A 70,089-nucleotide genomic window follows, 5' to 3' on the forward strand; every position below is an offset into this window, starting at 1 on the left:
TTCTCCAGGGACTCACGGGTCAGGGGAGGACCTCCCTTGTGACGGTGAGGATGTTGCAAAGAGAAAGAGACAGCGAGACAGCGTGGAGAGCTGGGCCCCGTGAAACCCGCAGAAAACCGCAGGGATGGGGATGGTGGTCGTCTTTGTAGTAGAGTAGTAAAGAGTAGGATTTAAACATGTGAAGAAGACAGAGTATGAGAGGAGAGGAGAGGAAACAGGAAAGCCTGATATCTGACTGGTTTCATTCATTCAATCAAAAAGCACTAAACAGAGATAGAGAAAGAGAGAGACAGTCTCAAATCTGATTTTTTTTTCAGTTACACCATTTTCCATCATTGGTGCCAATGGTTGTGTGTGGATGTGTCTCAGGCTTTCGTCCGGTGAAGGGCAACTTGTGGCATAAGAAAACAAGGTGAATAATGGAATCAGTGATTTAACAAATGAACAAAAGGGCCCTTGTTACAAGACAATATAGTTTAACCCACTACAGATTCAGCCCCCGAATCATTCCAGTGTTCAGGGCCATTAGAACCTCAACCTACTTTAATATTTATTATTTTGTAAGGAAAGGGAAGGGATAAAATAGAGAAGGAAGAGGAGAAAAGGGAAGGGAAAGAAGGGACAAACAGACTGTTCACCTGAGGACAGAGAGGCCATCACAATCAGGCCCAAAACTGCCCAAAACCAGGACACAGGCACACCCAATGGAAGCATCATCCCTGACCATGGATATAGACATGACTAGATTAGTTACTGTAGTTATATATCTATGGTCCCGACAGGATTCTGCTGGGCACTGATAAAGACTTCAACAACATTTGGAGAAGAAATTAAGCCCATTTTGTTAAAAAAAAACCCACACACACACACAACAATTCTAGACTTCTAGACTGATAGAAAGTTGTTAGTAAACTCCCTCTTTCTCCACCTCCTACCCTCCTTAGTGTGTGTGTGTGTGTGTGTGTGCGTGCGTGTGTGCATGTGCGTGTGCGTGCGTGTGTGTGTGTTTGTGTGAGATGTTGGGAGAGGAAGAGAAAGAGAGAGGAAGGGAAAATGTGCTTGAAAGTTGTGAATGATATTATGTTGCCTGGAGCAAAAATACCAGCACCCCTGTGCTTTTGTCTCTTCCTCTTTCTCTCTCATTTTATTGCTCTCTGCTCATTCCTTCTGTGCTTTGTTCTATCAGTGATTTAACAGTCCCTTATCCTCCTCTTCTGCTTGGTCATTTAAACACTGCATTACTCTGATGGCAAACAAATATAACACACACACACACACACACCAATAAAGACACAAATACATTACACCACATAGGTAAAACTTCTTCATCTTGCCATATGAAAGCCTTTTCAACAGTTTAAAACCAAAGTCATTTGGATGGAAAAACAATCTAAAGTATCTGAACGCCACTCTGAGGCTTTTTAGAGCGATACCACAAATTTTGCAAAGGGAATTAAAAGGATGAAATCTGAAATTTGTTAATGTTGACAACAAAATAACAATTATGAATAAATGTTAACGTTCATGCTTGCAACAATAAGGGAGTAATGGTGGATGTATTTCACTGGTGCCTTCATCAGAACAGGAGGAAGCTAGAACATATTTGAGACCTCCAGAGACAAAATGTGCTTTGTCTTTTCCATGAAGCAAGTTTAGAATGAAAGGTGCAGAATGCAATACGGGCAAAATGAGGATCCACAAAAGAGTGCAAGGTGAAAAGCTCTGTGATGACATCACACAATTCACACGTTGCATCACCATGGCAACCCTGCCTCAGTACCAACTTTCAGCTTACAGAGGGGAAGATTGTTGAAAGAGAGTGCGAGAAGGAGGGACAGCAAGAGAAAAAGAGACTAACTTTACAGGGCTTGTGCTAAATTTCACAAGGTCATGGCACTGTTACCAGCTGAGCAATCTGCATATGAGATTATTAATACATTTTGCAAAAGGTACGTAGGACCAGCTCCTTCAAAAAATAATCAGATCATCATCATGGTAATAAATCATAGTAATCATAGTAACAAACCGTTACAAATAGTGAATCTAGATCCAAATAGCTCATGCATTTATATATAATTTTCTAATCCTTTCTTCCAAGAAATCTACAGAAATGGTGGCACAATAACTGTGTCATGATAACAGTGGCATGAGCTGGTGTTCCAACTTTCTGATCTAGTTTTCACCAAAACTGTAGCACCTTAACTGCTCACATCCAAGTTCAAAATGGTCGGGACAAAGTCTATGTTTCTATACTGGTGCTTTCTGGTTTGAGAACAACATTTGGTCAAATGGGCCATCTAATTCCCAAGCAAGTGGACTCGCCAGGGCATTCACTTTGGAAGTTCAGACATTAACCACTAACCAGATTACATGGGTTGTAAAAGGCTGCATTACATGGGGGGGGGGGGGGGGGGGGTCTCTGAAGTAAATGTGTGCATGAAACATGTGGAGCTCAGCTGTGGAGGAGAGGCAGAGGAGAGGAGAGACAGCTAGAGACACACCAGCAGCGGACTCCAACTGTTCCCTGCGTCTCGCTCCTGCTGCTAAAAATAGCCTCCATCTGAAAGGACAAGGCTGCACGCTCTGGAAACAACACAAACAGAAGGAGAGAAACAGGGGTGGGGGCGTCTCTTCTCCTTACCCAGAAACATGTGTTATGTATCTGTGGATATATGTGGATTGTATAACACACATACACATGCATCAAATCAATGCAGGGAACACACAATCAACATTCACACACACACATACACACGCATGCACAAACACGTATCAATACAGTGAACACACAATCCACATTCACATTCACACAAACACATACACACACAAACACACACAGTAAATTAAATATGCACATATATACACAAAACATATTTTATGAGGATTTACACATTCTATTGCCTTATCACATTATTGATATTGTATTGAGTTGCACAAAGGATGTGTGGTCAAGCATTTGGACATTTGGTCCCCTGGCTGCTGCAGTGACTCTGTGCAACACAGTGTCTGTACCTTAGGAGACTGTAGGAACACTGATCACATGTGGGCTAAAGGGGCTTTATGACCTCCATTACAACAAGCAAGTGCAAGCAGAAACACACACACAATCAAAGCTCTACTGAAAGTACATATGCATGTGCGTGCAGAATGCGAGCGCTCACACATACACACACACACACACACACACACACACACACACACCTCTCTGCAATGAATATCAAATATCTAAAGACACAAATATCTGTAATGAACATAAAGTACACACACACACACACACACACGCACAAACCTCTGAAACACCTCTTCAATGTAACATGAAATATACAGATCCACACACAGACTTTTAAAAAAGGAAAGCTCTCTACACTGTGTTTTCTACATTCTTATCTCATTGCACCCTAATTCAGCTCCTCCATTTCCATCAGTTTCTGTCCGTCATCTCTTCCGACGCAGACCCCTTCTCCTCCACCATATGACTCTCTCCTTACCTCTCCTCCCCTCTGCATCCCTCCATCCCTCTCCTCCACTCACCCTCCACCCTTGCCTTTGTTTCCTCTGCTTCTTCCAGTGTGAGAGTGGGAGACGTTGCTAAGCAACAGATTAGCTCCTTTTTTCTGGAAGTGGGGAGAGGACCTTGATTCTTTCAGTGTAAAAATAAATGCAGGAGAAAAGAGCGAGAAACTTGAAAACAAACAAGTATCCTTCACCTGCAGCACTTCTCTTCTCCTTCTCTCCCCCTCTCTCCATCTGTCTTTCTCTCAATTAAAGGCATTTACTGTCAGGAATTTAGAAAGAGCGTGTTGTTTCTTTAAGACATATACACAGCCTTCAGCAAATGTGTAACCACACACATTTCACACATGTATGCACACACAACACAACAAAAACAATACAAAGAAGTTGTACAATGAGACTAAGAAGCTTGCATATTCTTACGATTTATGTATTACCCCACAGGTAAGTTACATAACAACTTTTACATAAGATTTCTGAAGTGAAGTGTTGTCTGTACATTTTCACGCAATTACATTAGCAAAAACACGTCTGTCAGTCACAAGGGACTGCTGTGCGGAAGAAATCACAAGGAGAACCCATTTATTTCAGGGACATTAAAATACATATCATTGCAGATGCGGGTGCATTCTAATGAATTTATTAAGCACAATACCACCCCGAAGATGCGCTTAACAGATTTGAATAAAACTCTTATTCTTTTTTTTTTTTTTACCTCTTAAAGCCTTGTGCTGTTGCAGTGAGCATTTTGGGTAGTTGTGTTGAGAAATCTGCACTTTGCCGCAATCTTTTGAAAAAGTACTAAAGTAATTATTTTTAAAAAGGTAGCCAAGAGTAGTCCAATGTAGTGCCATCTAGTGGCAATACTTCATATTGGCCTGAAATAATTTGAATGATCTATCTTTGCAGACATCTCCACTCCAACATCTGTTAACGTTTTTTAATGTTTTTTTCCCTTTGTGTTTCACATTTGACCAGATATTACAGGATGCCACAACGCTTGTATGTAGACAGTGCACCATCGTACTTAAAAATGTGCTGTCTCGCTGTCAAATGCAAACAATGAAATAACGTCATTAAAAGGTTTATCTGGAATGTTAACCATACTTATTTGAAGCTATGCGGCTATACCGTCTCACACAAGTTTTTGAGAGCATTGTCTAGAACTTGTCACAGGTGAGACTTTACAACATCAGAGAAACATCCTTGTCCTTGCGAATCACCAATGTCTGCCGGAATTTGTGGCAGTGCATTTTCCACATGTAAACCAGAGGGCTAAATTTGACCCCTGTGTGCGGCTACTAATCAAACATCCCAGAAACAATAGTATGTGTACGAATTCCCAATGTATGCATTATAATATGACGCACAGTTTTCATTTACCATGCGGCTATGCGTTATACCACCAGGGAGGAAATGGACACAAAATGGTAGCCTACATATCAGTGATACAGAGCAGATTCATCTTATCAATTTATTAATATAGCATTTCTTACATATAGCGCTTACAGATACATAATCGAATGAATATTAATTCAATGTTCAATGTTTATACTTTTATTCCTGAATTTTAAGATACAATTACTTAGGGGTGTGTAGCTTATTCCCTTTAATATAAATTTAAACTAACATTAATTCTGATGTTCAATTGGTATATTCATTTTGATAAGACCAAGAAGGTAAAGTTTCACTTAAAAGTTGGATCTAGTTTAATTAGTGTATCTCTTTTAACACTTCAGACGCGATTATAACGAGGCAATCAGACGCTACGGAATCTGCCACATCCTGAAATGCGGCCCTTCTCGTGCTGGTGTGGGGGAGTCAGGAAACGGCGTGAACACGGAGGCACATGACAAATGAAATCTGAACTCACATTTCAAGCTCCTGTTTCTGAGATTTCGAGATATGCTGCGACACATGGGCCGAACTGCAAGGATTAACGATGATACAGTCCAGGAACTGTAGCCCACACAATCAGTCAAGACAAATGCGGTGGATGTTACGAATTTGTAGTTGTCGCTAACAGATCGTTTGTTCAGGAAGCGACATTATGAATACAGTACAAGAAAACATCCGATACACAGACGGATGCAAGTAATTTTATGGTGTGCAGATGTTGCGTCTGGGTGTTGATAGGCCTACACAGTTGGACTTCCACTTGACCTGCAGCTCATCTATTTTGTTCAAAGTGTGCACATGCTATCTCTCTCGAACTGGGTTTGTATGGGGTATGTTAAATTGGCAGAGATGGAATCTTTCATACTGACGTTCAAAACCTTAAAACACGCAAAACTTTGAAACACATTTAAGTACAGGAAACACGTACATCGGCGGAGCAGTGTCTAACCCGAAACACCAGGAATCAGAAAATGTGGATTTGGATTCCTCGTGAAAAATAGGTGGTTACAAGCTGTCAGCCTATGGCATTTGACAGACGTTGTGTTTACTACGTTAAAACGTGGATTTACAATCTACGGGAGAATTATACCAATGAAGCTGCATTGGGTTTCTGTTGCTGTAACGCAACGTTCACTTTCTGTTGGAGTATGTGTGTGTTAGCATGACTTTTAAAGCTGGCCAAGGCAATATTCTAATGCCATGGCGTCGACAGCATTGTAATGAGGCTGCCAAAACGTTTAAAATTGTTTCATTTTCAATATGCACGTGAATCCATCTCACTGTCGGACTGCAACGTTAGGCCTACTCTAACGTTATAAAACCATGGCGTTTTCATTCTTATGTTAAAAAATTATTTTCCACTTGTATTTGACTCCATGTCAACGTTTCAAGAAGACCATCACATTGCATCGAGACTATAACGTTGTCATTCATGCAGATAAAGCCATTTTCAATCATCATATATTCTATTTCATTCAATTTCTTTTAGCTGTGCGTTTACTGACAGTTTGTCACAAAAGAGATTGACAGTTTAACAGAGACCCCGGGCCTGAACCACCAAGAGCAAGCTTACGGCAACAGTGGCAAGGAAAAACTCCCATTACTAAAAGGAAGAAACCTTAAGCAGAAGCCAACTTAAAGGGGGAGCCCACCTGCCTCTGGGTAACACCTTGCAAATCCACCAACCAACCGACACATTTCCATCAAACAACTTAAATTTGACCGGATTTTTAACGTATTGTGCAACTACAATACAACCAAAATGCTCAATGGGGCTATTGAATGCGCTGGTAGTCAGTGGAGAAACTTTGGTTTTGATTTAAAATCGATTCTTCGCTTCTTAACAACATCCATTTATTGAACGAAAATCCGCATCCCCAACTGGCCACGACGACAATCAGCTATTAGACAGAATGACATCTCAAAAAACGTCCGGCCTGAGAAGTGTCATGCGTTACTAAATTCTGTTTAGTGGGCCTCCTGTGGCATCGTGTGGCTATTTAGAGGACCAGTGCTCGGTACCACGGCTTTGATTGCTAGAGTCACAAAGCTCAATCATTATCACTGTGTGGTGCAGATTTGTATTTCCCCCTTGAAACAACAACAATTAAATGGTCTGTAATCTCTGAACGACGTATTGAGGAGCCTCTATTGTGAAGAGACGTTATTAATTTGATTATATACTTTTATTACTTCTCTCTGGAGGTTAATTTCTGGAGAAGAAACGACGTTGACTAGTGAACATGTGCTCAGTCTGCATGAGGAACGACGCTTCCCAGCTCTACCATATGCCAGCATTAGGTAATTTAACATTGATCACACAGGTTCATAACCCACAATAAATGTTTATTTCTCACACAAAACTTCTGTTTGAACATCGGGTGTGTGTGAAACAGACCCAGATCCCTTAACACCACCTCCTTATCTGTTTTATTTTCTGTTTTCGTGTGTAATTATTTTTCCTTGTGGTTTTATTTCGAATTACACTTATAACGTTACCCTTGGGGTGGACTTTGTCGTTCGTTGCACGAGTCGGCGTAAACGTCGTGAGGTAGAGGCTAGCGCTCCCACCTGATGACCGATTATTGCGACACCCACTGCAACACGCGTATCCACGCGTCGAAGCGCATGTAAAGCAATTTAAAACTAACATCATTCCACTGTTTGGAGAAACAGTCTTTTCACTCCTCGAAACCAATACTGTATTTAACTGTCAAAGGGAGAACCTATGGAGAACAGATCAATGAGGCTGAATTAAATACAGCGTAAGTTTAAAGCCATCATGGCAGAGTCCTTGTGGGTAGTGTTGCCGAGGTTACATCGCAACCCTGCTTATCAACGCAGTGACACTCTCAATTTCCTACCTGAAATCGAAACATACCCGGGCACTGAGCTAGACGGGGCGTCACAGAAGGAACAAAACTCATAACATGAATACAACGCACTGCAGTACTATTTCTGAACGTAAACACAAATACTTTCTAAAAATTGCCCAGAGGTTGGGTTGGGACTGAGGGTGTGTCATGCGCGTGCACTTGGCAGTGAGCGGTAAACAAGGCATTAATAGAAATCCTCTATTTTCTGAATGATTACTCACCCCCTTGAACCAACAGGTGCCGTGTTTTGTGTCTACGTGTAGGGGCGTGGGGGTATGGAATAGATTGAAAAATAATGCTGAAAGCTCCCTGAAAGCGGCCGTACCTTTTGAAAGGCAAAACTCTTGCTACACGAGAGCAAGGGGCCATGCGTAAATACGCGCGCCCGATGTCTTGGCCTTTAAATCTCCATCCTCGTCCACATCTCAAGGCAGCCGAACAGGTCAACGGTGCCTCGATTAAGCAGCAACACGGAGAACCAGAGCGTGGACTCAACAAAATTACATTCTCTGAAGAATGAAATTGTAATCATCTAACGTGAAATATAATTACTTGTCATTGACTCTTGCCGGTATAAAAACAAAAAGGACACTGGGGTGAGTGTTCTATAACTATGCTGAACACGGTGCATACCATCGCAGCACTTTTAGTTTTTCTTCCCAGACAATTGTCACCGGCTCGTTCAAGTCGTTGCGTTTAAAAAACAGCTTCCAAGAAAGGACTGACTTCCCTTCCATATGTTTATACCGCCATGGGTTTTAAAAACGATCAAGAGCAGTGATGCATGTATTGGTTCTGATGCATTCCAGAACGCGGATTTAGTTCCGATTCATACCCAGCTCGCACCCAGTTCTCATCCTCCTCAAACCTCACCTCATATAACTCATTTAACGGCAGCAGAGACTTTAGCTCGTGCAGCTCGCTGTTGGGGGCTGACACGATCGGGGCGGATGTCCTCTGTGTGGGCCAACGGTGAGCGTGATTCTCAAATTGTTTTATTGAAAAGCCAGATGAATTGTGACAAAAGCTCCCCGACCCTAAATAGGGGTATATTTTACGAAAAGGTTATTGATCGTTTGTAATATTTATATATTACGTTTGAACAGAGTGGTCTAAGGAGACAGAAAATAATAGCGGGGACGAAGTATACGCAACCCCCAGCTAAGCGACGATTTAATACCGCTTACTCATTACCGTTTCATTTGCCCCTGCTGTCCCTTATGCGGAACTACAGAGTATGAGACCAATGGGACGTCAGTCAAAATGTTCAATCTATATCGAATAAACTTGTGTCGCTCTCGCTTTGTCTGTGTTCAACCCCTTGGTTCAATGAAAATAAATGACAATCGTTCCCATTCATAAAAAAAAACTGGTTCCATTGTGAGGCGTCTGTTCTGAACTACCCGTACGGCGCGCGAAATTTTAATCTCTTTAACTTCCATGTCGGGGAAAATGAAGGAATTGCATAACGTGCAGCTGTGAATACGACTGAGCAAGAGCTTTTAAACACCAGGGAATATTACACCAAGGACCTTATAAACCGACATCTGCAGATAAAAAAAATCTATATGCAACCCATTGACCATTTCCATCTTGCACCCAGTGAGAAGGCAACATATGCTGATAATACAGTAGACAGCCGGTGGCATTACACTGATATAGAAATATCCAGAATGTGAGGATTTCGAAAGCAACAGACGGCGGTAGGGATGTAGATGGAGTTCTCCCTATCTGTTTTGTATGCAGCTCAGACCCGGTTCGGTGGGGGGGCCCGGTGACTCCGTCTGGAGTCTCCGCCCTTCTCTCGTTTTTGTCCAAATTGGGATTTTTGCGTCGACGGAGCTCCCGATTCTGCGCCTACGTCATCGCCTGGAGAGAGAAGGGGTGACGTTGGAGAAGAGTCAGAGAGAGATAGAGAGAGCGACAGAGAGAGGGAGAGGGAGAGGGAGGGGGGCATGTTGCTAATATTGATATGAAACGTATCAATCCCCCCTCTCTCTCGCCCTCCCCTTCTTTTTTTTTACCCCCCTTTCGTTTTACGTGGATGCTAGCGTATCGGGGCCCCCCTATGCCGGCGGGCCCCAGCCTATATAAGTTATCTGCGAGCAGAGTCCCTCCACTAAACACGCCAACCGCAGACATCCGAGGCAGAAGCAGCGACCATCCGCGGGCTGATTCTCACTCCAATCTGGAGGAAAGCTATACCAAGCGACCGATCGGCTCACCGAACCGGGAGCTGTGGCGTAACCGCAGAGCTCTAACGCCAAGCCCAGAAGATAGGGGCTGAAGTGGATAAAACGAGTAAAGGGTCTGTGACAATGAAATAAATACAACAGAGATAAAATACAAAAATACTTCTTCGTTGCCGGCTAGATTCAACAGTTCAAAGAGAAAACGAGAGTTTTTAACCGCTCTTTACAATCACGCCGCCCCAACAACCTTCGCAGCTCCAGCCCGACTCCTTCTTACTCCGGCTGAGCAGACTACGATGTACCGGTCCACGAAAGGAGCTTCTAAGGCTCGGAGAGACCAGATCAATGCAGAGATTCGCAACCTGAAGGAGCTGCTGCCGATCCCCGACGCGGATAAAGCCCGACTCTCCTATCTGCACATCATGTCGCTCGCCTGCATGTACACCAGGAAGGCTGTCTTCTTCTCTCAAGGTAAACGGCGCATTACATTTGACGAGAAAGAGCAGAAGTGCAGAACTCACCGCTTAGTTTTTCAGCCATGTCTCTTCGTAGACTGACCTCACTCCGTCTCCGTAAATATGCAGGGAGTCAACAGGTGTACTTCGAGACTCCGTTTAGCTGAACACTCAAGATAAAATTAGCGCACGTTATACGCATGTGTATAAACGATTATACTGATGTATATATATATATATTTATATGTTGACCGCCTGGCATTTTTAATACAGTCCATTTTCCCGTCTGCACCAATTTGTCGATACGGTTGGGCTGATGACCACTGTCACTGTCCAGAGTTCTGAATCGTTTATGGCGCTGTCCGAGGTTCTGGAATGTAGCGCGAGCAATATAAGTTGAGCTGGAAAAAATCATGAGCCCAGATCGTGAGATCTTTCCGTATTAGCGAATGTATTCTGGTATCAGAGCAATTACACACACATGAATGTGTGTGGCGGTAGATGTAAAACGTTTATTGAACTGAAGAAACCAACGGGACACACAGCAAGGTGCGACTAAGGTTCAGGAAGGATTGTGCTGTAAGGGTCTTTCGGAAGAGCAAGTGCAACTGATAGACAGTACACCGTGTTAATGTTGCCTCGTCTTGCTTCTACACAGAGGCAGAATTCGCCAGCAGCCACGAAGAGAGCGCGAGATTCATGTCCTTCCACGAACTTTCGGAATTGGTGCACGAGCTGCCGGGATTCCTGATGATGCTCACCAGCGAGGGCAAGCTCCTCTACCTTTCCGACAGCGTTACGGAACATCTCGGACACTCTATGGTGAGTAGCCTACGGGAAATAAAAATAGCGATACTAATAATAATGTGTTATTTTAAGTTAATTACCCGACTGCTTGGTATCGCGTTCTAGAGAAGCGAAGCGAAGTTGCAGTGTTTTACTTTCTTTTGGCGGTTTGCGACAATAGCAGCAATGATATGGGCATAAAGTTGTACCGATTGTTGATAGATCTGACCTCATTGGTCAAACAATTGATCTGTCGCGTAACCTTAAAGACACGATTCTCCAACGATGTGTAGTTTGAGTCACTCGCGGCAAAACAACCATGGAGATGCAGGCATTGGAGTGGGTCGCAGAAAGAGCGAGTGCGTGAAGCTATGTTATGATTCATTTCTAATTGGCTTATAATCATGGAACGTCAAATTCGCGTTTGTTACTGTGAGAATTAGTGGGTTGGGGAGCGTGATTCACTACACGGACCTACGGATGATGAACAGGAGACAGCATGAGTCAGTTAATTAAAAAACAGACGGATACAGTACAGATAGCGGGGTGGATGACACACTACCAGCGAGCGGAAGTGGTGCACTGGAGAGATCCAAGATAGGCACTTTAGTTCGTTGGTTCACAATAGAATTCTCTTTATTTAATCATGCAGGTGGATCTGGTTGCTCAGGGCGACAGTGTATATGACATCATTGATCCCACTGACCATTTTGTCATGAGGAGCAACCTGGCACCCACTACTACGCCTGATACAGGTAAATTGCTTTTTTTGGGTCATCAATCTATTTTTTAAACGTGACAAAATGACAGGCAGTATAGCTGAAGTAATGTTTTTTTCTTGCGAATTTTTATTTATAAATCAAAATACTGCGTAAAAATGTTGCGCCTTGCTAAGTTTGTTTCAATAACGAGGAAATACTGTCTCCCTCCAGACCGCCTGTTTCGCTGTCGCTTCAACACTTCAAAATCTGTCCGCCGACAGAGCGCCGGCAGCAGGCTAGCGCTGATCCGCGCGCGCTGTTTATCCACACCGGGACCCGCATCCTCTTATTGGACTTCCAATCCAGTGTGGCTGTGTTTCTGCTCCCCTTTGGAAGGACACCCGACCTCCCCCGTCAGAAGCCCTCCACTGACTCCACCGGCGGACCACGCCTTCTTTCTGGCTGGTTTTCATTCCCAGCACAGCCAGGACATGAGACTGCAAGACGCTGAAGACAGGTGAGCAGACGCCCCGATCTCTACGCCACTGAATGATTGTCTTCAGAAACTATTGAAATACAGTTTTTTTGTGAGTTATCATGATTTAAAAACTCACTGTCTAGCATTGGATCTGTGGAATAACTTGTGCGCTCTTCTTGACCCCGCAGTGTCAGTGTATATCTGGGCTATGATGTGCAGACGCTTCGCTCGCGTTCCTGGTATAGCCTCGTGCACCCACAGGATCTCCCCCATGCCTCTGCGCAGCACTGCAGCCTGAGTAAGTACCCTGGCCACACAACTGCGCAAAAAACAGACATTCGCAACTGCACAGCAAATTACGAACACTCAACACACAATGACGCAAATACTTACAGACAAAAAAATACAAAATGTGTCAGGCACTTACATTTAAACTATAGAAAACGGAAATAAACTTACATGAATATGAAGAATATAGGATGTGGAATGTGTACAGAACGTCCCATTTGGATTGTCTTTTTAATCAGTCCGAAAACTAACATGTTATCTCGTTTGTTCGCATAGTGAGTGAAGGGGGCGAGGGGCGCGTGGAGATGGTGATTCGGGTGGAGACTGCAGATCACTCCTGGATCTGGCTCTACATGGTGCTCCACCTCGAAGCTGGAGAAAACCCCATCAGCTGCCGCAACTTCGTCATCAGGTGGGTTTATCGGCTCTGCTCCTCGTAACTGTAGACCTCATCCCATCCATTTAGCTAGCACTGCTGTCATACTATCAACTCACATTGAAATCAATGCATTCAGATGCAAAAATGCAAAAGAGGTAGCATTCTCAACACAGTCATGGAAGACTGTCTCTAACCCCTGTCTTCATTCACTAAACTTTCAAATTTACAATTTACATGACTCATTGAAATGTATTGCCAAAACGTAACCGCATATATTCAAAATAATATATTAAAACAGCATTATTATATTTAACAGGTGAAGAAATCAATGCAAATGTTTACACAAAAAGAATGAGCAAATGAAATGAATTCATGAAACCATCTCTCTCTCTTTCTCTCTCAGTGAGACAGAGGCCTGGTCAGTGAGGCAGCAGCTGTGTACTGAGCAGACGCAGCTCGCCCTGGTGCTGAGCGCTAGCGCCTCCTACCAGGACAGCCTGGGGCTGCAGTCACCGGACACCCTGTCCAGCCCAGACCAAGTCTTTACCCCCAGCAGCAGCGGCCTGTCTGGCCAGTCCTTTGACTTCAGCGCTGCAGCGTCCAGCATGAGCTCCTCCGAGGAGCTAGGGGGCGCCACTGCTGAGTCTGTGCAGCCAGAGGGCGGTGACCCCCGGTCTAGTCTCTCTTCCCTGGAAGAAGAGAGCTTCTCGCAGCAGAGCCAGCAGCAGCCGCCGCAGCAGTCCAGCGATCCCGCTGCCAGTCCCGCCCCCGGGGCCTCTCCCACTCAAGAGACCGCATCTGACCTGGACTTCCTCACCCAGGTCATCTTCCCACCCCCATCGCTCCACACAGTCCCCCGTCCCCCTGCCCAGTCCCTCCCCTCTCTCACTATGCCCCACCTCCAGCAGGGTCACGAGCAGGTGTGCACACCCCCTTACACTCCTCAGGTAGGAGGAGGTGCCTTTATGTTCGGGGAGTCACTTTACACCGACTGCTCCACCACCCCTACTGCCGCCAACCCTCCCGTTGCCATGACAACGAGCTTTGTGGCCCCTGCTAACAGGCCTGTGCTCCTTCCACTCTCGGTCCCCTGCCCCAGCTCCGAGATGCTCGTCTCTCTGGAGCACTGCGGCAACTCCATTTATGAGAAACTTCCCCCCACCCCAGACACGCCAGGCGGTGGTGACTGCACTGTCATGGCACTCCCTGAGGTCCGGGGGCCACTGTTTGTGGATGTCCCCCAAGGGGCCTTCTGTTACCCCCCCGAAGGCCTCCTCACACCAGACACCTCTCCGGGCGAGCAGTACTGCCGGACTACTTTCTCTCTGCAGATGGAGAAGGAGAAGGAGCGAGCTGAGATCTCACTCCTGGCTCAGCATATCAGCTCTCTGGCTGATGGGTTCTGCTCTAACCCCCTCCTCCCCAAATGCACCCCCTCCTCCTCCATCTTTCCTTCCAACACTGCCCAGCCCCCAGTGCAGGACTCAGCTCCTCCACTGGGCGAGCTCTACCCTGTCAAGCCCTGGAGGGGTTTGGATTCGCCCCTTTTTCCAGATGACTGCTCTCTGTTTGAAGAGAGTGTTTTAGAGTCCCTCCTCCAAGAACTCCTCTGCTCCTCCTCTTCCTCCTCCACGCCCCTGTCTCCGCATCCTTCCTCCCCCTCTCCTTCTTCACCCCCACCCTCTCCCCCTACCCCAGAGTGCTGGTGCCCACACCCTTCCTTTGAAGGGGGGGCCTCAATTGGCGCCAGTCACCTTTGTAGCGTCCAATCGGCGCACTGTAACTGCATGGCTGTGGGCGGAGCTACGGCAGGGGCAGAAGCAGGTGTGATGGAAATGGACACTTCGTCCTCCTCTATCCCAGCATGCCCTGCTCTGCTGACGGCACCCTCGGCCCTCTCTGTCCCTGCCACGCCCGTCAGTCCCACCATGCCCGGTCAGCCTCGTGCCCAGTCCCTCCTTGGGGAGCTGGCCACCCTGGAACCCGTGTTTGGGGCAGGAGCATCGATCGCCCCTGTCCCCGGGCAACAACCTGAGTTGTATCAACTCCACCGTGACCCCTCGCCACAGCACTTCCGCCAAGGTGAGAGTGTGCCACTTCTCCTCAAGCATCTCAGTCTCTCTCTGCATTTTGCTTGTTCTCTGAGCATGGCTTTTTAACACAAACTTCGTGTTAAGTGTAATGCTTAATGGCTAGATTCAGTAGTTCAGAAGATTATACATGTAATTACTCAACACTGATAAAAACAGAGACATATATGATGGCATCATACAGACTGGTACAGTTTGAGATTGTGTTGATTGACACTGACCCCTTTCCCTCCTGTTCTCTCTCTCTCTTGTCTTTCAGATGGGAGTGGAAGTGATCCTCCGTTCTAAAATAAGTCTGTGACTTACTTCATTACGTATGGCACATTGTCATATTTTGTGGCACTACTTTTCCTGAAAAGTGAAAATGATTTATTGCAGAATTATATACAAATTGTATATAAAAGCCAAAATGCCATTTATTTATATATCTATTTAGGCAATGCAGTCATGGCTTGTCTAATGGGTTTATTTATTAATCTATATTTATTTGGATTAAGATGACAGTGCATCCAAAGCACCAAAGCACTGTTCGGCTTTGGCTGTCGCACTCTGCTCTGTTGCACAAGATTGATTTAGTTTAGAGACTTGTGGTGGGGTAGGGTTACCTTGTATGCGCACTTTAACGTACAGACGTCTTTGTATTCACTCATAGTGAGGAATGCTGGCTGCAAAACTGTAACATGCTCTTTTTAAAAAATGCTATTTAAATGTTATAAAACAATAAACTGTCTACTGCTCTAGAATTGTGAGGCAGCAACACAAGCTTAAAGCACAAAGTCTTTGGGGGAACACTAATGAATGTGATTGGCTCATAACAGCCACACTGATTGGCTCAGGTATCACAATTCAAATCAATTCAATTCAAAAACTCACAGCACAGTGACAGTTGGGGACGACAGTTTTAAATCGTCCAACTATGTCATCCAAACCTTGACCCTAATGTGAGGCCCTCAGGCATTCAACTGTTGTACCTTGTTACAACCTGTTGGTTGTAACTGGTTAAAGGTGAAATCATTTTTCCAGACTTTTTCCCTTCAAAGCTTTGAGTTTGTGACTGCAAGCAAGTTTTTCAATATCTCCAGTTTCTGGACTTTAGCTGCACTGCTCATTCATTTGAAGCCTGTGTGACGTGCTGTAAACATGTTTTCTGTGTTTGTATTCCAATTCAGAGGAGGCATGCCTTATATTTTTCAGGTGTATATTTTGCAAATACGCCTGGTGAAATTTGGTATTGACTTCCTCTTTTGCCTCGGGTCTGCTGCTCTCTCGTGGTAATGCAGAGAATGCTGCCACCTACAGACCCCGTTTGGCATTGCAAAGCATGTGGTGCAAGGTTGCTGCAGTGAACATTTAGTTCTGCTTGCCATCTGGGATGTCAAGACCATGGAGCCTCCACAGGCAGTCCTGGAAGGTCATGCTGAATGGATTTCGGGGACACCGGTATTTGTAATGCCTGCAGTGTCCCATGATTTTTGCTCACCTGTTAACCTGGTGACCCAGTGAACTATTACTCTCATTTTATTGATGGGGATCCAGGAAGCAGGGGGTGCCACTGGCTGGCTGATATATTTTTTTCTTGAGTGGGGAAAAAACTTTAGTTACTTATCAAGTGACACGGCATGGGAGAGGTTCTGCTTTTCTCATGGTGTCAACATGCTAACGTAGAGTTGTCTACGGTAAAGTAAAGGATTGATTCCTATGTTCTAGCTATTTTACTGCTATCTTTAAAAGAAAAAAAGTTTACAAAACTCTACTACTGTATGTGTGAAAATTTTAAAAGGAATGTTGTTAAATGTGGATACATATATCTCTGGATATGTATATGCAGTAAAGCAATTCCTGTCTTGTGTAACAAATTGGTTGTACAAATTCATATATTTATAGCTATAGTCATATATATCTGTACATATCAACATTTTTATTATATGAGAGAAATATAGAGGAATTATTTATGATATTTCTGAAGAATTGACATTGTGAAAACATTGCTCTTGTGTTGTCGCTGATAAGTGTATTTGGGTGTTAATCAAATGCATTTATATTAAAGTGCACTTAAGCTTCCTCGGTGTCTTTGTGTCCTCCCTAAGCAGTTGTGATGTCACAACTGGAGGACTGTTCTTCCCCCAGATTTCTCCCTCTCTTTGATCTGTCACTCCTCGTTTCCCTTTTCGAGTTCCTCTCCCTGTCTGCCTTTCTTTACACCTTTTATCTTTCTCTCTTTTTACTTTTAAAGTCACTTTTTCTCTATGTATATTTTTAACTTAAATAGTACACCCCTTCTTTGGTGAAATATTAGGGTGAAATAACTTAGTCTGGCCAGTCGAAAGTCAATGTCTTCCAGTTTCCCTGGTACCCAACTAGGTTCTTCTCCAGTCTCCTCATATCTCTATCTTCATCTCTGTCTCCTTCCTCTGTCTCTCTCCTTCCGCCTACCTTTCTCCCTCTTCCTGCCTGTCTCTGTCTCTCTGCCCTGTCTCCGTCATGCCGAGGAGCTGCAGCACTGACGCAGGCAGCGGGCAGGCAGGCGTCTGATTCAGTCTGACGCACGCTCCCAGCTCAGAGACACTCACACGGACACAAGCCGCCTCCCTCCCGCCAGCCCTAGCAGTCTCACAGGCTGTGACTGGCAGATGCACGCTCCCACTCGCCCTCTCTCACTCACACACCCACACACACTCAGCGTACCTGCGATTTCCACGGAGCGCCACAACGCCGCCCCACTCACGCTCCTTATATGGGCTTTCCTGTTAGGCGACTTGGCAGCTTGTCTCCCTCCCTCTCTCTCTGTCTCAGTTCAGTTCAGTGGTGCTTTACTGGCAAGCCAAACCAAGGCAGTGTTTCCAAAGCAGTCATGTACAGCACAGAATGTAATTAGCTGATACCATAACTTGCTAGTAGAATATAAAGCACAAATATATCCATACACAAACTAAACAAAACTGTCTCTCTTTCTCTCAGTCAATTCAGTTCAGTTGATTTCAGGGAAGTTCAGTGGTGCTTTATTGAAAAGATGATCCAATAATGTATTTACCTCTAATACAATGTGTAACTACAAATACAGCAATGTAGTATAGACCATATACTGTGTATTAAGTAAACATAAAAACAATATAACATATAACAAATATATAACAAAAAACCGCAATTGTTGATCCACAATAGTGGCAAAAGGTATCACAATGGTTATATAACTGAACTATTCCTGGACGTGTCTGCAGTACCTGCAGTACAGAGTCTGACATGTGGCCACACAATGGGCTGCTAACGAGCCTCTCTCCCAGCATGGCTGACATCTTTTATGAATCGGTCGCTTTTGAGAAATGGGGGTGAGCAGAAACTGTCCGTTTCAGGAAACATTTGTGCTGTGTGAGAATATTCATCACGATTGGAAAGTGAATCTCTGTCTCAAACTGTTTTTTGCAGTGGTCACAGAGCCTGCCTTCCCTGGCTAGCCAGGTTTGCCTGTGCTGATCCTTTTTAATAGCCAGGCTGTGATCACTGAGATGGTGTTATGTAGCTTTCTCTTTTCCCTTTCTCTGATTGGTGGGAATAGAGACAAATATGAGTCCGTGTTGCTGTGCAGTCAAATCTCCCCCTTTTTGGACTCCACCCCCTCTTCCAGCCCTCCATTCAGTAAAACGACTGCTGCTCATTCACCAAACCCCTCATCCAATCCAGCGCTCATCTGTATGAACTCTCTACTCCCCCCCCTCCTCCAGTTCCTACCCAAAATAACGTCCACCCTCTCACTTCCCTCTTCTCTGACCCCCTCCAAGAGAGACTCATCCCCCCCACCTCTCTCCCTCCCTCTCTGTCTCTCTCCCTCCATTCTGTCTTTGTGAAAGGCAGAAGGCTTTCAGCCCTGAAGAGGTGTAAAAATAGCCTGTTTTGAAAAGGGAGAAAAACAGCACAAAGGGCTGCTAATGCTGCAGCAGGGGCACTTGCATTGACATGAGGAGGTCTCCATGCGCTCCATCACCTCTTCTCCTCCTCCTACACATCCCCCTGTTTGTGTATCTCTCCTTTCATCTCTGTCCCTTTAACATGCCTGCCTTCTCCTCTTCCTCTCGTCTTACTCATTAGCCCTCTCCTCTGACTCCCCTCCCACGCCATCCTCATCCCTCTGTTCTCTCTCCTCCCTTGCATCTGTTCTTTTCTTGGCCCTCAGTCCTTCCGCTCCTGTTTCGCCCCTCTCTCTCTGCTCTCTCTTCCTCCATTCCTGCATTCCTCCTTGTTCTGTCTTCCCCCCAGCTTGCCTTGGGGTTTGGGAGGGGGGGGGGTACAACACTTATCAATCTTACCCATCTTTGCTCCTCATTCATAAATGTTCTTTGTGTATCTCCCCCCCTTTCATTTGCTGAAAGGTCTCATATTTATCATCCTTGCTCATTCACAAAGGTGCTGCTTTCAGCACTCCCACGCTGCTTGTGGCTGAGATTCGAATACTTATCATAATAACTATGAGATGGAGAAGATGATGAAGAGTAAGAGGAGAAACTTAGTTTGTTGAGTGCCTCTAATGCACCACTTTTCAAGATATATTTTTCAAATGTAAATTAAGCATCACGTACAAAGATGTAAACAATTATGAAACCAGTATGATTTAAATTCAAAAGCTTGTCTGCTCTCAGGCAAGGTACAGCCTGGGAGAGAGCAAGGGTGCTGTTTTTCTGCTGTCATTTAATATTACGGTTTCAGTTCTCAACAAAATGCATGAAAAATACAGAGCAACAGGTGAATAGAGATGGGTGAACGAGTGAGAGACCTGTATGTCGGGCTCAGAGTCGAGTGGAATGGTTCCCATCTCTTTGCCACACAATGAGGATGGGAATAAGACAAAGAAGGAGGCTGCATGCAGGTACTAACATGAGCAGACACAGTTCACCCACCTGTACAGTTCACAGGACAATATTAACACCCACTGAGCTATGTCAGAGAAAAAATAACTAACAAATATCAAACACATACAAACAAGGGGTTTGCACAAATCAACAGGAAAAACAGTTTGCTACAGTGAGAGCTTTTATATACATTTCGATATTAATAATTATTCCATTATCTTAGCGGACGCTCTTATCCATGTACCTAGCTGACAACGACTACATTTGTTCCATTTATTCTGCTGGATGTTTACTGAGGCTGGTCTGCAGAAACAGCAGTCCTCCAGCAGGTAATTGCAGCCTCTGGATTACGAGCCCTGTACTTTACCACAACACCACAAGAACGAAAGGCATTATTACTTCACGCAAAGGATTTCTTTTATGCCTGTGTGCGATAAACAATCCAAGAGACAATAGTCCTGTAAAAAAAAAAAAATCAAATACAACCTGTGATGTTATTCTGAACAGATGAAAATAACGTTGTGAATTACGCCGCCTTGTGGGAAAAGACGGAAACAATCCTGAATACACAATCGATGAAAAAGTGGTTCTTCATTCTTCATAGCCGGCCACTCTGAAAAGGGTGAAATATACGGCCCCGTTTTCGCAGTTTTTGAAATTATGAAAAGGCTCTACGTGACCAGTTATCAATTGTGCATTTTTGCATCACACGTCCTGTTGCCTAGTAGTGAGCACTCAAGAAGTCATTGAGACTGCATTTCAGGAGAGCATTTTAGCTCAGATTTAGTGACCACGATCGCAGAGCAGTTCGTGTCCCAGCTGTGTTGGATTTGTCGTTGTTTTTGAACTATAGTGCTTCCACAGTGGTTAGAGGGAGATAGATGAAAATGGTGTATATTGTCGGGTAACAGCAGTCGGAGGAAAATTTTATTTTTTAGACCTAACCTAGAATATGACGTTAAGGTGGTTGTCTTTCATTTAATTGGAGCAGAACAATGATTAAAATAGTTTATTGGTTTAAATTAGTTAATTTACTGGCTAGTTCGGCAGCACATATATAGCTAACCTATCAGTTATGACAACTCTGTTGCCACCTAATGAGCCGTTGGAAATAAATCTTGCCATCGTGTAACAGGTTGCCGGCGTCTGTCAAAATGTTTAATTCCCTTTAAGATCAACAATTATCAATGTAATCTGACACAGCCAAGGTGTTATGCACCAAAGATACCATTAGATGGCACTGTCAGCGAACAAGATCTAACGAAACCTGAAGTCTTGGGCACTCTCCAGTTTTACCTCGGGGTAGAGAGAGAGGGGATATTTCTGGATCAGTTCATTAACCATACTCGGAAATGTAGGTGTGATTCAGGGAAATGGCAAAAGCTGGTTTAAGACTAATTCTTACTGGCAAAAACTACGTGAACCTCAAAAAAATCGTTGAAGACAGATCTTCAGAACAGGAATTGGTACGATAGAACTTCCTGTACGTCATCAAGGAGCGCCAAAAGTCCGTCGTGTGGTGTGTCCTCTCCTTTCTCTGTTGCTGACATTTTCATTTAAAAATGAAAGCGTAAGATATTCAACACGGAACACAATATTCCATCCGGAGTTTTCAGATAAGGAGAGAGTTTATAACCAGGTACGTAATGAGATCTAGGTGTAGTCTTAATTTGTGTAACGTTACCTAGCTAGTTCGTAGAAAGCAAGGTGACCGGTGAAAAACTTGTCGTTAGGCACATAGCTGGTATTATATATATAAAAAAATATTTTTAAATGGAGTCTTTAGAGCTCATGCTATTTGTCAATATTCTGCTTCCACTATTTACTGAATTTGCACGGAACATACAGTGGTGGTGTTCCTAGCTGTCGAACTATCTGGCTGTCCGTTTTGCCTTGGGTGAAGTACATGGGATGGAATGCATTACTGGACTGTGTTGTATTCAGGAGCTAGGGGATGGCTTTCCTCGGGAGCCTGAGACCGGTCGTGTCATCTCTGCTGCAAGGTGGGTGTGTCGGACTGACATCTTTGTCAGATCCCAGTTATATCACTTCTCTCCGAAGCATAATGGCTTCGTTAAATCCTTCCAAGTGACAGTGAAGTTTAAAAAAATGAAAATTTTAAATTGTTATTGACATAAATTAGGTCAATTTGCTGGTGTTCAATTTTGATTGAAAATTAGCTTTCACCCTTGCCTGTACACGTTGTTAAAAATAATGACAAAAAAGATATCTCTTGTATTTTACATGTTTTCTACTGTAAACTATTAAGTTGTGGATATTGACAATATATTATTGAGAAACATTTTTCATCTACTACTTTCATCTACTTTGATCAGAGCTGCATCTGAAAGGGAACTCTAGGAAAAGAACATTAAGCATTAAGCAGGAGAAACATGTCCAAAGGTATACATTGACCATACCCAAAGTCATAAAAAGGTTTTGTTAAGTTTCAGAGGTAAAACATTTAATGTGTATGCTGAACATAGCATGGCTAATGAGCTCTCTCCCTCTTTCCCTGCAGTGCCACAGTCTCTCTCCCCATGGTCTCAGCCTGTCCTCTCCAGAGCCATGGCCACACTAAACCAGATGCACCGCCGTGGCAAACCCCCTCCCCCCCCTCCCCGCATCGGCGCCACGTTCGGCCGCCCCCAGCTCAAGGCGGTGGTGCTGAAGACCATGATCCGCAAGCCTAAGAAGCCGAACTCCGCCAACCGCAAATGCGCCCGGGTGCGCCTCTCCAACGGCAAGGAGGCAGTGTGCTTCATTCCTGGGGAGGGACACAACCTGCAGGAGCACAACGTGGTGCTGGTGGAAGGGGGCCGCACACAGGACCTGCCCGGGGTCAAGCTCACCGTTGTCAGGGGCAAATATGATTGTGCTCACGTCGTGAAGAAGAAGCAGTGACCACCCAGGGGTGAGGGGAGGAAGCTCACTGACCGCCCTGGGGCAAGGGGAGGATGGGCGATGACTGACCGCCCAGGGGTGGGGGCAGGGGGCCTGGTGACCCCTCTTTGCGGTATACCTGAGCTCCCATCCCTTACTTGCAGGGCTTTGGATATTGTCTTGAATCCAAGAGATGCACACACACACATACTCATGCAGTGACGTATGACTGGTATATTAATTAATAAACATCTGTTATTTGTAAAACCATGGCTTATTTCATTGCTGTTGTTCTTGTTTCTCATGTCCATGTTCTCTTTGACTGTATATAGTCTCCACAAACGTCATTCAGGACTAATTACTTGTCTGGTAGCATCAGTCAGTCAAATAAATAGGATATGAAATATTACAGTGATTAAGCTGATATGTGACAGGCCAGAGACTGGAATGTTGTTACTGGGTGAGAGTGTGAAATGATCAGATGTTTCATGGATAAAAGAAGATTGAAAACAATGAGGGTTAAGCACAATACATATTTTGGAGCCCTACAAGGCAAGCCAGGATGATGGTGGCGAGGTAAAAACTAGAAAGCTTAAGTGGATGAATAATGAAAACGCCTGAGCAGCTCTTGAAGTATCTTCCTCAAGTAGGGCAGACTCTGTTGATCCTGGATATTACACGTAATATGTTGTATGTAGATTTTATGTTTTCTCTTCGTCGAATAGCTTGCTTAGTTTCTTAAGGATTCTTCTGCTAAAACGGTTTAGAGTATCTGAACACCCTCCTTCAAACAACATTCTTTTTCTAGCCTCTTGCTGTTTGAATGAGCTTAGTCACACTTCAATTTGAAGTGTGCGCGGTTTCCTTTTGTCATTTCTCACTTCTAATGCTGCACACGTTGGAGGAGCTGTGCTAAAGGCATGCGCCATGTGCCCTCACTTCCAGCGGTGGCACTGATTTGACGCCGCAAACACCAAGAGGATCAAAGGCGCCGACAGTCATGGGAAAGCGCCAGAGTGGAAGAGTGAGGTGAGAGGTACAAAAATGTGTCCAACGGCAGACGCAGGGTGTTTTTTTTTTTTTTTTTGTGTAGGTGTAGATGACCCTCCCAACTTGAATTACCACTTGGTATCTTTAATGGTAAAGAGCTCCAATTAGAAGTGTGTAATTCATTACAAATTCTAGTTCATGCAATGCGAACGGTCGATTGCTATTTGTTTCGCGGTGTCAGTTGTTCCCCTATTTACAGGGAATCGTTCTCCAGGCTACTTGTTGTCTCAGCTCGCGTGTCAAACTTTTTTGTTGCATCAGGTTTAAGTAAATAGTTTGCGTATCTATCCATGTTGGCAAAGTGCATACTTAGGAGCCATGGTTTCTGCTGAACACACTGTTCTTGCTGTTTCACTCTGCTTTAGATGTTACACGCTTTGTTTCAACATAGGAGACGTTTGAGCGCAAAATATGCAACATTCTCTTCGGTCATGAATCAAGAATCAGATTTATAATCGTATTTTAGGCCTACTTATTACCAGTCATAATTCAACGAGAGAAAATTCAAAGGAAACTGCAGTTGACTGCTACACGCGTTCACACCCTAGTGCAATAAGGGTGTTCTCTGCTTGAGAATGACCTGTCAGCTGCGTTCTCAGGCTTCCGCGTACCCTCGAAAGTTGAGGTGCCTCGATTTTTCGCTCCAGTTTCGTACACGTGCCATGTCATTGTCAGTTGGGACCATATAGATTAGTTTTTTCCCCCCAAACGATGGTTTCAGAGATTTCGGCTTGGTTGCTTGTTATGGCGAGAAAAAAATTCCATGAGGAAGGTGTACATTTATGCTTTCTGTCTCTGGAAACAACAGATTTTTTCCAATATGCTTCTATCTCCTTCTGTATTTTTATATAAGGGATATAGGAATATGAGGTCCGTCTGGGGGTGCACCCCTAAGCACCCCCATAGCACCGGGCCAGACTCTAGTACTAGTGCCCTATGGGGGGGTCTGTCGACAGGATGAGACAGGAGCAGAGGGGCGGGGCTTCTTGAGAGAGTGGGTGGAGTCGCAGCAGCTCACCTAACCATTTAAAGACCGCTGAGCAGCTACTCTCCACAGAGCATTGGCAAGAACGTTGCTAAACAGTACCGAAAACACGGGCAAGAAAACAAGAGACCAGGCACTGGGCGACACCGGACGTACACAGCTTCCAGCAATACAGCTTTACCAAGCACTGGGACGTGCAAAAGATGAAGCTGTATGAGGCTAGACAGCTAGAGGACATGGATACCACAAAAAAGGTAAATACAGAGATTCAAAATCAACACAGATTAAAATGAGCTGTTTAGGAAATGCAAACACATTACTGAATGTTTTTTTGTTACAAAATAGCTAAAGCACACAGTTACTTCAGCTTACTTTTTCAAAGGCAAGTGTCGTTTGATGTTCTTTGTCTGGCACGAGTAGAATGAGAAACAGTTCCAGAACACTTGATGACTTTTCTGCATATATTTTATACGTTGCACCTTCACATGATGATCAAGCTGATAAATAGTTTAAAATATATATTAATTTCTCATCATCAACAATCAACAGTATTCATATATAAAAAGATAAACCGTTACTTGTGACAATCAGTGATGACTGATCACCCAAAATGACTGATGATGTGTAGTGAGACTGTGTATCATGATGTCCATCTCACCACCTGGTATTGTTGTGCTTGTGCAGCTCCTCAAACCCCAGGTGGAGAGGCGTCGCAGGGAGAGAATGAACCGCAGTCTGGAGAGTCTGAGAGCACTGCTGCTGCAGGGGCCACAGCACCAGGTGAGCAGCATCTCCCCTCTCTGTTACTCAGAATCTGTCTCACCTTAGAGACCCCCAGTCTCTCCCAGTGTAGCGTACATGCAGACTAACCCCTCCCTCCCTCCTTGTCACAGGGCCTGCAGAATCGCAGAGTGGAGAAAGCAGAGATCCTGGAGCACACAGTCCACTTCCTGCAGAAGGCTGGGCACAAAGGGACAGATGAAGGCTCACAGCAGCAACACTTCCAGGACGGCTTCTCAGCCTGCCTGCAACGAGCCGCACGCTTCCTGCGGGACGATGGGGAGGGGAAGCAGGTGGAGAGAGCGCTGACTATCACCCTCTCCCGTCACCTCACACCACCTGGCCAAACCTCCAGAACTCCCATCACCACTCACTCTGTCTGCACTCAGTCCAAGACCCAGTCTGCCCAGCTGTTGAGACACAACTGGCACTGCAGACAGCAACTCTGCTCCTCCCTCAGGAACAACACCCACCCCAACAACAGAGTGCCACTGGCACACGGAGACCCCAATCTTCCCCAGCGCCCCCACAGAGACGCTCATGCACCCCCCACAAACAGCAAGTCAGTGTGGAGACCTTGGCCCTGAAACCAGCTGGCAGACTGAGACTGGCTTCTGAGCGGACTGAGATATTTTAGTATACAGAAGTTATTTATATGCTCTGTTGTAAACAGAATTCCAATAGACTATGGTTTGGTAATGTGTTATCACACCCTGGTGAAATTTAACTACTGAGTCCCGGAATTTAAATTCACAAAGTCAAATGTGTTGAAATTCTCTGTTGGAAATACTAACATTATGATAATATATTTGTATTTTTATCAAATCTAATGAAATGCTTTGTCATGTATATAGGAGATGTAAAGAAGTCATAGTATTTATTCCTTGCAGATTGTGACCTATTTATTTTTATATTTCCTCTGTGTACATCTATTATGTAAGAAATTAAACAAAAATTTTCCAGTGATCTTTGTGTGTTTCACAGTTTGTGGATGTTGCAGTATAGTAGATTGTACCTTTGAGCTGTAGAACCAATGTCGTGTACAGGTTTCACCCTTTAGAGGAGAGTTGTAGAAGTAGATTAGCGAAGTATCGCTATTCTCTTTTTATGCATTCGGTTCTTTGCCACTTCATTTTGAAATCCACACTTCACGCTTACCTCCTGTCGTTTGTCAAATGCCACCGCGTGCCGCATAAATTATACTGGAAGGTGCGTAAAAGACACGCGCCATGTCTCCTCACTTCCAGCGGTGGCACCTGTTTGATGTCGCGGGCACCAGGATCAAAGGCGCAGCCGCCATGGGAAAGAGATGGCCAGAAAGACGAAAGAGGTGCAAATTCGTCCGACTGGAAATATTCTATTGACGACCCGATTCTTCACTTCATCGATGCCCTGTATGACCAAAGCGTTCCCACTGCTCTGAAAATACTAATAATCATTCCACGCGTACTTTAGAGTTAACTGATGTCGACAACCATGTATTTGCACAAAACCCAATTCATTTAAAACAACATAAACACTTCCAGCCGTCTAAACTCTTGATTCCATTGTATTCAATTAAATTGAACGTCACTCCATAGTCCATTGTTCATTCTTTTCAACGTCCTTTTGCTGTTTTGATGTTTTAAATTCGTCTCCCTAAGTAAAATTAATATTGTCTTATGTTAACCGCTATATTCATTGATGTGAGCGATGTGTGCATCATCAATTAATGATAAAGTTAAAAGCTCTGATGCACGCTTACTGTTTGGGAAAAAAATATGTATCATATAGATAGGTGAACAGGCAACTGATACAATCTAAACGACTGCTAGGACTGCTATAACTTCTGTTGGTACTGATGAAACTGTTTTCTTTTTCAAATTCATCAGAAAGAAGATAAACTATTACATAAGACCAGGTGTGCACTGCTGTTCCTTTCGTGGACATATGGTAATACGGCACTGTTTCCACTACATGTGAAGTGTGAACGTGGGATGAGATGTAGGGTTCTGTTCTCTCAGGCCGTGGGAAAGGAGCATGCTGCTACATTCTGTGTTTTATCTTTTTGTTACCTGTCAGAATTAACTCGTAGTCAATGACCGGGAGACTTCAAAGGAATTGCTGGAGGACCGTCTCTTTCTCTCCCTACGCGCATGGCTGTCGTGAGAACTCAGTTCCATCAGGCAGAGGTGACACGTTTGCATGCGTAAATTCCAGCATGCGCTATTAGCGTTAACACCTAAACAAAAGCGTCCCTCTCCGGGCTGCAAAAATTCACGTGTAACCGGAAATGGAGGCCCAGAACAGACACGCTTACCGTGATGCTCATAGGTCGTATTTTATTTAAATATTTTGTTACGCTTTTACAAAAAAAAAAAAAAAAAAAAAAAACGGCGTTGCCAATACTGAAAGAGTAAAGGAAGGATAACAATGCTCGAAATACTATATTTAATATATATTTTTAATTTATTGAGTAATTCTTAACAGTTCCAACATCAATCTTAATTTGATCGCACAATATTTTGTGACATCTTTGAGTCTTGGGCATTCAGGATTCAATTCCACCTGGCCAAACCTCCAGAACTCCCATCACCACTCACTCTGTCTGCACTCAGTCCAAGACCCAGTCTGCCCAGCTGTTGAGACACAACTGGCACTGCAGACAGCAACTCTGCTCCTCCCTCAGGAACAACACCCACCCCAACAACAGAGTGCCACTGGCACACGGAGACCCCAATCTTCCCCAGCGCCCCCACAGAGACGCTCATGCACCCCCCACAAACAGCCAGTCAGTGTGGAGACCCTGATTCTGAAACACAATGTAATTTATACATTGTTTGAAAATAGAGAAATGTATCCCAGTTCTTACTCTCTCTTTTAACGAGGCAGTTCTCTGTTTATTGATATACTCTGATGGAGTTTAAAACGCTTGCATGTTTCCACATAAAATACAAAATGCTTACAATTTCTCTTAAAATTGTATTTTAGTAATACTTACTCTACTAGATATTGTCATTATATTGACAGGCATTTTGTACTAAATCAAATGAATCCATTTGTAATGTATATGAGCAATTTAATGAAATCATAGCTTGGTTTTTGTGTTTTCACTGTATGTGGCTCTTGCAATATATTATGTTGTTCCTACAGATCAATCACACAGTATCGTGCGCCCATTTCTTGGATACACACATATCATGTCGGAAATTTGAAAAAATCAAATTACATTACCTTCTCACTTAGCAGTATAATGGTATGGCTGCCACTTCATTTTGAAATTCACACTTCACACTTCCCTTTTGTCAGTTGCGAACGCGTGCCGCATAAATTATACTGGAAGGTGCGTAAAAGACACGCGCCATGTCTCCTCACTTCCAGCGGTGGCACCTGTTTGATGTCGCGGGCACCAGGATCAAAGGCGCACCCGCCATGGGAAAGAGATGGTCAGAAAGACAAAAGAGGTGCAAATTTGACTGCACATTTTTTTATGAACGACCTGCCTCTTTACCTTTGTTGATGCTTTCCATGACCAACGCGTGCACAAAGCTGAGAAAATACTCACATTTACCCAAATACACTAACAACCGTTACTGATGCCACCGATCCAATTTATCTGAAACAGCAAAAAGAATCAGACAATTTAAATAGTTAATTTCACTGTTCATTAAATCTCAGAGGGAGCTAAACGTCAGTGCATAGCCCATAACGAAATATTTCATCGTTCTTTTTCGACTTCCCATTACTACTTTGAAGTTTCAGATTAGATTTCCTAAATAAAATTAATATTGACACATCTTAACCGCCGCATGAATTGATGTGAAAGGTGTGTTCATGTAAAAGTTTGCGGAGATGAAATGTTCCGATGGCAGTCAAAAATGTCAAAAATATCGTATATCCTACAGGAATGTCAAAACACAATGGACATTACTTCAGCTGTGACTGCTAGAATAATGCCTGCTGGCACAGATAAAAATGCATTTCATATTCGAATTCAGTAAAGTGAATAGCTCATATAATCGATACACACTGCTGTTCGCTTTCAAACTGGTTCTGTTCTGATTTTTTTTTGCCACTGCACGTTAAGTGTGAGCGTGGGACAAGATGCATTGGTTCTGTTCTCTCAGGCCGTGGGAAAGGAGCATTTTGCTACTTTCTGTGTTTTATTTCTTTGTTACCTGTCAGAATTAACTCTCAGTCAACGACCGAGAGACCTCAAAAGAATATACTGGGCCATCGCCTCTCTCCAAGCGCGTGTGGCTCATCGTGTGAAGTAATTTCCATGAGACAGAGGTGAGAGCTTCGCACGCGTAAAAACCGCGAATGGAATTAGGGGTGTGGCCCTGATAAAGTGGGTGGAGTTACAGGTAGTCCTCTTACTGTAAAAGTCGCTGTACAGACACTCTTCGAACAGCGACTGTCAGCGCTGCAGGTGATCAGATCAGATCAGACACTGGACTGTCTTCTTGAGCATCAATACAATGCAAGGACTTACAGATGTGAACATGGAGTTGATTGGTGGAAATCTGAGGGAAGACTTTATAAAGATTAAAAAGGTAAGAATTGATGGGTGTCACATTTTGTTGTTATGAGAATCAATTCATTACAATAGTAAGTTGAGCTTGAGGGGGAAAAGGGTAGAATCTTTAGGTAAAATTTTAGTTTTCAAGAATGTCAGTATCACTCAAGTGTGCAATAAAGTATTAGAAAACATATCATAGTTTAATTTATATCTTAATTTCTCATCATCAACAATCAACAGTATTCATACATAAAAAGATAAACCATTACCAAAATACCCCAAAATCACCCAAAATGACTGATGATGTGTAGTGAGACTGTGTATCATGATGTCCATCTCACCACCTGGTATTGTTGTGCTTGTGCAGCTCCTCAAACCCCAGGTGGAGAGGCGTCGCAGGGAGAGAATGAACCGCAGTCTGGAGAGTCTGAGAGCACTGCTGCTGCAGGGGCCACAGCACCAGGTGAGCAGCATCTCCCCTCTCTGTTACTCAGAATCTGTCTCACCTTAGAGACCCCCAGTCTCTCCCAGTGTAGCGTACATGCAGACTAACCCCTCCCTCCCTCCCTGTCACAGGGCCTGCAGAGTCGCAGAGTGGAGAAAGCAGAGATCCTGGAGCACACAGTCCACTTCCTGCAGAAGGCTGGGCACAAAGGGACAGATGAAGGTTCGCAGCAGCAACACTTCCAGGACGGCTTCTCAGCCTGCCTGCAACGAGCCGCACGCTTCCTGCGGGACGACGGGGAGGGGAAGCAGGTGGAGAGAGCGCTGACTATCACCCTCTCCCGTCACCTCACACCACCTGGCCAAACCTCCAGAACTCCCATCACCACTCACTCTGTCTGCACTCAGTCCAAGACCCAGTCTGCCCAGCTGTTGAGACACAACTGGCACTGCAGACAGCAACTCTGCTCCTCCCTCAGGAACAACACCCACCCCAACAACAGAGTGCCACTGGCACACGGAGACCCCAATCTTCCCCAGCGCCCCCACAGAGACGCTCATGCACCCCCCACAAACAGCCAGTCAGTGTGGAGACCCTGGCCCTGAAACCAGCTGAACGACTTCGACTGGCTTCTAGTTGGACTGAGATAATGGGTATACACAATGTAGTTCCAACATTTTTAGTAAATGGAGAAATGTTCCCAGATCTTACTCTCACTTTCAATGAGACAGTTCTCTGTTTATCGATATACTCTGGTGCAGTGTGTGACAAACTTGCACTTGTCATAAAGGGCTAGACGTGTACAATTTCTAGAGAAATTCTACGTTAGAAATCCATAGATATTATGGGACAAGCATATGTACTAAATCAATTGAATTGATTTGTCATGTATATAGAAATTACAATTAACTCATAGTATTTATATCTTGCAGATTTTGCACTATTTATTTTTTATTTTCTGAAGAATATATTTATGCTAGAACTTAAATAAAACGTTTCACAGTGTTTTTCGTGTTTTTCACTGGATGTGGGTGTGACAAAATATTCTGTTGTTCCTACAGCTGAAAGGCTCAATACAGTGTTGTTTTTCTGTTAAGACAAAGATTATAAAGGCTGATTTAGGCTCCTGTTATCTATGCATGTCTATTTTGCTTTACGTCCCCATGTTTTCTTGGATATACAGATCATTTCCCAAATTTAAAACGCCAAAGTTACATTTTCTTCTCACGTGGTATTCGAATGGCACAGTTGACACTTCATTTTGAAATCCACACTTCACGCTTCCCTCCTTTTGTCAAATGCCATCGCGTGCCGCATAAATTATACTGGAAGGTGCGTAAAAGACACGCGCCATGTCTCCTCACTTCCAGCGGTGGCACCTGTTTGATGTCGCGGGCACCAGGATCAAAGGCGCACCCGCCATGGGAAAGAGATGGCCAGAAAGACAAAAGAGGTGCAAATTCGTCCGGCTGGAAATATTCTACTGACGACCCGATTCTTCACTTCATCGATGCCCTGTATGGCCAAAGCGTCCCCACTGCTCTGAAAATACTGATAATTTTTCCACGCGTACGCATACTAAACAGTTTACTGATGTCGACAACCATGTAACTACACAAAACACAATATATTTAAAAGAACACAAACTCGCGCCGTCTAAACACTTGATTTCAATGTTTTTAATTAAACTGGACGTCACTCCATAGTCCATTGTTCATTCTTTTCAACGTCCTTTTGCTGTTTTGATGTTTTAAATTCGTCTATTCCTAAATAAATTTTATATCGTCGTATGTTAACCGCTACATGCGTTGATGTGGGCGATCTGAGCATTATCTGTTCATGAGAAAGTTACCTGCTCTTCTTTAAGTCTAATGTTTGGGGAAAAATAATTTCCATCTGTAGGTAGGTCAACAGGCGACTGACATAATCTAAACGACTGCTAGGACTGCTATAACTTCTGTTGGTACTGATGAAACTGTTTTCTTTTTCAAATTCATCAGAAAGAAGATAAACTATTACATAAGACCAGTGTGCACTGTTGTTCCTTTCTTGGACATATGGTAATACGGCACTGTTTCCACTACATGTGAAGTGTGAACGTGGGATGAGATGTAGAGTTCTGTTCTCTCAGGCCGTGGGAAAGGAGCATGCTGCTACATTCTGTGTTTTATCTTTTTGTTACCTGTCAGAATTAACTCGTAGTCAATGACCGGGAGACTTCAAAGGAATTGCTGGAGGACCGTCTCTTTCTCTCCCTACGCGCATGGCTGTCGTGAGAACTCAGTTTCATCAGGCAGAGGTGACACGTTTGCATGCGTAAATTCCAGCATGCGCTATTAGTGTTAACACCTAAACAAAAGCGTCCCTCTCCGGGCTGCATACACCCACGCGTAGCAGGAAATGGAGGCACTTTCCAATACTTTAATCCGTCCGACTCCCAGAACAGACACGCTTACAATGATTCTGGTAGGTCGTGTTGTATTTGAAAATGTTGTTCCGCTTAAAAAAAAAAACCGTGGTTTAGCCAATACTGAAAGAGAATAAAGGCAGGATAACAATGCTCGAAATGGTAGTATTTAACATATGTTTTTTTTAATTTGTTGGGTAATTCTTAATTTCAAGGTCAGTCTTAATTTGGTCGCACAATGTTTTGTAACATCTTTGAGTCTTAAGCATTAAGGATGCAATTTTATTTCCCGAACTGGCCACAATCATCTGGCCAAACCTCCAGAACTCCCATCACCACTCGCTCTGTCTGCACTCAGTCCAAGACCCAGTCTGCCCAGCTGTTGAGACACAACTGGCACTGCAGACAGCAACTCTGCTCCTCCCTCAGGAACAACACCCACCCCAACAACAGAGTGCCACTGGCACACGGAGACCCCAATCTTCCCCAGCGCCCCCACAGAGACGCTCATGCACCCCCCACAAACAGCCAGTCAGTGTACAGACCCTGATTCTGAAACACAATGTAATTTATACATTGTTTGAAAATAGAGAAATGTATCCCAGATCTTACTCTCTCTTTTAACGAGGCAGTTCTCTGTTTATTGATATACTCTGATGGAGTTTAAAACGCTTGCATGTTTTCACATAAAATACAAAATGCTTACAATTTCTCTTAAAATTGTATTTTAGTAATACTTACTATACTAGATATTGTCATTATATTGACAGGCATTTTGTACTAAATCAAATGAATCCATTTGTAATGTATATGAGCAATTTAATGAAATCATAGCTTGGTTTTTGTGTTTTCACTGTATGTGGCTCTTGCAATATATTATGTTGTTCCTACAGATCAATCACACAGTATCGTGCGCCCATTTCTTGGATACACACATATCATGTCGGAAATTTGAAAAAATCAAATTACATTACCTTCTCACTTAGCAGTATAATGGTATGGCTGCCACTTCATTTTGAAATTCACACTTCACACTTCCCTTTTGTCAGTTGCGAACGCGTGCCGCATAAATTATACTGGAAGGTGCGTAAAAGACACGCGCCATGTCTCCTCACTTCCAGCGGTGGCACCTGTTTGATGTCGCGGGCACCAGGATCAAAGGCGCAGCCGCCATGGGAAAGAGATGGTCAGAAAGACAAAAGAGGTGCAAATTTGACTGCACATTTTTTTATGAACGACCTGCCTCTTTACCTTTGTTGATGCTTTCCATGACCAACGCGTGCACAAAGCTGAGAAAATACTCACATTTACCCAAATACACTAACAACCGTTACTGATGCCACCGATCCAATTTATCTGAAACAGCAAAAAGAATCAGACAATTTAAATAGTTAATTTCACTGTTCATTAAATCTCAGAGGGAGCTAAACGTCAGTGCATAGCCCATAACGAAATATTTCATCGTTCTTTTTCGACTTCCTTTTACGACTTTGAAGTTTCAAATTAGATTTCCTAAATAAAATTAATATTGACACATCTTAACCGCCGCATGAATTGATGTGAAAGGTGTGTTCATGTAAAATTTTGCGGAAATGAAATGTTCCGATGGCAGTCTAATCTTTGTCAAAAATATCGTATATCCTACAGGATATGTCAACAGACAACGGACATTACTTCAGCTGTGACTGTCTACTGGCACAGATAAAAATGCATTTCATAATCGAATTCAGTAATGTGTATAACACATTTGATCAATGCGCACTGCTGTTCGCTTTAAAACTTTCTTTTCAGGCATGTTTGTTGAAATAATTTTCTTGCCACTGCGCGTGAAATGTGAGCGTGGGACAAGATGCATTGGTTCTGTTCTCTCAGGCCGTGGGAAAGGAGCATTTTGCTACTTTCTGTGTTTTATTTCTTTGTTACCTGTCAGAATTAACTCTCAGTCAACGACCGAGAGACCTCAAAAGAATATACTGGGCCATCGCCTCTCTCCAAGCGCGTGTGGCTCATCGTGTGAAGTAATTTCCATGAGACAGAGGTGAGAGCTTCGCACGCGTAAAAACCGCGAATGGAATTAGGGGTGTGGCCCTGATAAAGTGGGTGGAGTTACAGGTAGTCCTCTTTCTGTAAAAGTCGCTGTACAGACACTCTTCGAACACCGCGAGAAGTGACAGAACTTGAGGAGTACAGGATACAGCGACTGTCAGCGCTGCAGGTGATCAGATCAGATCAGACACTGGACTGTCTTCTTGAGCATCAATACAATGCAAGGACTTACAGATGTGAACATGGAGTTGATTGGTGGAAATCTGAGGGAAGACTTTATAAAGATGAAAAAGGTAAGAATTGATGGGTGTCACATTTTGCTGCTATGACAATCAATTCATTACCATAGTAAGTTGAGCTTGAGGGGGAAAAGGGTAGAAAAAAAGGGTAGTCTTTAGGTAAAATTTTAGTTTTCAAGAATGTCAGTGTCACTCAAGTGTGCAATAAAGTATTAGAAAACATGTCATAGTTTAATTTATATCTTAATTTCTCATCATCAACAATCAACAGTATTCATATATAAAAAGATAAACCATTACCAAAATGCGTGTGACAATCAGTGATGGCTGATCACCCAAAATGACTGATGATGTGTAGTGAGACTGTGTATCATGATGTCCATCTCACCACCTGGTATTGTTGTGCTTGTGCAGCTCCTCAAACCCCAGGTGGAGAGGCGTCGCAGGGAGAGAATGAACCGCAGTCTGGAGAGTCTGAGAGCACTGCTGCTGCAGGGGCCACAGCACCAGGTGAGCAGCATCTCCCCTCTCTGTTACTCAGAATCTGTCTCACCTTAGAGACCCCCAGTCTCTCCCAGTGTAGCGTACATGCAGACTAACCCCTCCCTCCCTCCCTGTCACAGGGCCTGCAGAGTCGCAGAGTGGAGAAAGCAGAGATCCTGGAGCACACAGTCCACTTCCTGCAGAAGGCTGGGCACAAAGGGACAGATGAAGGTTCGCAGCAGCAACACTTCCAGGACGGCTTCTCAGCCTGCCTGCAACGAGCCGCACGCTTCCTGCGGGACGACGGGGAGGGGAAGCAGGTGGAGAGAGCGCTGACTATCACCCTCTCCCGTCACCTCACACCACCTGGCCAAACCTCCAGAACTCCCATCACCACTCACTCTGTCTGCACTCAGTCCAAGACCCAGTCTGCCCAGCTGTTGAGACACAACTGGCACTGCAGACAGCAACTCTGCTCCTCCCTCAGGAACAACACCCACCCCAACAACAGAGTGCCACTGGCACACGGAGACCCCAATCTTCCCCAGCGCCCCCACAGAGACGCTCATGCACCCCCCACAAACAGCCAGTCAGTGTGGAGACCCTGGCCCTGAAACCAGCTGAACAACTTCGACTGGCTTCTAGTTGGACTGAGATAATGGGTATACACAATGTAGTTCCAACATTTTTAGTAAATGGAGAAATGTTCCCAGATCTTACTCTCACTTTCAATGAGACAGTTCTCTGTTTATCGATATACTCTGGTGCAGTGTGTGACAAACTTGCACTTGTCATAAAGGGCTAGACGTGTACAATTTCTAGAGAAATTCTACGTTAGAAATCCATAGATATTATGGGACAAGCATATGTACTAAATCAATTGAATTGATTTGTCATGTATATAGAAATTACAATTAACTCATAGTATTTATATCTTGCAGATTTTGCACTATTTATTTTTTATTTTCTGAAGAATATATTTATGCTAGAACTTAAATAAAACGTTTCACAGTGTTTTTCGTGTTTTTCACTGGATGTGGGTGTGACAAAATATTCTGTTGTTCCTACAGCTGAAAGGCTCAATACAGTGTTGTTTTTCTGTTAAGACAAAGATTATAAAGGCTGATTTAGGCTCCTGTTATCTATGCATGTCTATTTTGCTTTACGTCCCCATGTTTTCTTGGATATACAGATCATTTCCCAAATTTAAAACGCCAAAGTTACATTTTCTTCTCACGTGGTATTCGAATGGCACAGTTGACACTTCATTTTGAAATCCACACTTCACGCTTCCCTCCTTTTGTCAAATGCCATCGCGTGCCGCATAAATTATACTGGAAGGTGCGTAAAAGACACGCGCCATGTCTCCTCACTTCCAGCGGTGGCACCTGTTTGATGTCGCGGGCACCAGGATCAAAGGCGCACCCGCCATGGGAAAGAGATGGCCAGAAAGACAAAAGAGGTGCAAATTCGTCCGGCTGGAAATATTCTACTGACGACCCGATTCTTCACTTCATCGATGCCCTGTATGGCCAAAGCGTCCCCACTGCTCTGAAAATACTGATAATTTTTCCACGCGTACGCATACTAAACAGTTTACTGATGTCGACAACCATGTAACTACACAAAACACAATATATTTAAAAGAACACAAACTCGCGCCGTCTAAACACTTGATTTCAATGTTTTTAATTAAACTGGACGTCACTCCATAGTCCATTGTTCATTCTTTTCAACGTCCTTTTGCTGTTTTGATGTTTTAAATTCGTCTATTCCTAAATAAATTTTATATCGTCGTATGTTAACCGCTACATGCGTTGATGTGGGCGATCTGAGCATTATCTGTTCATGAGAAAGTTACCTGCTCTTCTTTAAGTCTAATGTTTGGGGAAAAATAATTTCCATCTGTAGGTAGGTCAACAGGCGACTGACATAATCTAAACGACTGCTAGGACTGCTATAACTTCTGTTGGTACTGATGAAACTGTTTTCTTTTTCAAATTCATCAGAAAGAAGATAAACTATTACATAAGACCAGTGTGCACTGTTGTTCCTTTCTTGGACATATGGTAATACGGCACTGTTTCCACTACATGTGAAGTGTGAACGTGGGATGAGATGTAGAGTTCTGTTCTCTCAGGCCGTGGGAAAGGAGCATGCTGCTACATTCTGTGTTTTATCTTTTTGTTACCTGTCAGAATTAACTCGTAGTCAATGACCGGGAGACTTCAAAGGAATTGCTGGAGGACCGTCTCTTTCTCTCCCTACGCGCATGGCTGTCGTGAGAACTCAGTTTCATCAGGCAGAGGTGACACGTTTGCATGCGTAAATTCCAGCATGCGCTATTAGTGTTAACACCTAAACAAAAGCGTCCCTCTCCGGGCTGCATACACCCACGCGTAGCAGGAAATGGAGGCACTTTCCAATACTTTAATCCGTCCGACTCCCAGAACAGACACGCTTACAATGATTCTGGTAGGTCGTGTTGTATTTGAAAATGTTGTTCCGCTTAAAAAAAAAACCGTGGTTTAGCCAATACTGAAAGAGAATAAAGGCAGGATAACAATGCTCGAAATGGTAGTATTTAACATATGTTTTTTTTAATTTGTTGGGTAATTCTTAATTTCAAGGTCAGTCTTAATTTGGTCGCACAATGTTTTGTAACATCTTTGAGTCTTAAGCATTAAGGATGCAATTTTATTTCCCGAACTGGCCACAATCATCTGGCCAAACCTCCAGAACTCCCATCACCACTCGCTCTGTCTGCACTCAGTCCAAGACCCAGTCTGCCCAGCTGTTGAGACACAACTGGCACTGCAGACAGCAACTCTGCTCCTCCCTCAGGAACAACACCCACCCCAACAACAGAGTGCCACTGGCACACGGAGACCCCAATCTTCCCCAGCGCCCCCACAGAGACGCTCATGCACCCCCCACAAACAGCCAGTCAGTGTACAGACCCTGATTCTGAAACACAATGTAATTTATACATTGTTTGAAAATAGAGAAATGTATCCCAGATCTTACTCTCTCTTTTAACGAGGCAGTTCTCTGTTTATTGATATACTCTGATGGAGTTTAAAACGCTTGCATGTTTTCACATAAAATACAAAATGCTTACAATTTCTCTTAAAATTGTATTTTAGTAATACTTACTCTACTAGATATTGTCATTATATTGACAGGCATTTTGTACTAAATCAAATGAATCCATTTGTAATGTATATGAGCAATTTAATGAAATCATAGCTTGGTTTTTGTGTTTTCACTGTATGTGGCTCTTGCAATATATTATGTTGTTCCTACAGATCAATCACACAGTATCGTGCGCCCATTTCTTGGATACACACATATCATGTCGGAAATTTGAAAAAATCAAATTACATTACCTTCTCACTTAGCAGTATAATGGTATGGCTGCCACTTCATTTTGAAATTCACACTTCACACTTCCCTTTTGTCAGTTGCGAACGCGTGCCGCATAAATTATACTGGAAGGTGCGTAAAAGACACGCGCCATGTCTCCTCACTTCCAGCGGTGGCACCTGTTTGATGTCGCGGGCACCAGGATCAAAGGCGCACCCGCCATGGGAAAGAGATGGCCAGAAAGACAAAAGAGGTGCAAATTCGTCCGACTGGAAATATTCTATTGACGACCCAATTCTTCACTTCATCGATGCCCTGTATGGCCAAAGCGTCCCCACTGCTCTGAAAATACTGATAATTTTTCCACGCGTACTAAAGAGTTTGCTGATGCCGACAACCATGTAATTGCACAAAGCATTATATTTTTAAATCAACACAAACAACTCAAGCCGTCTAGACTCTTGATTTCATTTTATTTAATCAAATGGAACTAAACGTCACTTCAAGCGGAATCTTTCTTCATTCTTTTTAAGGTCCTTTTGCTGTTTTGATGTTTTAAATTCGTCTGTTCCTAAATAAAATTAATATCGTCGTATGTTAACCGCTACATGCGTTGATGTGGGCGATCTGAGCATTATCTGTTCATGAGAAAGTTACCTGCTCTTCTTCAAGTCTAATGTTTTGGGAAAAAATAATTTCCATCTGTAGGTAGGTCAACAGGCGACTGACATAATCTAAACGACTGCTAGAACTGCTATAACTTCTTCTGTTGGTACTGATGAAACTGTTTTCATTTTCAAATTCATCAGAAAGAAGATAAACTATTACATTAGATCAGTGTGCACTGTTGTTCTTTTTAAAACTATATTTCTCTTCTTGGACATATGGTAATACGGCACTGTTTCCACTACATGTGAAGTGTGAACGTGGGATGAGATGTAGGGTTCTGTTCTCTCAGGCCGTGGGAAAGGAGCATGCCGCTACATTCTGTGTTTTATCTTTTTGTTACCTGTCAGAATTAACTCGTAGTCAATGACCGGGAGACTTCAAAGGAATTGCTGGAGGACCGTCTCTTTCTCTCCCTACGCGCATGGCTGTCGTGAGAACTCAGTTTCATCAGGTAGAGGTGACACGTTTGCATGCGTAAATTCCAGCATGCGCTATTAGTGTTAACACCTAAACAAAAGCGTCCCTCTCCGGGCTGCATACATTCACATGTACCCGTGGCACTTTCCAATACTTTAATCCCAGAACAGACACGCTTCCCAGGATTTTGAAAGGTCGTATTGTTTTTTAATATTATTTTACGTTTTTACAAAAAATCCCACAATGTAATGTATACATTTCTTGTAAACAGGGAAACATGTCCCAGATCTTAATGTCTCTTTTAATGAGACAGTTGTCTGTTTCTTTATATACTCTGGTGAAGTGTAACAAGTTTGCATTTTTTCACATAAAAGACAAAAAGTGTACAATTTCTATTAAAAATTTATTTTAGTAATAGATCTTATATTGACAGGCATTTGTATTAAATCAATCAATCAATCAATCAATTGATTTCTCATGTATATATGAGAAATTTAATGAAGTCATAACTCGGCTTTTGTGTTTTCACTGTATGTGGCCCTTACAATATATTATGTCGTTCCTATATGTCAATCGCACAGTATCGTGCACTCGTTGCTTGGATACACATATCATGTCGAAAATTTGAAAAAAAAATCATATTACGTTATTTGATCACACTTCACGCTTCCCTTCTGTCGTTCGTCAGTTGCGAACGCGTGCCGCATAAATTATACTGGAAGGTGCGTAAAAGACACGCGCCATGTCTCCTCACTTCCAGCGGTGGCACCTGTTTGATGTCGCGGGCACCAGGATCAAAGGCGCAGCCGCCATGGGAAAGAGATGGCCAGAAAGACAAAAGAGGTGCAGATTTGACTGCACATTTTTTTGCGAACGATCTGCCTCTTTACCTTTGTTGATGCTTTCCATGACCAACGCGTGCACAAAGCTGAGAAAATACTCACATTTACCCTAATGCACTAACAACCGTTACTGATGCCACTGATGTAATTTATCGGGCAAGGCACAATAAATTTTATTTAATCTCAGAGGGAGTTAAACGTCAGTGCATAGCCCATAACGAAATATTTCATCGTTCTTTTTCGACTTCCCTTTACGACTTTGAAGTTTCAAATTAGATTTCCTAAATAAAATTAATATTGACACATCTTAACCGCCGCATGAATTGATGTGAAAGGTGTGTTCATGTAAAATTTTGCAGAAATGAAATGTTCCGATGGCAGTCTAATCTTTGTCAAAAATATCGTATATCCTACAGGATATGTCAACAGACAACGGACATTACTTCAGCTGTGACTGTCTACTGGCACAGATAAAAATGCATTTCATATTCGAATTCAGTAATGTGTATAACACATTTGATCAATGCGCACTGCTGTTCGCTTTAAAACTTTCTTTTCAGGCATGTTTGTTGAAATAATTTTCTTGCCACTGCGCGTGAAATGTGAGCGTGGGACAAGATGCATTGGTTCCGTTCTCTCAGGCCGTGGGAAAGGAGCATTTTGCTACTTTCTGTGTTTTATTTCTTTGTTACCTGTCAGAATTAACTCTCAGTCAACGACCGAGAGACCTCAAAAGAATATACTGGGCCATCGCCTCTCTCCAAGCGCGTGTGGCTCATCGTGTGAAGTAATTTCCATGAGACAGAGGTGAGAGCGTCGCACGCGTAAAAACCGCGAATGGAATTAGGGGTGTGGCCCTGATAAAGTGGGTGGAGTTACAGGTAGTCCTCTTTCTGTAAAAGTCGCTGTACAGACACTCTTCGAACACCGCGAGAAGTGACAGAACTTGAGGAGTACAGGATACAGCGACTGTCAGCGCTGCAGGTGATCAGATCAGATCAGACACTGGACTGTCTTCTTGAGCATCAATACAATGCAAGGACTTACAGATGTGAACATGGAGTTGATTGGTGGAAATCTGAGGGAAGACTTTATAAAGATGAAAAAGGTAAGAATTGATGGGTGTCACATTTTGCTGCTATGACAATCAATTCATTACCATAGTAAGTTGAGCTTGAGGGGGAAAAGGGTAGAAAAAAAGGGTAGTCTTTAGGTAAAATTTTAGTTTTCAAGAATGTCAGTGTCACTCAAGTGTGCAATAAAGTATTAGAAAACATGTCATAGTTTAATTTATATCTTAATTTCTCATCATCAACAATCAACAGTATTCATATATAAAAAGATAAACCATTACCAAAATGCGTGTGACAATCAGTGATGGCTGATCACCCAAAATGACTGATGATGTGTAGTGAGACTGTGTATCATGATGTCCATCTCACCACCTGGTATTGTTGTGCTTGTGCAGCTCCTCAAACCCCAGGTGGAGAGGCGTCGCAGGGAGAGAATGAACCGCAGTCTGGAGAGTCTGAGAGCACTGCTGCTGCAGGGGCCACAGCACCAGGTGAGCAGCATCTCCCCTCTCTGTTACTCAGAATCTGTCTCACCTTAGAGACCCCCAGTCTCTCCCAGTGTAGCGTACATGCAGACTAACCCCTCCCTCCCTCCCTGTCACAGGGCCTGCAGAGTCGCAGAGTGGAGAAAGCAGAGATCCTGGAGCACACAGTCCACTTCCTGCAGAAGGCTGGGCACAAAGGGACAGATGAAGGTTCGCAGCAGCAACACTTCCAGGACGGCTTCTCAGCCTGCCTGCAACGAGCCGCACGCTTCCTGCGGGACGACGGGGAGGGGAAGCAGGTGGAGAGAGCGCTGACTATCACCCTCTCCCGTCACCTCACACCACCTGGCCAAACCTCCAGAACTCCCATCACCACTCACTCTGTCTGCACTCAGTCCAAGACCCAGTCTGCCCAGCTGTTGAGACACAACTGGCACTGCAGACAGCAACTCTGCTCCTCCCTCAGGAACAACACCCACCCCAACAACAGAGTGCCACTGGCACACGGAGACCCCAATCTTCCCCAGCGCCCCCACAGAGACGCTCATGCACCCCCCACAAACAGCCAGTCAGTGTGGAGACCCTGGCCCTGAAACCAGCTGGAAGACTGAGACTGGCTTCTGATTGGACTGGGATACTGGAATTTACACAATGTGGTGTATAAATTCTGCTAATAACACACATGGAGACATCGTAATGTTTTTTCCAGTGAAAATATGGGCTGTAATGTCATGTTCCATGTCAACCATTGACAGTGTAAATATGTAAGAAGTTCCATATCTGATATTTTAAATATATTTAAAAGACCTTGTACATAGTTTAGTCTAAGAATTTATATTGTATTTATCTTGAGGAAAGAAATTTTATTTATATATTATTTTTCCATAAATTATTTGGGCCACTGAGATGTCTATATATTTTATATTTTAAAATAAACCGTTTAATCCATTGTGTTCCTTGCGTTTTTCACTGTTTGTGACAGTTTCACTGCAGTTCATCACTGTATTTCACATCTATTTAGACAACAGATGATGCGTATTTCATTCGCGTTGTATTTGAATGGTACTTTGCGGTGCCATTTTATCCATTTTGTCAGCTGTGAGCTCGTGCCGCATAAATGGGATGAGGCGCGTAAATGACACGCGCCACGTTGGCTGACGCCCTGCGGTGCAACCTATGTGATGTCTCACACCCCAAGATCAAAGGCGGAGCACGCCATGTGAACGGGGAGCGCAAAATCACCTGATGAGGACGAGGTCTAAATCGTGGGGTTTCCATAACTTGTTTTGCTTCAGTATTTTGTCATGTATGGTATGCATTTGGCCACATCATTAACAAAGCAGATTTAGCTAGGTTACATTAGCGCAACAGTGCCCTTCATCAGAATCAGCTGGAAATTGCTGTTAGGCTACTGTTCACCCATTTTGGCGGACATGTTTTATACGTCTGACGATTTTTACACATCTTCTGAAAATGTAGTTTTATTTAGATTTATCAACGAATGTGGACGTTCATACAATCTAGAGTATATGGACAAATTAAGTTTGTCCTCTCTTGTAAAATGTGGAGTTTATTTAAAAACATTTTATTTCATTCCTCAGGTGCTCTACACATTTTGGCTGTGTGCTGCATATGAGCAAATCACATGAATTAAAAACAACAGACAAAGCACACGCTCACTGCGAAGTGTGAGCGTGGGATGTGATGCCGGGCTGTGTTCTCTCTGATCGTGGGAAAACCTAGTTTGCGCTCTTCCCGTGTTTTATTCCTTATTACCTGTCAAAATTAACTCGTACTTGTGAAGAGCAGCTGCAGCTGGGGGTTCGCCTGTGTCTCACCCTGGTGCTACAAGTGCGCGCGCGCTTCCTGCCTTTCTGCACAGCTAATTCTTTACAGTTTTATTTTTCATTTTAGGCAAGTTAGCTGCGTAGTAAGCCAAGTCACCAGATCCGCAGAGCAGAGATTTAATGACCAAAGTATATATACATACACACACACACACACGCACACACACTCTTCCTACTCAGAGGATTTGGTATCATCGGAGCACTTATATGTGACACTTATATGTGCCTCACATACGGATGAGCAATGAAAAGTAATGAAAAGTATTAAGGCATCACTCTAAAGGGCAGCAAGACTTGTATTGCGATCGTACTAGCTGCGTTCTGTTAGTGTTCCTTTGTCCGTTTTTCTGAGTGGCCAGGTCTTGATAGGCTTATTGAAGAGACACTGATTAATATGTAACAGTTTTCGTGCATCATTATTGATACAAACGTCTGCAAATGTGCTACTGCATTGTGATTAACGGCTGTATGCAGTAGGTGGCCATATTTTCATGGCGGTCTGCGTCTTTGATATTTAATTGCGACATCGAAGGCGGTAAGTAACGAGCCAGTCTCGGACTTTTTTCACACGTACTCGGATGTACGCGCCACTGGCGCCAAGTTTAAATATAAAACCAAAGAATGCGGTCTCGACGGCGTTGTTCGTAGACCCTACAAGCAGAACTGTCGAAATGTAAAGAGCAGCGATATACTAAAGGTGACCACAGACCCATTTCGATAAATAGATGTACTTTGTACTCGTTGTGTCAGTTCTGTTTGATAAGAACGTCTGCTAAATGACAACCTTTAAATGTGATGTTAAAACTCGTCTATGAGAGAAAAACTTTGAGAGCATGTGCAAATGAACACAAACACAATTAAAATGGATGAAGAACGTTTTATTTTTCTTTTACAAAATATATTGTCTTCTGCAGACACGCCGAGAAATTATAAAAATAAATAGTGGCAGAGCAGAGAGCATAAATATTATTGCTAAAAAGGAAGATTATTACAGTGAAAAAATTACAGCTTGCATTCTATTTATAATATGTACACACATTTTAAATATGCCATTCACTGAAATGCACTTAAGAGTTATAAAAATAGACACGTTCAGTTCTTTTATCGGACAGTTTGTCATTTCAGCTTGTCTTCTTTGAAGACTTTATAGGTTTGGTCCGTGGCAGGATTTAGGAGCAGACAGGGGAGTCTCCAGTGTTTGGAACACTGCATCAAACTACTGTTAGATAAAAGATAAAACTGAGCAGAACAGCAGGTCATAGTCAGCTCTCTAAGTATATACAACAGAGCTTATAAATTACATCGTTTACACTACAATATCTCAGTCCACTCAGAAGCCAGTCTCAGTCTTCCAGCTGGTTTCAGGGCCAGGGTCTCCACACTGACTGGCTGTTTGTGGGGGGTGCATGAGCGTCTCTGTGGGGGCGCTGGGGAAGATTGGGGTCTCCGTGTGCCAGTGGCACTCTGTTGTTGGGGTGGGTGTTGTTCCTGAGGGAGGAGCAGAGTTGCTGTCTGCAGTGCCAGTTGTGTCTCAACAGCTGGGCAGACTGGGTCTTGGACTGAGTGCAGACAGAGTGAGTGGTGATGGGAGTTCTGGAGGTTTGGCCAGGTGGTGTGAGGTGACGGGAGAGGGTGATAGTCAGCGCTCTCTCCACCTGCTTCCCTTCCCCGTCGTCCCGCAGGAAGCGTGCGGCTCGTTGCAGGCAGGCTGAGAAGCCGTCCTGGAAGTGTTGCTGCTGCGAGCCTTCATCTGTCCCTTTGTGCCCAGCCTTCTGCAGGAAGTGGACTGTGTGCTCCAGGATCTCTGCTTTCTCCACTCTGCGACTCTGCAGGCCCTGTGACAGGGAGGGAGGGAGGGGTTAGTCTGCATGTACGCTACACTGGGAGAGACTGGGAGTCTCTAAGGTGAGACAGATTCTGAGTAACAGAGAGGGGAGATGCTGCTCACCTGGTGCTGTGGCCCCTGCAGCAGCAGTGCTCTCAGACTCTCCAGACTGCGGTTCATCCTCTCCCTGCGACGCCTCTCCACCTGGGGTTTGAGGAGCTGCACAAGCACAACAATACCAGGTGGTGAGATGGACATCATGATACACAGTCTCACTACACCAGGTCAGCCCTGTCACCTAAATACCTGAAATAGTTTTAGTGTTATCAGAGTTTTCAGATTATTTTACTTTCATGTAAGGCATGCTAAAAAAGTCAGGCTAGATATGCAATACAACTAGACATGCTTTTATGATTTCAGATATTTCACTTACTCATGATCCTTTATTCATTATACTTACGAAAAAATATTCCGAATATCAGCTAAATAAGTGAAGTATTTAATTTTAATAATTGTAATAATTTCAAAAATGGGATATTCTTACCTCTCTGCTGGTTTTTGGCTTCAAGTTTTCGCTTTTAGTTGTTCCAAGCAGCTTCATGTTACAGTCCTTTCCCGGCTGACAAAACTGAAGACCTGGGCGTCCGAAACAGCAATCGCCTGGTGTAATTCTCGAGGCAGATCCTGTAGTTCTTTGCAGAGCGTGTTTGAGAAGTGTGCCTGCGTTTGTCTCTGGCAGCCTCTTTAAAGGCAACGAAGGTTCGGCGAGGTCTTTGGCTCCGCCCCACGACGTTAGCAGCACGCCCCTCAGTTCGCCCCCACTGCCCATACACACAGACACGCGCGTAGTTTAAACATTTATACATTATTAACAATAATTCATATTTATACACCGTGAAACTATGAAACTATGTAAATCATAATCACCAATATTTAGAAACTATAATGGCAGAAGTGGGCGTAGAACACTAAATGGAGGTTTTCATTTATATTTCTGCTTCTTGGAGAGAGAAAAAAGCACAGGATTGTCAGAAAGATGAGAGGAACTATTAAATTTAAGACCCATCAGTAGAATGTCATAGAGGAAACATAAAACAAAACTAAAGTTCACAGCGGTACCAGCATCCTTTCTTTCTAATCTGGGTCCAATTTTAAGAGGCGCCCGGCCAAGAAATGCAATTTACAAATCAAAAGGGACGTCATGGCGCGACAGGCACGCGTTCCAGAGACCTCTCTGGTATCACAACTTCCGTGGGCACGTGGAAATGTGCAAACGTTACTGACACCTTAGGTGTTAATGCTATGGACAGAGAGGGCGCCCGCTGGCGCGTGTGGACTGAGTGCGTAGCACCAGATCGAGGGTTATCCCGTTAATTCTTCATTTGCCAGGTGATCACTGATTGATTGCTAATGCATCTTCCTGTGTTGAGGTTCGATTTTTGTATTTTCCTTAAAGCTAACACTGTAGGGTAATGTGTTATCGTGAGCACCGTACAGATTTGCAGAGATATATTTTTGCTTCATCCGAATCTCCACCCCTAATGCCGATTCGCTCTGAACTGCTCTAGTGCACATGGACCTCCAACAATAACGTGTTTAGCCGTAATTCCCCCTAGCTAATAGTGCATGCTACCAAAAACACGAAAGATGCGTATTTACTCAGATTGTAGTCACACCCGAGGTGTGCCTACTGAGGTGTGCCCGACTGCTTGTATTCAGTAGTATACGATGGCGTTAAAGCAGCTCACGCGTGCCATTTGTTTTCAATGACCCTTTGTTAACTATAAATTCTGTTCCCCGTGGAGTAACAGGAAATTGCCCACATGTAGTGTGTCAAACTAGTAGCGTCCTTAACACATTTTTGGTTCATCTGGACAAAGGTCGTGTGCTGTGACATATTGATATGGTTAAACTTCCATTAGCCATGTGTATATATTATACTAAAGTTAATCTACTCCACATTTGGTCGTCACAAAAGTTTAAATTTACAAAAATAGCAAGATTATTACTGGACACTGTTGAAAAGTTCCTTTTGTAGATTTATATTACCCTATCGCTGCAGTAATTTAAACGCCAAAAAAAAAACAATAGGATATTTGAATTTCCCGCAAATCACTCGACGAGGCACGTGACGGTGTTACAGTATGGGGCTTTTTGTATGTGACAACTATTCCCACGGTAACAAGCGGTAATACGCTACGCTTCATAGTGAAGTGTGGGCGACACAGAGCTAGCACACAGGTGAGATATCAGCAGTGCCTTTGATATTAGCCCCTACCACGTCGTGATTCTAATAGGTCCTGTAGCAGAAAGGATGTGCATTATGACTCTCTTTCCCACACTCTCGCGTGTCTTGCGGCATTATTTATCACAGAAAATGTAACAAATCTGAGATACACACCAATCACAGAAGGTCGGTTGTCAGTACATGGCTATAGTTAGGCAACGGATCCAGAAAAAACTGCCTGTTGGGCGACATCTGGTGATATTGCACATTCCTTAACATGAAATTTGTAAAATTGTGAGGTAGTGGCGTTTCGAGAAATAATCTACCCTGTTTATCTGTTGGCTGGATAATAGACAACGTGGACCGTGTAATAGAGTGATGCAGAATAGTTTATCTCCTTTGGAAAAAGGCCTACTTATTAATTAAGACACTGAACACTTTCTGTCCACTGAAGTTGAAACGCACGATTACAATTCGAGCAGTAACTTCACCATTACAATGCGTGATGCTCAATTGCTACAAAGCTCTATAAGAGAGCTAAATGTGTTTTGACGTTTTTGAACATTTGAATCCCCCATTCACAACCTCAGAAAAATACAGAACAAATACTCCCTCGAAAAAACGCAGCGTTTCGACCTCTGCCCTGTCAATCTGATGACTCATTTTGATGGACTCATTTTGACATGCACACGACATATAATAAAAGATATCAGATTATAATACCAGATAATAGTGGTATAAAACAAAGGCAACACAAAGCGAATCTAAACTTTTATTCTGAGAATACCATTTTTTCATTTCTCGCATAATCTATGACTATAACGACATGTAATCATACCATTCACACTGCATAATCTGCAGGTTCAATTAATACAGGTCACCAGTGAGTGAACTTTCTCTGACCTGAACGTCCACTGCAACTACAGTTATTGTTTTATTGGTTTACAGTGATGAGGAGTGACACTTTCTTATACTGGGTTTAGATAAACTGTACCTATCCCAGACATCCAAACCACCACACCCACCACCACCCACTGGATTAACACGCTACGCTTCTCACCTTGTGCAAGTGGCACCCTGTGATCCTGGGAACGGGTACAGTGAGTACCATCATTTTGAGTCCGTGGAAGACAATTAATATTTGTCTGCAAAAAAGCAGACAAATATTAATGACCAAAAAGTTTCCGATATCAGCTATAAAACGCACCTATCGGAAAAATAATCGAAATGATAGTGATACAACGCGATGTGACTCTGCGTGCTCTCAGCCCTCGTGGCAGATGTTATCACGAACTGTTTTCCTCCGTGAATGTTTCAGTCTACTCAGACAGATAAAAAGCTAATTTATTTTGTACTTATAGCTAACTAAAGATCCAAGGCCCAGTACTATCTAAATTACTTCCTTGCATGCTATTTGTAGTGGAGAGCCTGCAGATCTATACTTTCAGTTGTTTTGAAGAGTCAGAACATTACAAAACAGTGTTCCATCAGTATAAAGGAACATATCTGAGCGCTTCGTCATATAAGGATTTAATGCCATTCAATATCAAATTGAATTCTTCCTATGGTAGTGGGGACCCCCCACCCCACACACACACACACACACACACACAGACACACGTCGGGAATACACAGGCACACACTTAACACTTAGGCGCAAACCCTCAACCTCCCAACCCCCGTTAACTCCTCCGGCTTCTCCTGGTCTCCCTTCATGTAATTCTGGCAGCCCATGTTTGCATATATCTTTTGACCTAGTCACGACACTACATAGTTTGGATTCCAGTTCAACAGTTATTATGCATATATTTTTATGCATACATTTTTCGAACAGACCCCCCTTCTATGGCGCTGAAGTCATGTTTTGTGTTACAGCACAGTGTTATCGTACACCCTATGCTCCATCTCCAGTCATTTGAAAGTCGATTATAATGATGATCATAAGTAAAGTTGTCCAAAGCCTTGCCAGGATTCTCTTGTGCATTCGCATATTGATTGAGAAAGTTCACCTTTTTGATAGTGCATGTTGCGTGAACAGATGGTCGAAGGGTCAACTTGCACAAGGTGTTTGGGCAGTCGAATTCCCGTCACTTCAGAGAGCCGTAACGAAACTTCACGCGCATCGTTAAAGGTGATGATGGTGTGATCGTGTGTTTTCTGCCACTTCGCTGCGACACTGCATCTCCGTTCCCACGAGAAAATCCTGGTGTTCCCACGCGGAGACGACCAGTGATTCATTTTCATTTACACAGAGGGGACATATAGGCTGTTAATATCAACGGTGCTTTTTTATACTTAACACACCATTTTCGACTTTTATATGTCTGCCTCTCATGAATGAAAAGCATCGAACACACCGTATTTCGCAGACAGAGCTGGATGCCCTGATGACAACTGTCAGAGAGCTTAGTTGATGAGCCTAAATGTATTGCAAGGAAACCATATTTAACACACGCACACGCAAACGCGCGCGCGCACACACACACGCACACATTTAATTCACCGATATGAACCGCGAAGCATGGAATGGAATTTAAGCGCAATTATTTTGTTCACATCGATGTAACCATATTTGTGCCACGCGAAAGTCACTGTGAGACACGAGGGAAAGGTGCGAAACATTTTTCCGAAGGCGCACGCATTTGTGGTAGTGTTTGAAGGGCATTGATCTTTCACTCATTTTCTCGAGCAGGTGCGATATGCGCGTGGCCAAACTCCGCAACAGCTAAGGTGTCAAGTAGAATTTGTGGATCCAAAAGGTGTTGGCCCCCCGCCTTCTCCTCCCCCCAAACTAAAAAAGTGGTTTGCAGATTTAGATAACAGGAATAATTGTTTTCTCTGGTCGATTGAAGATCTCAATAAAAGAATAATAGTATTATTGCTTTACGGTTGTCTCTAGATTACAGTTACAGTTAATGAGTTACATTGAACGTGTGGACAAAATGACCGCAAGGGTAGACTACATTACACTTTTATGATGGATAAACTATGATAGCTCTTTTAACTAAAATCAAGGATTACTTGGCCTACCTAGTACTAAAATTATACATAGAGCCTAGGCCAATACATACGATTCTTAGATTTCCGTGGAAATTACGTGAAAAGGTTGGTGAATCTCATCATGACCTTTGTGTGGTCATGTGGGAGACGAGTAAAATAAGAAACAATAGTGGACAGCTGACTTGTTACGATTTTTCATATGTTTTCTTCTTTTCGAGTCCAACCTAATCTACATGCACATTAACACTTCTCCTGCTGGTAACGGTGGAGGTTTCAAGAAAGCTGTGAACATACGGTAGAAGACGTCACTGTCACCTCTCAACCAATGGCATGTCTGTATGTCAGTGGCATACATATATATATATGGGAGCTTGAGCCCCTTAGGTATTTTCATCTTCCTCGCTTTGTGGATACGGTCTTTCCCATGATTATTTCAGGCACAAGGATCTTGGAAACGGTGCTGTAAACGAATTATTTAATTTTTTTGCTCAGATACATCGTCCGATTGATTCACATACTACTACATGATGAACTCCAGAAAAGACAATTCCAGAGGGATAAAAAGAGTAAGTCCTCATTCAAACTTCAAAAATAACTTGAAACTTTTTTATTCACAGATGACATAAATTATTAGAGTTCTTTTTGCTTTTTTGAGTTCAACATTAGAATTATCATGGAATTACCACTTTATAATGTGTGCTTCTGCTTTGGAAACGTTTAGAACCCAAGGGGCTTTACAGAAAATGGGTTTATCATTTTAGTGCAACAAATACTTTAGAAAATATTCCATAAACCACTGCTTTATCTAGATTCATACAAACGTTTAATGCCATTTAATATGTCCACTTTTCAGTTTCACTTTTTATGGATACACAATCATGTCAGGATTGCCCATTGATTCATTGATTCAGCTCATTCCCCATTTTGAACAGATTCATCACAATGAAAGTCTGCATAACATTTTCATTCATTTTAGCCACTGCAGAATTCACAAAGGCTCCCTATGCTTCCTTCCATTAGCTGGGTCCATTTAATTTCACAATTTGAAAGTGCGTGTGTAAGTTGTGTCTTTTTCTAACACTTGATGTGTCCCATTGCAGGCCCTGAAGCCAATGGTAGAGAAAAAAAGAAGAGACAGGATAAACCAGAGCTTGGATGAGCTGAGAACATTGCTGCTGAGCAACACGCTGGACACGGTTAGTATTTGTCTGCTTTGCTTGTAATTCTGGACAACTGGTGAGGTGCAGGCCCGTGTGCTACGAGACAGTGTCTCTGTGTCTGTTTCACTGTCCTTAAGCTGTTCTCATGCACATATGATGGCATGAAGTCGCTTTGTGAATGGTGTTTGCTCTTTAGCATTCATTACTGTTTGTGGAAGCCTGAGTTTATGTTAATAACTAGACTGAGCTTGTACTTTGAGAGCATTGGGTGTACTGTATGAATCTGATCCAGGTTATTGTTTAAATGATGCTCTGCATATGAAATCTTCTGTATATGTGTGACTTTAAACAAAGTGTAGTTTATTATCTATTAGTTTAGACCCTAAATTGGCCCCATTCCACTTGCATTGAGATTGCACTTATATTCACTCGTCTTCCTGTTACAGAGGCTGCAGAACCCAAAGCTGGAGAAAGCTGAGATCCTGGAGCTCACTGTGGAGTACATCAGGAAAAGAACAAAGAGAGGAGGTACTTGTTTGTGTGTGTGTTTGTGTGTGTGAGAGAGAAAGAATGTCTGTGTGAGGCTGTCAGCAGGCTAGTGTGTGTGTGAGCGTGTTTTTACATATGTGTTTTTGTGTGTGTAAGCACAAGAGCACAAGTTTGCATGCAGCTGCAGTTAATATTTATTAGTATATGGTGTAGGTGACTTTTTGAAAACAGTCCTAATGTATCTTCCTCTTTTCTTTGTGTGTCTGTTTCTTTCTCCTTTTCTCCACTGGCTCTCCAACCTCCAACAATGTACTGTCTTTCTATCTCTGTACTCTATGGGTCTTTCTCTTTATTGCCCCCTGGTGTTGTGTCTTCCTCACAACACTTCTTTCCTCTGTGCTACCATTCCATCTTTTTCTCTTCTCACTCCTCTCTCATCACTGTTCTCTTTATTCCCCTCCTTCTCTTTCTTCCCTCTGTTCATCGGTTTCTCTCGCTGCCTTGTCTCCTCCTTTTCCTGCCCTCCCTCTTTGTTTCTTGACCCATCACTCCTCTTCTCTTCTTTCTGTCCTTCTCTGTGCTTCTCCCACCCCTCACCCTATTCCTCCCTCTCCCCTTTATGCTGTCTCTCCCTCTGTTTATCTTTCTTCCTCACTTCCCCTTCTTTCCCTTTCTCTCTCCCTCTCCCTCCCCTCTCCCTCCTCTCCCTCTGCCTCTCTCCTTCCCTTTCCCCCCTCTCATTCTTTGCTGTCCCCTCTTTCTCTCTCTCTCTCTCTCTCTCTCACAGATGCAGTGACGCACGCTCAGCCCAGCCTTAGTGGACCGCTAGCTCAGAGCTCTCAGCAGAAACCCCCTGTGGAGCCCAGTTCTGAGCAGGCACTCCCAGTTCCCAACCCCCTCTACATGGCAGGGTTCCAGCAGTGTGTCTCCCGCCTTGCTAGCTTCATGGACTGCGTCAACCCGTCCAAGAGGGATAGCTTTCTCCAGGGCCTGAAGCACTACCTGGAGCCCCAGAGCCCCCACACCCTAGAGGACACACAGCAGCTATTCCCCACCGCAGAGGTGGCGTTTTACCGGGACAGTGTGCAGAGTGGAGGCCAAAGCTCTGCACTGGGACATCCTGGCCACAGCAGACCAGACTCCATCTCATACACTCACACCCCCCTCTCTCTGTACCAAAAATCTGTGGTGCTGCACCACCCCCCCACCAGCCAGTCCCTCACACATCCCTACCTTTCACCGCCTTATTCTCTTTCTCCGCCCCCCTCTCCCTCTTACACCAGCTCCTCCCTTCCCCTCAGCACCCCTCCTCCATACCTCTCTGTCCCCTGCCACTTCCCCTTCCCTCCCAACATCTCCCCTCTCTCATGTGATTCGTCCTCCTCTGTGCCCTGTACCTCCCCTCAGCCAACACCGGCCCCCCCCAGCCAATGTCCCTCAGTCCCTTTCCTCGGAGCCCCGCCCCTTCCTTCAACTAGCCCACCCACCCCTCATCGCCCCTCAGCCCCTGCAGTATTCTCTCCCGCCAAGAGAGGGCAGAGGGGAGCTCTGAGGCGATCATTATTTCATTCCCCAACCCAGCCAATCTGGAGGCCTTGGTCTTGATACTGAACACAGGGAGCGAGGACACTACTTTACAACCAGCCATTTAATAATCGTGGCCATGCTGTCTGTTTGGGAAAATGAGCAGAACGCTCCATCGGGAGGGACCGTGACTGGAAAGGAGACGCAGCCGGATCTGAGGGACCGTGACGGCCTGAAGCAGGAGGAGGGAAAACCAGTGCTGTGGTTACAGCTTTAGCGTGACAGTGGCAGAGGAGCAGGGAGGCACTGCATTAAATCTGTGCATTACTTCCTGTGAGCCACTGCCAGGGATCCAGCCATTGAGGAGACCCCACTGAAAAGAGGTCTGGAGACCAGGGCTCTGTCTTCTTTACTGTTCTGTACAGAGTGCCAGCATTCTTTCACATTCATCCTCTTTGTCTTTGCTCTTCCCTCCTTTTGTCTTCCTGCCTCTGTGACTTAAACAGTAAACTGTCTTTGATTATTCTTGCCTATATTGTAAATACAACATGTCAGATTTATAAATGTATATATATTATATATTTTGTAGAGGAATCCTGTAAATACATTGTAATATACTTTCAATAAATTTCTATATTTTATAATCTTGAGTTTCTCCTGTGCAGGATTTATTTGTGTGTGTGTGTGTGTGTGTGTGTGTGTGAGAGAGATATTGTCTCCACATCCACAAGTCAACATGGCTTCCTGGCCAGGTGGAAAACAGTGACACAGAGGTCAATGTGAAAATGGTAATTAACACAATGACAAACTGTAATGTCTTGTCCTACAATTCTTGTGTCCAAAATACCTGAAAGTAATCTGTGATAATATCACAAACACATGGCATACAGATTACTTGTTTCAAACCCAAAAATGTGTTTTTTGCAAAATATAAAATAAACAATTTGATTGACTAGCCCTATGTGGTAACAGTATGGATTAACTGCACCCTCGCAACATATGCACAATATAAGAACTACATAGGAGTTGTATAACGACCAAATAACGTGTGCATTATGCAATATTACATGCTTCATACCCCTTGTGATGGGAGACTTAAACAACTATTGGTAGACAAATGATTTAAGCAATGCACCGTGTTCTGTTGTCATGAGCCACATTAAAACATAGCTGTAAGCTTTATTGCTTCTGCTGTATGTCGGTGTTACATCACAGAGCCGGCTAAGAGCTTTGTGTATATCCTCGGCTGTCTTTAACAACCGTCCACGTGCTGCGGAGGTCTGGGTAGGTTTCAGCAGATTTCAGTTAAATGTTATGTCCAGACTGCCAAAATGTTTAAAAATCTTTAAAGCACTACAAAATGCACAGCAAAATGACTATGATTTTTCATATACAGACTACTTTTTTTTAGTTAAATATATCTCAAGTGACGCTTCACACATCCCTGGACCAAAGGAAATCCTACATGAACAAGAACTCTTCCTCTCTTCCCCTGTTCCTACGAAGACTAAAACGAGGTCAAAAACGTTTTTGCATTTTCAGCATGAATAAATCAAATATTAAAAAGAATAAATGACTAATATTTCAGTATTTTCTGGCAGCGGGTAGGCTGTTGTAGGGCACACAAGTAGCCTGAGCTACCCTCCGCTACAGCCAGAGAATGAGAACTCACGGATTGCAGAACACCCGAGATACGCTGTATTCGATTCAGAAGGACATTCTTCGACGTTTATGTTTGATATTTAAATGTTTTGCTATTTTTGTTCTCAAATTCGAAAACGTTTAGTTTCCTGATCAATGAAAAAAGGTGCGTTTACAGGCTATACTATCGACATGTAGCTGCAGTAAGTCCGATCGAAGACGTGGTGCCAGATTCGAGCAGAAAACTCGTTCAAGCAAAACACCTCGACTCTGGTGGGACTCGAACCCACAACCTTTGAATGACTCCACTTTGCCACCGTCTAGAAGTCCAATGCGCTATCCATTGCGCCACAGAGCCGCCTGGGAGCCCCGCTCTGGGTAAATTACACAAGTATTTATGGTAGTACGTTAGTCAACCATGTGACAGAATGACTTTCACATACTGAGGAATGATTTCTTTTCACGGGCTACCCTATGCTCGGTTAAATTTGTCGAGTGAACATTGTTTACAGATAATGGCATTAGCACATGGGATTCCCTACTCACCCACCCAAATTACATTATAAAAAAAAATTCCAATATTATTTTACATGTAATAATATACAACTTAAGAAATAACCAACATCAACTTTGTGATATATGTTAATAACTCATACGGCATAATTTGTTAAAATATTATAATGCTAAATCTAATGTCCACTTTCTATTAATTGTATGTAGACCTATTGTTATATTTTAAGAAAAAGATTGCTGACACTCTTGTTTCGAATGTGCTAAAGCTTCACTTAACAGATTAACCGGCTAACAGCTCCTCGAAAACAGGATTCGACCATTTTTCTGGATGAAATCGTACCTAAATGTAAATAGGCCTACATTATGTCACTCTGTATTTCCAACGAAATCCAATTTTCACATAAATGATTGGGGAAATGATTTTCGATTTGCTGTTCGGGAAGAGAAAGTGCCCGAAGCTTCTCTCTGCATGCAAACCCAATGCAATACGTGCGTGCGGACCCCCCTCTAGTGGCCAAAACACAGCACAGGAAAGAACAGCATTGCAACGAAAAGGGAACAGAATATGTGCATTAGCCCTGAAGGGGGTTTCCGCCTGTCTTTATAAAATTAGCACTCCTAGAACTATATGAAAATCTAAATAGATTGGTTCAATAAAGACAGTGATTATTCTATCAAGTGATTAAAAATCTGGTTCTCTAGTTTGGACACCATGTCACTGTAGGGCCAGGGTTGTGTAACAATGCAATGGGCTACTGCATTGGGCATGGTGGTTCAAACCAAAAGGTCTCATGTCCAGTGCTCTGCATTTTAGTCCGCGCTGGCACACCTGCTTGTGTCACATACCCGGAGTGGGAGCTCCATAGACTGGCAGGGGCAGATCACTGTCACTGCCTGGGTCTGGGGACTGCCAGCAATGGGGGGTGGGAGGGGGACAGGGGGTGGAGCAAAGTGCATGCTTTCATTCGCCTGCAGGGGCATAGAAGTGCACTCCAGTTTTTACCCAGAGCTAATCAGCCTCTGCTTGTTTCCACCAGAAAGGAAAATCAAACCTTGCATGAGACTGCTCTGTGTGTGAAAACTGGCTTCAGCACAGATACCAGGCATTCTCTTTCACAAACACGCAAAACCTTCCAGTCTTCCACAGGCAAACACAGAAGATCAAACAACAAGTCAAAGTTCAGTAAAGACCCTGCCTACTGCTCACACACAACTATGTTTCTATATAATTTGTTGCATGTATATTTTTGTTAAACATTTTAACAATTAATAAAATGCTACTGTCATGCAGACGATTTTGAGCATGTATTGAAACATTCATTCTAATGTAAAATTATACTATTACTATTTATTTTTTGTTTATTTAACAGGGACAGTGGGCAGCCACTTGACTGTCCCAGAAAAACTGAAGTTCATTTGTTGTCCCTGGGTAGGTAGCAGGCAAAACAGCCACCAAACTTGCAACAATGCAGTAACACAGAGAACAACTCTTTTAGATATCTAGGGTTAAAAATAAATAAAAAATACTTAAAATGGAATCTATATTTGTAAGAAAATAGTACACTATAGCATTGATCTGACATTGCTATTTCAAATAGGCTTGTGTATAAAATTATACATTACACACATATATTCTCAATAAAATAGTACTCCTATTCAAGAGAAAGGTATTACTAAAATGTGTTATTTTGAAAATTTTCATCTGCGTGATGTAACTTAATCCAGTTCTCATTGGCCACATTTTAACTTTCATAAATGCTGGAAAAGAAACTAACCTGAGCACGATTATGGGACTTTTTCACCTGTTGTATACCTAAACGGTGCGACAGCACGAGAAACAGGCCTGCGTTTACCGGCAGGTCACACAAAACTACATATCCCATACGCATGACAGATCCACTAAAGTCCCTAGTCTACCACATGTTGGAAGAGAGGGGCGGTGGAGGGGGCGGGGACAGAAACTAACTTTTACATATGTTCTCTTTCATCCTCCGGTAAATGTGTGTTTATGTCATTTGAATAAGTTTGGATTGATCCTAAGATCTCATCAGTTCTGGTTATTTAGAAATGAATGAATGTATCCACTGAAAACATCCACACAATCGCGTAGGTTGTTTACACGGGTAGGGGTGGCCTCGCAACATTCCTGTTCCCCCGAAAAAGATCGAAGCCAAGAAACCCCTAACTCTCCCGACTTATTCATAAAAAAATAATAATTTATACACATCAGCATCATTTTAGTTTGGGCAGTTCATTTACTGCGATATTTCTTGTATTTCCTGTGGCAAATGCTCCTGACAGGCGTACTGTAAGATACCTATTGAGTAAGAGAGGCGGGGGAGTCGTTTAGCACAGCCTAACAGACCGTTCCATTGGCTAATCAGGAGAGTATGGGGTTCCAATACCCTCTGTAATTGGTTACAATTGCTGCCATTCCATGTTTAAGCCTTCCAAAGAGGAATATAAAGCCCTCGGAGACCCTGTGCGTTGAGCGAGATACAGCAGATGGGCTAAAACTTGGTTACTCATGTGAGCTGAGATCAGTTCCTAGAGAACAAGCTCACCAACATACACACTTACACACAGACTGATTTCAAGATTTATCCATTTTTATATAAATTTTCATCGGTTTTCTTCAAGGGGTGTGTCTTCCTAATTTGATTATTTTGTTCCGTATTAGACTAACTTATAACGTTAGCTAGCTAGCCAGCTATATTGGCAGCTAGCAAAATAGCCAGCTAGCCAGGAAACTTAGCGATGGGTATGCTGTAAAATGTCTGTCGCAAGGTCAGTTATTGGCTGGATTTAATTCTTTGTTTTTTTCTTTCGCCGTAGAAAATAACTCGGGAGGGAGGGAGGCTGGGGCCGCTCAGCTAAGGAGAAGGCGGAGAAAGTGGCGACTGGGCAGTGTTATGTGTTTGTGAGCCTAACGCTCTATCTGTGAGTGATTGAATGCCTTTTTTCCTCCATCTAGCTCTCATTGCTAATGAATAATTCATGATTAACAGAAGAGGGGACCGCTAGGAGGCGTGTTTATGCAAATAGCCGCTACTCATTGCAATCCAGAGGGAGGCGGGCTCACGCACGGCACGCAGGGAAGAGGTGGGTTTACGGTTTTAAACGCACATGCAACGTCTGGCTCGGTTGTTTCCTTTCTTTCACTGTGGTATATTGGATAGTAGCATTGTAAACGAGTCATGTAGCCACAAAAAACGTTATCTACGTAGCTAGCAAACTACCACGTGGTGTTTTTTTTCGCTTAAAGCCGGATAGAAGCGGACAACCGAGTATCAATTACTGCATTGTGCTTTTACAAAGTTGTCTTGGGGAGGGAAGTAAGTACGTTGAATAGGTTAGACCTTTAGTATAAATCTCTGTGTCAGGGTGTTATCTGATACATGGTGGTCTTGGATACAGACTGCCTGATACTGCTTCGAGGGTGAAAGAATCTTGACTGTATGTAACATTTGAGAATTTTGTTTGTTTTGTTTCTTCCAAGGTTCATGCCAGCTCCAACATTAGACAGTGCAGTGCCAGGAGAAAGATGATAGAGATGTCGGTTGACAAAGAGACTGTTTTACCGCAGGACGGGCGAGCACAGCCCTCGATACACACGCCGCCGCCACTCTCAGAATGTACCAGAACCTGCAACAATGCGCCCAAAGCCGCAGGCGCCGCTGTGGCCACCTCTGCTAACTCCGATGGTCCCCCGACCTGCGTCGGGGCAGCGTTTGCGGGCAGCGTGGTTCTGGCGGAACAGCCCACCCACACCGCCAACTTGGCCAGCCGCGGTAGCCAGGCCGAGAGTGTGGGGCAGGAGGCCAGGACGGACGGCAACCCCCCCAGGCCCAAAAACGGACTGCAGCAGCCCCCGCAAAAGCAGCCGCCTCAACCGCAGCAGCTGCGACTGAACAAGAGGCGCAACACCATGAGCATGGGCTTCAAGCACCCGGGCTCCGGCAAGAGGCGGCGGCGGGCCAACTCCGAGAGCGACCCGGTCCTGCCCACCAACTTCCTGCTGGGCGGGAACATTTTTGACCCGCTGAACCTTAACAGCCTGTTGGACGAGGAGGTGAACCGGGCAATCAACGCCGAGACGCCCAAGTCCTCGCCCCTGCCTGCCAAGAGCCGCGACCCCGTGGAGATCCTCATCCCTAGGGACATCACGGACCCCCTCAACCTGAACAGCAGCGGGGCGGACGCCTGCATCCTGGTGTCGCCCCTGCGGACCGGGGGCAGGCGCAGGCACCGCAACCGACACCACGGCGGGGGCGGAGCGGCCGCCGCCATGCAGATTGACACCTCGGAGTCGGAGAGAGGGAAGGCCAGCGAGCAGTGCGCGGTGGCCACCGCGGGAGGAGCCCTGCCTTTGGCGCCGCCTTCAGCGTCCGGTGCTGCAGGTGCAATCCCGGAGGCCCCCAGAGAGGGCGCCGTGCTGCTGGACCCGAAGCTGGTCCAGCAGTCCCTGTGCCCTTCTGATATGAACACCTCCAGCAGCTGCCGGGACGAGGCGGCGCCGTCTGCGCTCCCCAAAGGCTCCACCTCTCAGCCTCCAGCGCGTGTTTCTGCGGACCCCAGGCCCGCGGGCCCACCCCCTGCCCCAGCCACGCCCCGCCAGCGCAAACGCAGGCGTGCCTCCAGCAGGTCCGAATTCGTACCTGGCGCTCCTGGGAAGGGGCAGGGCCACCCCCAGGTGCTCCCGGGGCAAGTCGGGGGCGGGGCCTCGGGGCAGCCGCAGCTGCAGAACCGCCGCCGCCAGCAGCAGCAGCAGCAGCAGACGAAGTTCCAGTACGGAAACTACAACAAGTACTACGGCTACCGCAACCCCGGGCGCAGCGAGGACCCGCGGCTGCGCGTGATGAGGCCCGAGTGGTTCCGGGGCAAAGACGTGCTGGACCTGGGCTGCAACACGGGCCACCTGACCCTCTCCATCGCCCAGAACTGGCGCCCCGCCCGCATTGTGGGGCTGGACATCGACGGCGGCCTGGTGCACGCTGCCCGGCAGAACGTGCGGCACTACCTGTCGGACCTGCAGGCTCAGGAGGCGCGGCGCGCTCCGGGGAGAACGCCCGGGGGAGACGGGGCTGACGGACAGGAGGCGCGGAGGAAGGAGGCGGGAGAGGAGAGGGTGGCTCGGGGGGGCTCGTGTGGAGCGGGAGAAGAAACCCAGAGACCCGAAGGGGGCGGGGACAAGATGGATGATGGACGGGAAATGAGACGTAAACAGGGGGAGGAAGTTCCCGTGGAGATGGAGGCCGTTCCTGTGGAAACTGAGGAGAGCAGATGTGCAGAGGAAGGTCACGGGGCGAATAGGACAGCAGAGGTTGAAAGTCCTGCGGACTCCAGGCCGCCCCCTGTTGGCTCGAATGGGGAAAGCCACCCTTTCCCTGTGTCCTTGCGGATCTCCAGAGGCCCCATAGCTGCACCCCCACTCCCAGACACGCCTCCTTTGCCCCTCGGAGACTTCCCTGCTAATGTCTCATTCGTTAAGGTAAGAGTCCTCCCCCCTGTGGCTGGATACGGCAGTCACAGTTTTACGGTTGTTTCAGCGGTTGCTGAATATGAAAGGGTTGTCTTTGTCCTGCTCACATCTCAGTGATTACATGGCGGATTGGCTTGTGTGTGTTGAAGGCACGGTGGTATTGCGCTCTCTTTTGGGTCCGCCCTTCAGCCTTTTCTTTGATGTCCGCTGTGTGTATTGGCATTTCCTGAAAGTTTTCTGATATTTAGCATAGATGCAGTGTGTGTGTGTGTGTGAGAGAGTGAGAAAGAGCTGTATTGTTGAAGGTCCCTGGCAAGTAAAACTTGCCTGTAAGGGTGCAGGTTCACCCTGTAGATAATGGCATTGAAATGAATCCATTTTATCATCTGTGTACTCACATTTGTGTATGATTGTTATACACACACACACACACCCATCATAATTGCAGTTGTATTTCCATGGTGCATGTTTTTTTCCCTGAGTTTCCAGAGCAGAGGCCTAGTCTTGCTTAGCCTCTGTTTGTGTGCTCATCTCCTCGCCAGAGTTGGTGTTTGTGTGCAAGCATATGGCTCAGCGTGTGTGTCTGCGTTTGAGGCCCACAGTGCGTCAGCTGTCTGGGCCTCGCAGCTACAACACACCAGCGCTGCGTCGGGTGTGTGAGGCCGCGCACTTCAGCGCTTGCCCCTGGGGTGCGTTTGGCTTCCCTCTGCGCTGAGGGGTCTGAGCTGAGCTGAGCTTCAGACACACACACACACACGCACACACACACACACGCACGCTTTGTGTTTCTGTTGCTCTCTTCTTGTTGCTTGTTTGGCTTTGTGTCGTAGTGTGAGGGAAAGTTAATAAGTAGTTGGTGGAATTTTTACCCAGCCAGCCCAATCCCCCCCCCCCCCCCCCTCCACTCCTTCCCCCCTGCCCCTCTGTCAGAGTGGTACGCTACTGATTCTTCTGGTTTGGGTGTGGTTGTTTGTAGAGCTTGTGTGTGTGTGTGTGTGTGGTTGTGTTTGTGTATGTCTGTGAGTGCATCTGTATGTGTGTCTGTGTGTGTCTGTTGGTAGGGTTTGATAAGAGTGTTATGCGTTATTGATAAGAGTGTTACGTGGTTGTGTGTCTGCATTGTCTAATAATATGTATGGTGCTGCATGTTTGCATACGTCTGTCTGTAGGTTCTTATAAGAGGCATGGTGTTTTGTGTGTCTGTGTCTGTGCCTGGAGGGTCTGATAAGATGTATGGTGTTGTGTCTGTCTGTCCTCCTGTATACGTCTGGTTCTGCTTTTCCGCTCAGCACGGCTCACTTCCTCTCCCGGCTGATGCCGCTGTCTCCTTTTCCCTTTGTGCGGGTAACACTGTATTTTCTTCAGGTGCACCCCTGCGGTTATGTGTGTGTGCGTGGATGGGTGTGCATGGGTGTGCTGTCACACTGCGGAAATGGCCTTATGTAGGCTTTGTGTATGTGTGCGCGTGTGTGGTCTGTTGTGTGCCTCCCTGCACTTCCCACTGTGTGTTTCAGCTGCATCAGCGCCTCAGTGCTGGATCCTTTTTTTCCTCAATCGGCTTGTTATTTCCTTAAATATTGCTCGGTCATACACGGCTGCATTAGAAGTGTTGTCGACATTCGGTTGTTGTTGACATGCATACATGCACTAGCCTCATAGACCAAGACTAAACACATGGTTGTGAGAAGTACATTAATGGACTAATCTGTATATTGAGCTACAGGTTTAAACCTGATTAGCACAAGTTTTCCTGTGGATGTACTCCCGACGGTTGGGCCGTCTGGGCTGCTTGTCTGAGGTGGCAGGGTATGGGACGTTTGGGGTGACGCTGTGTGGTGGCTAACTGGTCCCCCTCTGGTCTCTCCTCAGGGGAACTATGTGCTGCAGAGTGACGCCCTGCTGCAGACCCAGCAGCCCGAGTACGACGTGATCCTGTGCCTCAGCGTCACCAAGTGGGTGCACCTGAACTGGGGCGACGAGGGGCTCCAGCGCCTCTTCAGGAGGGTCTACAGGCACCTGCGCCCCGGAGGACTCTTCATTCTGGAGCCACAGTCCTGGGCCTCCTACAGCAAGAGGAAGAAGCTCACTGTAAGAGGAGGGAAGGAGGAAAGGATAAAGGGAGAGAGAGAGGGAGAGAAGGACAGATAGTGGGAGGGAGGGATAAAGAGGGACGGAGGGAAGGAGGGTTAAAAAAAAAAAAAAAACAGAAAACGATGACATTTAAACCCAGAGAAAATGTTTTGGTCAGACATGGCAGCACACCCCAGGTAAATAAAATAATCTGTGAATTTGTCACAACAAGTTTCCATCTTAACACTTGGACAAGTAACTTTCACTTGCCCTCAGTCACTCCCTTCAAACGAGTGTACAGGCTTGTACCCTTCATACTCGGCATGGCATCCTACAGTCCCCTTTGTTCAGCATGCCAGGGTGCGATTTTGTGCAGACCGCTTTTTGCAAACTTTACAAGATTTTGATTCAAATGGAGGGACACTGACTTAGCGCTTGATTGAATGCATCTCACACGAAACAGTGGCAGCATTGGCCAGATTATTCCAGTGTGTTTTAATTGGAAAAGAACAGAAACTGGCAAACAGCTCTGCATTTACATTTATTCCTTTGCCAGACTCTCCTCCAGAATGGCATACAATACGTTTGCATCTGGATGTTGAGGCTCAAACTAATCTGAATCACTGTATGTATTTGGTTATCAAGCGATGATTGTCAGTAGTTAGAAAATCAAAACATTTCATGCTAGTCATTAGCCTTTTTTGCAGTAAAACTGGACTTACAAGTGACTGCCCTTAGCTACAGTGTAGATAGGCCACTGAGGGCAATTACAGACAATTGTAATCACATTTAAATTGTTATATTGCTTGTCTAAAACTGAATTGAAGCGGGAAGCTGGCATTAAAGTGATGTTCCCTTTCCTCTTCAAGTATACGTTTGTGTGATGTCATGAAATGTGGACTTGCTTGCCCCCTTGCAGATTGGGGCACAGCTCTGTTTTGTGGGTTCTTGCAGAATGGAACACCAGGTTTCTGGTACGGAAGGTGCCACTTGGAAAATGAAAGAAAGCCTTTGTGAAAATCAGTCTTTTGCCTGATTGTCTTTGACCACAGCTGGAGTGCTGACCCAAGTTGGGCTGAGACTACCTGATCTCATGATTGACGTGCAGTAAAATGTGTTTTTCCTTTTCCCCTCACGTTTCAGGACACCATCTATAAGAACTACTACAACATCCGCTTCAAACCGGATCAGTTTAGTTCCTACCTGACATCAGAGGTGGGCTTCTCCGGCTATGAGCTCATTGGCACGCCCAACAGCTCCTCCAGAGGTCAGTTCACTCCGCCCTCCCTCGGTCACCACCACACGTCCACACAACCACAACCACAGTCACACAGCCGTCAGCCACTCTGTAGAACTCACATCAGTGTCCACGTGGTCCGTTTCTCTCTCTCTTTCTGTCTCTGTGTAATCCTTGGATTTCCATGTTACATTCTTATACCTGATGTTGTTCATGGACTCAGCAGTTTCTTGCTGCTGAAAGCCTCCCATTCAGAGATGAAATGCTGGACTCCCAGTCTGATGTCTAAAAGTTTAATTTCTTTGTCCTCAGGATTTCAGAGACCAATTTACCTGTTTCGCAAAGGGCCCTCTTGCTCCAGGAAGTGACCTCTTACCCGCTGGGAGCAGCAGGAAGATGGATCTGAAGAGCCAGCATACCTTTTGTTTCTGGAAGAGATGTTCACAGCATTTGAAATACCTGAACATTGTCAGAACGAATTTGAAAAGATTTGGTGGGGGGAGAGAAATGGACTTATAAATTGATTTGGAACTTTGGTGTTTATTCACCTGCTGACCCACCCACCTGACTCTATACAGACACAGCAGCAATAAAGCCTAGACCTGCACACAGCTTTAAAGCTTGCTTTGCCCTGATTCTGCTGTTTCTGTGTAAAAGTGCAGCTAAGGACTCCTCTCGGAGAGAAAATGCACATTATTCCTACACCTGTCATCTCTTGCTGTGGATGTGCACCTCCGCAAGGTGTGAAAAGACTTTCAGAGCGTGAAAGCTCACTAAATTCGAATAACAAGGTCTGACAGACGCACACACACACGGACGCATACAGAATGTAATTTAGTGCAATTGGCAGCGTGAGAGATGACAATTGCTGCGGGAGCGTGTATGTGCAGAATGTTCCGGTTTGGTTGTGGAAAGGCTGTGGTTGCGCATGCCACCTGATGACCCGAGCACACCGGTGTCCCTCTAATCCAGAGCACAGGGAACTGGCGGCTCTGACGAGCCTGGTGCCAGCCTCACCAGGCGCCTCTCCCAGCGGGCTGCTGAGGATGTGGGCACATCTCTGATTGGCCCTGATATGTTACATGGCATGTGTGGGCCAGTCAAAAGAGAGTGCTGAGCATATTGTGTATGGAGAGGAAGGCAGCAGGCCCATGATGTGCAGCACCGGAGTCTTTTGATGATGTCACTAGTCTGAGCAGAACAACTCTGCACCTTTCCAAATTCCAAAAACAAGCATTTATAGGAGGTGGGGGTGGTCACTAATGGGATAAGGTACCTTTGAAATTTTCCATTTTTGATTTTGTTCACCAGCCTGCTGGTTAAAGACTACCTAATTCCTGTGTTGGTGCCAACTAAACCAGAGATAGAGGGCCTCTGCAGTAGTGTATATAGAAATGGCCTAGTGATTCACAAAGTTTAGTAACATCCTTTTCACATAGTAGAGCTGGATCCAGTCTGCCTCATTAGACCCATTTTCCACTGTAGAGCTGCAACCAGACTGGCTGAAACGATCACACACAATGTGGACATGGTAGGCCCACACAGGGCCTTCAGAAAAAAACAGGGCTTGCATCAAGTCTGGGGAAAAGCAACCTGCATTGTCAGTGTCCTTCCTGCCTGCAGTTGTGTGGCCACCTGTCCTCATTTAGAATAACAGTAATTTAGGGTTGAGTGCAGATACCAGGTACTCACGCTACATCCCAGAAACCCCCTTTACTGCAGGGCCCTTCATCTCTGCTTACAGAAGGTTGAAATGTACAAGGTTTTCATGGCACTTGAACCTTAATTATATAAGTTGGTTGATTTGGATTAAATAAATCCTATTTGTGGGGTTGTTGAAAAGTCGGAGGCCTGCTCTAGCTAGCTTTCTGTCCCTTATGTTTCGATGGTTAATGGCAACACTCACTAATGCTCATGAGACATTTTAGCAGCATGAAGTGAGGCTCAGCCTCATTTAGTGTAGAGGTGACTGCTTTCCTCTGGTGTCCATAACCTGACAGCACAGGCAAGAGAGCCCAGATTGTTCACGTTTAAAGTTCAGAGTTCAGCTTCAGCTGTCAGTTCATTAAACCAGGGTGGAGGGGGGGGGGGGGGTTTCTCCCCCTTGACCTCCGCTCCGGAGTTCGCCTCTCTTCAGTCTCTTCCTGAAACGTTACAGCTGTTGGTCTTATCCTTTGATTCTCATCACTTCCAAGTTGCCAACTCCAGCACATTTGATCCCTGTATTTTTCTCCTGTAATGAAACTGGTGCTTGGATCGTCCGTGAGGATCTGCTCAGATGGTCCGCCCTTCCTGGAGAGGTGATGAGACTTTTAGTTGTTTTTTTTTTTCCTCTCCATGTCTGTAAACCACACTGACATCTGACATAGGATGAATGCACAGCGCAGAGCTTCATGTAATCTTTCTGTGTGATCATAACACATTGTAGGACGCTGTGGCTTTGAACTGTCTGTCTCTGTGTGTGCGACAGAGAAGAGAAGGCTCTGTTCTTATTTTCTTTTCCCTGTTTTAACGAGGTAATAAAAATAAACTTTCTAGGCACATGGTATAAAAATTTTGAGAGCTTTCAATGTTTTAAACTGATGAGAAAAAATAAAATTGGTTATTGCTAATTGGATCTGTGCTTGGAGAATGCTTGCTGTTTCCTGATTGCCAGACCTATGTAAATAGTAAACCGGTGTGGCCTTGTGGCCCAGGTGAAGATCTCCTGATCTGCAGGTGCGGTTCCCTGGTCCTGCCCGCTGGGTTTCATTCCAGCCTAGCCCTCCGTTAACTGCCTTTCTCTTAGCTGTTAACTGAGTATCAATCTGGATTTTACATCACTTAACAGGTAATGGCTGCCTCTATTTTAACAGCTGTGAGTTGTTGGAAGTGTATGTGTTCTAAAAGAAGAATGCAGGTAAAGGTATTTCTGTAAGTTGCTCCCATTCTTTGAACCCCTCAAATAAATAAATTCACAGTCCAGACAAATCTCGATCAAGAGTATTTGATCTGAACAAGCCCCAGGCCATTGTAGGTCTACTTAAGCTTAATGTGGACAGCTGGATCACGTTTGGGGATGGATTTGGGAGTGTGGCTGGGCAGGTGCGGACCGCTGCGTTGGCATTGATGCGGTTAATTTGAGGTGAAGTGGCAGGAAGAGCTGAGGGGAGGAAGAGCAGGGTCAGAGCACCAGCATTGCTGAGAGTTCCTCCTCTGCGATCACGCGTGGCCTGCTTAGATCCGGGCTCACAGGGCATCACTCATGGTTTAGAATGCTCTCTGATGTGCTGCTCTGATAATCCTGAGGAACTCCTCTAGGGGGCACACCAGGGGGTAACGAAAGATTTATAGTCAGGGCAGGAGGCAGCCATTATTCTTCAGGGTGAGAATGAAGTGAAAGAGAAAGGTGCGCGCTGAGGTGAGGGAATGAGGATGAAGGTGTAGGGGAGAGAGAGATGAGATGGTGTCGGACATGGCTGTTTAACAGCAGCCCTGTAGCACTCTAAGATGGAGGGATGGAACAGTTCCTGGGAAACCTGCTAAATGCTCATCTGACACAAAGCACACATATTCAGCTAGTTCTATGAGTTTAAAATCTTGTATATTGTACTATGGATGTAGGATATTAAGTCACATATATGACATTTTTTGACTGCAAATGGAGGAGGAAGCAGTCACTCACCCACATACTTCATGTAAGCAGGTACCACAGCTGTGAGTGGCAATGCCTTGCTTTACCACTAGATGGCAAAAAAAGCCATCAAAGTATCCTCAAACCCCAAGCAGATCCTGTTCAGGTCTGGTACTGATATGTCTCCATCTAGCAGGATTTCCAGCTGTCTGTAAACAACTGACAGCCTCAGATCTGGGGAGGGAGGCTTAATTGTTTTAATTATGAAAGTGATTATTGGAATCAGATGGTTAAATGCTTGGCTGGAAGAAAGGGCTGTAGAAACTATGGCCCTTCAGAACTATGGTAAAGTAGCCCTGCAGACACTGTGGCCCTCTAGGACCAGAGTCATGTTGGTGTTGGAAGATAAGGAGTAGGAAGAGGGAAATTGGTTAGAAATTTGGTGCTTACTACCCAGAACTGCAAAGCCTGTGTATATAAGCCTCCCCAGGTGGCCACAGGAGACTCCCCCACCACCCCAGATGAAATGGTTCAGTCCACTGTGGAGGGGTGGTCATTAATATTATATAGTGCTGCTTCAGTAGTATTGTAACTCCCCTCAGCGTTTCATCTGCCAGTCTCTGTCAACCATGGAATGGACTAACGTGCCACTGAATGGGGGTGCTGTGAAAAAAAACAGGTGTTGAGTTTGAGAATAAGGCTACAAAATACAGAGACACATTGTGTGGAGGTTGGGGGGTGTCCCTGTTCAGAGCCTGGGAGAAACCCTTTTTATCAGGATCCACGTGTGTGT

The 70,089-nt window shown here is 44.5% G+C and overlaps 6 protein-coding genes and 1 non-coding gene across 11 annotated transcripts; 5 read left to right on the forward strand and 2 right to left on the reverse strand.

Moving 5' to 3' along the window:
• The first annotated feature begins 9,922 nt into the window (after nucleotides 1–9,922).
• LOC118773988 (neuronal PAS domain-containing protein 4A-like) lies at nucleotides 9,923–16,737 on the forward strand. The gene is made up of 8 exons (XM_036523072.1): nucleotides 9,923–10,450; nucleotides 11,093–11,256; nucleotides 11,873–11,975; nucleotides 12,153–12,438; nucleotides 12,588–12,697; nucleotides 12,964–13,099; nucleotides 13,470–15,148; nucleotides 15,416–16,737. The coding sequence occupies exons 1-8, from the start codon at nucleotides 10,276–10,278 to the stop codon at nucleotides 15,442–15,444; spliced, it is 2,682 nt and encodes an 893-aa protein (XP_036378965.1). The 5' UTR covers nucleotides 9,923–10,275; the 3' UTR covers nucleotides 15,445–16,737.
• A 4,646-nt stretch (nucleotides 16,738–21,383) lies between these two features.
• Nucleotides 21,384–23,099, forward strand: mrps12 (mitochondrial ribosomal protein S12). The gene is made up of 3 exons (XM_036525599.1): nucleotides 21,384–21,636; nucleotides 21,942–22,000; nucleotides 22,519–23,099. The coding sequence occupies exons 2-3, from the start codon at nucleotides 21,952–21,954 to the stop codon at nucleotides 22,899–22,901; spliced, it is 432 nt and encodes a 143-aa protein (XP_036381492.1). The 5' UTR covers nucleotides 21,384–21,636; nucleotides 21,942–21,951; the 3' UTR covers nucleotides 22,902–23,099.
• Nucleotides 23,100–42,167: 19,068 nt separating this feature from the next.
• On the forward strand, nucleotides 42,168–43,261 carry LOC118774406 (transcription factor HES-7.1-B-like). Its single transcript, XM_036523753.1, has 3 exons — nucleotides 42,168–42,218; nucleotides 42,579–42,674; nucleotides 42,788–43,261. The coding sequence occupies exons 1-3, from the start codon at nucleotides 42,168–42,170 to the stop codon at nucleotides 43,259–43,261; spliced, it is 621 nt and encodes a 206-aa protein (XP_036379646.1).
• Nucleotides 43,262–45,876: 2,615 nt separating this feature from the next.
• Nucleotides 45,877–50,301, reverse strand: LOC118774407 (transcription factor HES-7.1-B-like). Its single transcript, XM_036523754.1, has 3 exons — nucleotides 50,230–50,301; nucleotides 46,464–46,559; nucleotides 45,877–46,350 (listed from the first exon to the last, which is right to left on the reverse strand). Exons 1-3 carry the CDS (start codon nucleotides 50,299–50,301, stop codon nucleotides 45,877–45,879), a joined length of 642 nt encoding a protein of 213 aa, XP_036379647.1.
• A 1,208-nt stretch (nucleotides 50,302–51,509) lies between these two features.
• her1 (hairy-related 1) lies at nucleotides 51,510–54,821 on the forward strand. The gene is made up of 4 exons (XM_036523755.1): nucleotides 51,510–51,521; nucleotides 52,668–52,763; nucleotides 53,174–53,255; nucleotides 54,004–54,821. The coding sequence occupies exons 1-4, from the start codon at nucleotides 51,510–51,512 to the stop codon at nucleotides 54,819–54,821; spliced, it is 1,008 nt and encodes a 335-aa protein (XP_036379648.1).
• A 1,825-nt stretch (nucleotides 54,822–56,646) lies between these two features.
• On the reverse strand, nucleotides 56,647–56,739 carry trnar-ucu. The gene is made up of 2 exons: nucleotides 56,703–56,739; nucleotides 56,647–56,682 (listed from the first exon to the last, which is right to left on the reverse strand). It is a non-coding gene; the product is annotated as a tRNA-Arg (tRNA).
• A 2,661-nt stretch (nucleotides 56,740–59,400) lies between these two features.
• Nucleotides 59,401–66,294, forward strand: mepce (methylphosphate capping enzyme). 5 transcript variants are annotated; one of them, XM_036525196.1, is made up of 6 exons: nucleotides 59,401–59,536; nucleotides 59,730–59,996; nucleotides 60,394–62,385; nucleotides 64,246–64,464; nucleotides 65,590–65,713; nucleotides 65,996–66,294. In XM_036525196.1, the coding sequence occupies exons 3-6, from the start codon at nucleotides 60,439–60,441 to the stop codon at nucleotides 66,049–66,051; spliced, it is 2,346 nt and encodes a 781-aa protein (XP_036381089.1). In that variant the 5' UTR covers nucleotides 59,401–59,536; nucleotides 59,730–59,996; nucleotides 60,394–60,438; the 3' UTR covers nucleotides 66,052–66,294. The 5 variants fall into 5 exon arrangements, with proteins under 5 accessions (XP_036381089.1, XP_036381090.1, XP_036381091.1 ...); XM_036525197.1 differs by having other exon boundaries at nucleotides 59,869–59,996; XM_036525198.1 differs by having other exon boundaries at nucleotides 59,903–59,996.
• The last annotated feature ends 3,795 nt before the right edge of the window (nucleotides 66,295–70,089 follow it).

The sequence above is a fragment of the Megalops cyprinoides genome, chromosome 3 (genome assembly GCF_013368585.1).
Source record: "Megalops cyprinoides isolate fMegCyp1 chromosome 3, fMegCyp1.pri, whole genome shotgun sequence".
In the NCBI taxonomy this organism is placed as follows: Eukaryota; Metazoa; Chordata; class Actinopteri; order Elopiformes; family Megalopidae; genus Megalops; species Megalops cyprinoides.

Bases quoted from the DNA above. Each gene is read 5' to 3' on its own strand.
- mrps12 (XM_036525599.1), top strand. From the start codon at position 21,952: ATGGCTTTCCTCGGGAGCCTGAGACCGGTCGTGTCATCTCTGCTGCAA. The intron at 22,001-22,518 runs GTGGGTGTGTCG...CTTTCCCTGCAG, and splicing joins CGTGTCATCTCTGCTGCAAG to TGCCACAGTCTCTCTCCCCA.
- LOC118774407 (XM_036523754.1), bottom strand. From the start codon at position 50,301: ATGGGCTGCCAGAATTACATGAAGGGAGACCAGGAGAAGCCGGAGGAG. The intron at 46,560-50,229 runs GTTTGCGCCTAA...GTGCTTGTGCAG, and splicing joins CGGGGGTTGGGAGGTTGAGG to CTCCTCAAACCCCAGGTGGA. The intron at 46,351-46,463 runs GTGAGCAGCATC...TCCCTGTCACAG, and splicing joins TGCAGGGGCCACAGCACCAG to GGCCTGCAGAGTCGCAGAGT.
- her1 (XM_036523755.1), top strand. The intron at 52,764-53,173 runs GTTAGTATTTGT...TTCCTGTTACAG, and splicing joins TGAGCAACACGCTGGACACG to AGGCTGCAGAACCCAAAGCT. The intron at 53,256-54,003 runs GTACTTGTTTGT...TCTCTCTCACAG, and splicing joins GAAAAGAACAAAGAGAGGAG to ATGCAGTGACGCACGCTCAG.
- LOC118773988 (XM_036523072.1), top strand. From the start codon at position 10,276: ATGTACCGGTCCACGAAAGGAGCTTCTAAGGCTCGGAGAGACCAGATC. The intron at 12,698-12,963 runs GTAAGTACCCTG...TTGTTCGCATAG, and splicing joins TGCGCAGCACTGCAGCCTGA to TGAGTGAAGGGGGCGAGGGG. The intron at 13,100-13,469 runs GTGGGTTTATCG...TTTCTCTCTCAG, and splicing joins TGCCGCAACTTCGTCATCAG to TGAGACAGAGGCCTGGTCAG.
- LOC118774406 (XM_036523753.1), top strand. From the start codon at position 42,168: ATGGAGTTGATTGGTGGAAATCTGAGGGAAGACTTTATAAAGATGAAA. The intron at 42,219-42,578 runs GTAAGAATTGAT...GTGCTTGTGCAG, and splicing joins ACTTTATAAAGATGAAAAAG to CTCCTCAAACCCCAGGTGGA. The intron at 42,675-42,787 runs GTGAGCAGCATC...TCCCTGTCACAG, and splicing joins TGCAGGGGCCACAGCACCAG to GGCCTGCAGAGTCGCAGAGT.
- mepce (XM_036525199.1), top strand. From the start codon at position 60,439: ATGATAGAGATGTCGGTTGACAAAGAGACTGTTTTACCGCAGGACGGG. The intron at 64,465-65,589 runs GTAAGAGGAGGG...CTCACGTTTCAG, and splicing joins GCAAGAGGAAGAAGCTCACT to GACACCATCTATAAGAACTA. The intron at 65,714-65,995 runs GTCAGTTCACTC...CTTTGTCCTCAG, and splicing joins GCCCAACAGCTCCTCCAGAG to GATTTCAGAGACCAATTTAC.